Source organism: Glycine max, chromosome 10 (assembly GCF_000004515.6).
Source record: "Glycine max cultivar Williams 82 chromosome 10, Glycine_max_v4.0, whole genome shotgun sequence".
NCBI lineage: Eukaryota > Viridiplantae > Streptophyta > Magnoliopsida > Fabales > Fabaceae > Glycine > Glycine max.
This window is the reverse complement of record NC_038246.2, coordinates 2,182,208-2,250,261: the sequence shown is the minus strand read 5'-3', so window position 1 is coordinate 2,250,261 and position 68,054 is coordinate 2,182,208. Positions and strand designations below refer to the sequence as shown.

The 68,054-nt window shown below is 29.9% G+C and overlaps 5 protein-coding genes, 1 long non-coding RNA gene and 1 pseudogene across 7 annotated transcripts; 2 read left to right on the top strand and 5 right to left on the bottom strand.

The window, feature by feature from the left end:
• The first annotated feature begins 20,443 nt into the window (after positions 1-20,443).
• On the top strand, positions 20,444-23,695 carry LOC100806618 (aluminum-activated malate transporter 14). The gene is made up of 5 exons (XM_026123993.2): positions 20,444-20,768; positions 20,889-21,035; positions 21,814-22,092; positions 23,216-23,325; positions 23,558-23,695. The coding sequence occupies exons 1-5, from the start codon at positions 20,444-20,446 to the stop codon at positions 23,693-23,695; spliced, it is 999 nt and encodes a 332-aa protein (XP_025979778.1).
• A 959-nt stretch (positions 23,696-24,654) lies between these two features.
• LOC102668871 (uncharacterized) lies at positions 24,655-27,227 on the bottom strand. The gene is made up of 3 exons (XR_001383030.2): positions 27,038-27,227; positions 25,961-26,018; positions 24,655-24,877 (listed from the first exon to the last, which is right to left on the bottom strand). It is a non-coding gene; the product is annotated as an uncharacterized lncRNA (long non-coding RNA).
• A 2,370-nt stretch (positions 27,228-29,597) lies between these two features.
• On the top strand, positions 29,598-30,002 carry LOC102666546 (antifungal protein ginkbilobin-like protein). The gene has a single exon (XM_006589750.3). It carries the CDS (start codon positions 29,598-29,600, stop codon positions 30,000-30,002), a length of 405 nt encoding a protein of 134 aa, XP_006589813.1.
• A 1,743-nt stretch (positions 30,003-31,745) lies between these two features.
• Positions 31,746-33,938, bottom strand: LOC100805565 (F-box protein At2g27310). Its single transcript, XM_003536855.4, has 2 exons — positions 33,587-33,938; positions 31,746-32,921 (listed from the first exon to the last, which is right to left on the bottom strand). Exon 2 carries the CDS (start codon positions 32,903-32,905, stop codon positions 31,784-31,786), a length of 1,122 nt encoding a protein of 373 aa, XP_003536903.1. The 5' UTR covers positions 32,906-32,921; positions 33,587-33,938; the 3' UTR covers positions 31,746-31,783.
• A 2,340-nt stretch (positions 33,939-36,278) lies between these two features.
• Positions 36,279-37,384, bottom strand: LOC100805022 (probable aspartic proteinase GIP2; annotated as a pseudogene).
• Positions 37,385-42,057: 4,673 nt separating this feature from the next.
• Positions 42,058-44,755, bottom strand: LOC102660477 (uncharacterized isomerase BH0283). The gene is made up of 6 exons (XM_006588561.4): positions 44,384-44,755; positions 44,101-44,307; positions 43,523-43,816; positions 43,149-43,310; positions 42,427-42,510; positions 42,058-42,346 (listed from the first exon to the last, which is right to left on the bottom strand). The coding sequence occupies exons 1-6, from the start codon at positions 44,411-44,413 to the stop codon at positions 42,239-42,241; spliced, it is 885 nt and encodes a 294-aa protein (XP_006588624.1). The 5' UTR covers positions 44,414-44,755; the 3' UTR covers positions 42,058-42,238.
• A 6,293-nt stretch (positions 44,756-51,048) lies between these two features.
• Positions 51,049-54,632, bottom strand: LOC100785058 (uncharacterized). Of its 2 annotated transcripts, XM_006588562.2 has the most exons (7): positions 54,322-54,632; positions 54,084-54,151; positions 53,212-53,320; positions 52,747-52,829; positions 52,081-52,239; positions 51,864-51,965; positions 51,049-51,372 (listed from the first exon to the last, which is right to left on the bottom strand). In XM_006588562.2, the coding sequence occupies exons 1-7, from the start codon at positions 54,380-54,382 to the stop codon at positions 51,220-51,222; spliced, it is 735 nt and encodes a 244-aa protein (XP_006588625.1). In that variant the 5' UTR covers positions 54,383-54,632; the 3' UTR covers positions 51,049-51,219. The 2 variants fall into 2 exon arrangements, with proteins under 2 accessions (XP_006588625.1, XP_040862220.1); XM_041006286.1 differs by lacking the exons at positions 54,084-54,151; positions 54,322-54,632 and adding an exon at positions 53,589-53,607.
• Positions 54,633-68,054: the final 13,422 nt, after the last annotated feature.

The following is a 68,054-nucleotide window of genomic DNA, read 5'->3' as shown; positions in this document are numbered from 1 at the left end:
ATAAACATAATTCAGAAGTGTGACAGTCTCGAGCCCACGGCTAATAGATGCCCTAAAAATTAAGGAGGATTAAGCAAAATTATAAATATTTACTATTTCTTATAATATAAAATTTTAAAATTATCGTCATAATTTTTTATTTTTAATAGAAATGTTATATATAGAGAGAGGGAGAGTTTTATAATAAAAACAATTAAATATATCATTTTGTACTTATTAGCCATTCTATTAATAATCTCACGAGACACTTTCAATTTAATTAACTAACTTGTAAGCTATCAATTCCTAGTTTTTAATTTATCAACTTTCATTAAACTTATAACTTATCGTCACAGAAAAGTTTAACTTATAAATTTTGCACTATCTTTTAGACTAGTTTTATTAAACAAGCCATAAGAATAAACAGAGTACAATTTGAAAAGAAAAAAGATAAAAATAAAGAATTAATAATTTGAAAAACTTTAAATAAACAAGAAACATCATAGTCAACTTTGATTGGCCTCAAAGTTTATATATATCAAATTTTAAGCAATTAATATTAATAGGATGAAAAAAGTTGATATATTTTAAAACAAAGATACAGAAATGTAAATTTCAGCCTTACCAAGAGGCATAAAAATATAACAAGGTTCAAGAGAAAAAAAAAAAAAAACAAACAAACACTTTAGAGATAGATAGTGACAACTTATAGAAGTGTGAGGTGGTTGGACTACCAAAAGTATTTTACATGAGTAAATTGCTTAGTTCTTTACACATCTTTCAAAATCTCCTGTTGTTTGTTGTATCAAAACTCTACAAAAGAAGATTAAATTCACTAACTTTAATTTTTTTTAAGCTAAAAATCCAAAAAAAAACCTAAATTTCTATCTGGTGGATCAAACAAAGTATTAAAAGTTTTTATATAAACGTTCCTCTTAAATAGATAAAATTTACTTCTTACAAAATATTTATTTTAAGTAAAAACAGTTTAGATAAATACATAAAAATTATATAATTATTTATTTTATTTAAAAAATACTTATTTTAAAAAAATAAATTTAAACAAATTAGTCTAGCATATATGAAAATTTATTTATCATATAATGATAAAATTGATATTTTTAAATAAATGTGCAAGTAATTCCTACCTTAATTTACCGTTTGCCGTACTTAAAGAATGGTAAGGTGTGATGAGTCCATAGGATTGATCTATTTGATTTGTTATTTTAAATAAGTTGGGTTGCATATATTACTAATGAGTTGGCTCGAGGAAATTTTTTATTTCCCAATTTAATATATAAAAACTCTAACATAATATATATATATATATATATATATATATATATATAAAATTTCTACCCTTATACATTCATATGCTCATGTTACTAAAATGTCTAATTCAATTGGTTATATAATATTCATAAATTGTTATAAATTTTTTGGTACTTGAATTCAATTTTATGGATAATAAAACTCTCATATCTGTTTTCTTCAATTTTTGTAGTAATTAATTAAAATTTCTTTATTTATTTATTTGTATTTTTAAATTCATTATGTAAATTAACCCACCAACCCTTTATAAAATGGGTAAATTACTATTCCAAATTCATTTTTTTGTTGTCTAACAAGAGGTATCTTAAGTTCCTTATTTGGAAATCAATAAATCTTTCTCCCATCGGGTTGCTCCATTTTTAGATAAAACGATCATGTTATTTACAATTTCATACCAAAATCCATGATCAAACCTCAAACCTTGATTAAAGGACTCAAGTGTCAAATCAATTATGTTAACAACTTTTGATGATCCAATTTCATTTTCATATAAGGTGAGTTGGTTTTCATTGTCCTTTATGTATTTTTATGTAGTTCCTAATTTGTCTCAAGAGCAAATCTTGCTTGTATTAGTTTTCTTAGAGACTTCTAGCTTTTGTAAAATTTTAATTCAACAAACAAAAAATCCATTTTTAAGGGTGGATCAACTGTTTTTATAAATTTTCTTATACCGTCTTTGATTTCTATAAATAAAAATAAAATAAAAATAGGTCAACTCGTGAGTCTCATTTTAGAGATTGGTGATAGGTTTCCATTTTATTATTTTTTTTTTCAATCACACGTGTATTAGATTTACACATATATTATAAATAAGAAACTTCATCTTTGAATGTAATTCCTCTCAAACAAAAAATCTTTGAATTGAAGTTATTTTAAATTATTCTTAAATGAAAGCATTTTTAAGGGGTTTTCTTGAATGAATGTATTTTTAGGAGTTATAATCACACTCTTTTAAATGCGAGTCTTATTGTAATTCTAGCTTTTAATTATTTTTTTTATTTTTAATAAAAAAAAATATGTAAACCACATGTATTTTTTATTAAAGACAATTTTATTTGAACCAAATAGAACCATTACGTGCAAGTATATTTAGTTCAAAGAATACATTTTCTTGAACATATATCTTCTTTATTATTGATTTAAATTTATTTAGAATCATAATTTTATAGATCACATTACATATTTAATATTATTCATAATTTTATAACTTTCAATAAAATTTAATAATATATATATATATATATATATATATATATATATATATATATATATAAATGTGTTACTATTACTCTTCCAAATTAAACGATATCTATAGTCACAATAGAGTTTCCATGGTTAGGAAATCACCGGGGACTAATTTTATGTGACTAAAAATAAAATCGTATTTGTAATCCCTGAGAAAATTAAGAGAAAAAAAAGTTATGCACTGACACGTTTTTCTTCATTTTAAATATATATATCATAATGTATGAAAAATATATTAATTTTTATAATAATTATCTTAAAATTTATATTAATAATAATTTATGAATAAAAGATAATATACAAATATTTTATATTATAAGTGTAGGACGATTAAATTCTTAATGTAATCTTAATAAAAAGCATTTTTAACTTTTTACCGTTATCTCTCAAATACTTCATAATAGTATTACCTTATTATTATATATGCACTTTTATATGTCGGTTACTATTAGGATGAGAAAATGGATCATATTTAAAAATATTTGTCAGTAGAAAGGATAATTATCCATTTTTTTAACTTAAAATGGATGCAGATATAAGTAATATAATATCAATCCCGCCCCGCACATGATATGGGTGTCATTGAGATAAATAATTTATATTATACATATATTTTTTTATAAAAAAAGTAAATATATTTTTCTAATTTTACGACTAACCGTAACAATCTAATAAAGAGTAGTGAACTCCAATTCAATATAACTTATATTAAATTTATTTCAAATTTTATTTAAGAATACTAAATTATTATTTTTTTTTATATAAATTTATGAATTTTTTGACAAATCTTTTTTAAATATTAATTTTTAATTATGAACTAATAGTTCATGTTGTTTAGTATTTTAAATTAGTAATGTAAATTGATAGCTTATATTTATAATATTAGATGATCATATTTAGAATGTTGTTTATTTATGACTTAAGTTTAAATAAATCAATGTTATATTTACTGATTTTAATGTTATCGATAAATATCTTTAGTGTTATGTTTAAATTTTTTAAGAGTAAATTTTTAATTTATCTGTAATAATTTTTATTAATTTACTAACTTTATATATATATATATATATATATATTATATATATATATATATATATATATATATATATATATATAAAGTACAAGTTGTGTGGCATGGGTAGGAATTGATATTTAGATATTAAAGATAGAGATTAAAATTGTTATGCACAAATATGACCGATATCTTTATTAGACACAAATATCAATACTAATATATAAAAAGGATATAATTTTTTGTAACTATCTTTGGTCTCCACAATTTTTAGACCATTTTATTTTTATTCTTAATAATATTAAATTAGTAACAATAATTAATTATTTTTAATTATGCAGATTAAAATTAATCCACTAATCAAAATTAGGTAACCATCCACTAACTACTATGCACTTTCATTAATTGGATAATTTTACCTTTAAATTATTTTTTAAATCTTAAATTTTTCTTTTAACCCACTTTAACTTTCCCCTATTTTTATATTATTAGTTTTTTTTATTCTATCATTTTTTATTAATTATATTTAACTTTTATTTTTTTATTATTTAAAAAATTTAAAGTACCTCTCTTCCCCTCATAAAAATAAATACAATAACACCTTACCCAAACCCTAACCAAGTATCCCTAGTTACGATCTAAAACATCTATATACTATTTATAAAAGAGAATCCTCTGGAAATTTCTAAAATACCTCTACCTAAAATTGTGACCGTTGTTCATTTCCTTGGTTTTTTGGTCATTTTATAGCCCTTCAACTTTGGCTTAGTTTTGTGTCACGTGTTCCTTTGTATTGTGTCACCTGCCTGTTGTGTTTCCTTTTTTCTGCCAGGTTGAGATGTTTCCTCTCTCTTATCTCTTCTTTACACAAAGTCTGAGCATTTTTTGTTTTTGCTTCTCTTCTCATCTTCATTCTATTTTTTGTTTTTACGATTTTGGTTTGGCTTTGAGTGTCATCGTTTTCCTCCGCAGGAAAGAGATTCGTGAAGCCATCGAAGGTTACAAAGGATATACATACTGATCGTGTAAGCCCCTTTTGCTTATCGCTAATCTTCAATCGTTAATCTATCACCGTTTTTTGTCTGATTTTTTGTGTTTTTTTTATGCTTCTTTGTTGTTTTTCCCTAAAACTCATATTTTTTATTTTGTTCAGACTTTTACGAGAAAGTCTATGAGTTTTTATGCATTTTCCTCAGTCGTTAATTATCTGGATTTGCATGCAAACTCTGCACCTCACAGTATCTTTTTGTGTTTTTTGCGATTTTTATTTGGATCAGGGTGTTTGTGGCTCAATGGTATTTCATGTTCAATCGCTTACAATTGGTCTCGACCCAACATGAAAATCGGTGTTAGGATCATTCACGCAACTTTCTCTTACCGAAACCTTCCTATTTCTCGCAAAGGTTTTTTCTTTTCCACTTTTTTTCCCTTCCTTCTATCTTTTTGAATAATCTGTCATCGTTTTCCTCTTTTTGTTCCTTTTAATTTTCTCGGGCTATCAATGAAGAAGCATCCAACATGAAAGTTTTTTCCCTTTTTACTGTTATGCATGTTTGTTTCATTGATATTTGCTTCTATTTGGAAGGTTTTAATTTTATTTGTTGTTATGCATGTTTTCTTACTGATTTTTCAATTTTGTTTTTGGTTCCTTTTTATTTTGCAAGGCTATCGACGAAGAAGCATCCAACATGCATGTTTTGTCCTCTGTTATGCATGTTTGTTTCATTATTATTTATTTTTATTTGCAAGGTTCTAATTTTGTTTGTTGTTATGCATGTTTGCTTCTTAATAATAGTTATTTTTTCTTATTGATTTTTCAACTCTGTTTTTAGTTCCTTTTTTATTTTCTCGGGCTAATTTTTTCGTCATCTTCCCCATATGGTGATATGAAATGTCCTTATCATATGGGTTGTAAGTTATGTGTTTGATGAAATGCCTAAATGAAGTTTTAGTTTTTAATCTTAAAAATTTATGTGCATCAGTGCGCATCCTACAAATTCCACGCTAGGTGTCTAGTGAATGATACATGCAAGATTTTGATGATAATCATTGTAACAATTGGTTGGTATTGATATCATTTGTATTCTTTAATTATTTTAATCTATTGTTCAACAGGAAGAAGCTCAGGTTTTTTGTTCAACAAGAAGAAGCGCAGATTTTTTTCTTGCTCTCTCTTAGTTTGTGTTATTTTTTTATTTTCTTTAATTATTATTATTATTATTATTATTATTATTATTATTATGTAGTTGGGTGTCCTTTTTTATGTTATAATGACCGAGTGAACTTTGAAATTTTTCTTTGAGGTTCCTGGTGTAGGTAGATGGTGATAACAAAGAAAACCAAAAAAGGTCTTAAAGATTAAAAAGGTACTCCCTTGACTTGGTTCCATTGTTTGTGCTTAAAGTCTTTATAACTATTGTTAGTCAAAAGCTTTAAAAAAAGTGATTTTAAGATTCTGGAAAATGTGAGTTTTTGTAGAGAGTGTTTTAGAAGCTATTATTATTATTATTATTATTATGTGTTGTTGATTTAACTTTAGCAAGTGTGTTTATTTTTTATCTTATTAACTTTTCAACTTATTATATATCCTTTTTTATCTTGCTGATTGCTTCCTTTAGGATATATCTTAGCCTCCACCGCCACATTTATCTCTTCTTCTTTAGGATTCGCATTTCTCTTTCTCCGCCGCAACACATTCACCTTCAGGTATTTCCTTCTTACTTTTTGCATTTCTCTGTCTCCACTGCAACACACTCACCTTCAGGTATTTTCTTCTTCCTTTTTGTTTTTCTTTTTCGTTCACTGCTTTGTCAGTTAATAGAACATGAACATGGATTTGAAATTGTAAATTTTTTTCTTATTGCAGGTAATTAGAGTAAATAGTGTGGTCACTGTTGAGGTGCTTCAAATTCAAATATTTAAGTGTAAATTAACAATTGTTAAGTGACCCGACGAATGTAAATATGGAGTAATTTATATTATAATTGACATGCTGTCATATATTTATAAAAAAACTATTTTACTTATTTGAAATTTTAATTCTTAATTTAATTACATTTTTTTTTATACTTTTTAACCCTTTTGGTTTTAAACATTTATTTTGTTTATTATGTTTAAACCTTATGAGATTCATCTTAATATAGTTTGTTAATTTTGTGATCTGAAACAATGCGTATACACAGGTTTTAAATTCGCATAAACATCAACTTTTGAAGTATGCACGGGTTTCAAATTCACATGAATATCAACCTTTGAAGTTTGGTTAATCAAGTGACTCAAACAATTTGACAATTAATCAACTCTACTATTTAGAACTATTTAATATGAATGTTATTTTTTTTTCTTTTTACAATCTCTTTCTTTTTATTCTTCCATCGAAAATCATGCATACCCATCGGTTAACTACTCGTTCTAATTAAATTCGACCCCACCACTTCCATAGTTTTGGGTTGTCCCCTAACCCATTTACAATTTTGAAAGCCCTCCGGCCATACCAATTAATCTCTTTATAATTTATATTACTCTCTTTGTACAATTGTACCCGCCACCATGTCAATCTTTGATTTGAGGTGATCTTTTTAACTGCTGTGATTGTGAAGTTTGTTACTTGTTAGAGGCGGTTGATTTGGGGTATATGTTTGGATTAAAAGTTTAAAAATTTAAGTTTGAAAATTTTCATTTTGTAAACTGAATTTGTAAAAATATTTTTTTATTTAAAATTGAGTTTCAGGAGAAAATTGAAGCGAAGCTTAATTTACAATTAGTTCCAATTGAAAATCAAACAAAAGACTTTTCCGGTCTTACTTTTTGAATGTATGTTGCTAGACCTCCCAATTGAAAATTAAATACACCCTTATTTTTCTATTGTTTTTACTCCATGTTATTTTAATAGTTTTTTTTTTCATTTGGGATCGATAAACACTGATATTATAAGTTTTTTTTATCACAAAATATCACATCTGATACAGAAAATGGACTTACTATATATTAATTAATTTTAGTTACAACGACTGAGGTAGAAAATGAGCTTTCCACCAATTCTATCTATAATCGATATAAAAAGACATTTTTATATTCTAAAACCGATTTAGAAGGAATAAAGAAATTAACTGATTTTAAAAATACCGACTTTCTGTATTGACTAATTTTACATCCACTTACATAAGGAATCTAACATATTAAGAACAAGTAATATAAGTCTTTTTGTACTAGTATTTTCTGTTATTTCTTTTAAAACCAATATTTTAAAAACAAATTTCAGGGACAATTTTTTTATGAACTAGGATAAAATTTAAAACCAGTTTTGGGGTTCAAAATCAATTTTGAAATCGATTACTAAGCTATTTTTTTTATTTGATTTACTTAAAAAAAATCATGCTCAGCTTTATAGGAGATACTAAAACATGCCAATGAGATTAAATCCAATCACAATATAATGTTGGGAGATACTAAGAGATGCTAATAATTAGAACTATAAGTAGCCAAAGAACATGTGCCATATGCAGAAGTAAAAAAAAAAAAAAGAAAAGATATGCAGAAGTAAAAAACACTCATCTATTTGTCTCTGATGAATATTCAAAGTCATCAATAAAAAAAACCTGCAATCACCATATTTGTTGTAGACGAGTTAGAGGAATATATTAGTGTCCAAATAGTTAAAAAAAAGTGCATATGCACAGATTTTGCAAGGCTGCCACTGCCAACAGAATTTTTTTTTGCTGTTTTTTTTTTCTGAATTTCAACAGCCAACAGATGAACTAAGGGTAGGTTTGATTGTATGAAACATAAAAAAATAATAAAAAATATTTAAATTAAAATTGAAAAAAAGATGTGACATCACACTATTTAAAAAAAAAATCCCCTTAAATAATAACTTCTCTCCCACAACCAAACCACCCTGAGGGCTAGCTGCATGAGACGAAGGTATAAATCTCATGAGCAAACTAGAATACAAACTACATATTGGCTTGAATTTCGCATTTGATTAATAAAAAAATTAATTACATCGAATAAAGTGCAAAAGTAATGCTTAATTGCATCTTTTGTCTTCATACTTTAGTTTATGTGCAAGTTTATCCTCGTTTAACTGTTTGCATTTTGTTCTCCTAATTTCTCAATTAAATTAAATATCTTACTTCAAAATTTCATCCAATAATTAACAAAAAAATATAAGAGGTATGGTATATCATTCATTTGTATAAATTAGACAGTAAAGAAAAATATGTAAATTCTTAAATAAAATTTAAAATACTTCTCCTACACGTATTTTTTTTTTATACTCTATCCGGTCCTTAATATTATAATGCACCATCCCAAAGGAATTAGCAATCATTTTTATAAGACATTTTACAATTCTTATGATATCTTTATTTAATATATATTTAATTACAAAATTTACCATTTAATTTTCATGATTTCTTAAATTTTACCAACCAATTTTTCTTTTCACAAATTTTTTCACCTATTTTTCTATTTTTTTGCACACATCACTGCTCACTTATTTAAAAAAAATATTAAAGAAAAAAATAAAACGACTTAGTTTTGTTACAAGTGTAATGGTAAAATTACAACAACCAAAAAGTTGAATGATAAATTTTGTAGATGGTAAAAGTTGGATTGAAAATTAGCGATAAGAAAAATTGAGTGATAAAATTTATAAAATAATAAAAGTTAAATATAAAATTTATGAAAAGAAAAGTTGAATGATAAAATTTATGAAATCATTTTCCTTTTAAAAAAAGATATTTATGTTTTTTTATTGACACTGGTGCATAAAGTTCTAAAACTTTAATGTTTTAATCACTCATTGAGCTACGTTTTTGGTTTCAAACTAAGTGTTGTTGTATATTATTTTACATAAATCAAGAATAACTCAAAAATAGATGAAATGAAATATTAATTTTATAAAATTAACCTTATTATTAATATTATAATAAAAATTAAAGAGACATTTATTAGATATATTAGTGAAGAAAAATAATTAATATATATTGAAAAATTAACATGATATTTATTTTGAAACAAATTTTATTTTTTTTAAAAAATAATTTTGAGATGCAGAAAATAATGATTATATAACGGGTAAAATTGATATAATAGTAATGTTTTTTTAGGAAACAAATAAAATCAATTAACTTATATAATTTTTTTTGGTTTGTGTAATCCTGTTATAAGTGTCTTATATTAAGGACAATAGAGAGTAATTTTTAGAAACAAAAGTGAATTAAAAAATAAAGAATTAATGATAGAATAAATAACGTGGTAAAAAATAAAAGAAAGGGTAGTTATAAAAAGTGGTCTAAAAACATTAGCTAAAATTGTATAATTCAAGAGAAAAAAAAAAGGCACTATCTGAGTAGTCTTCCCTAATAGCTCGTGTGTGTGTGTCCATGAAATTCAATTCACCACCCTGCATTTTAGACTTTAGAGAGATATTTGATAATTAGTTCAAAATTCAAAATGATAATGAAAATTGCTAATCAATGAAAATAATATATTAATAACTATTTAATATAATAATGAAAATATGCATTACTAACCAATCATTTGGTCTCCTCATCAACTGACATGACAAATGATGTCAATAATTGCTACCCTACCATTAATGATATTTATAATCAATAAGTAAAAATAATTATTCAAGATTTTATAGTTTATTTGATAATAATTAAATAACGAGTTTGATAATTTATACCCACTTATTTTTTTTAAAAAAAATAAGCTAACAAATTATAAATATATTTTTTCTTAAAATACACTTGGTATTTCTTCTAAAAAATAAGTAAATGTAAATTAACCGATCTCATTAAATAATAATTGAGTTTTTAATATAATATGTGAAGCAATATGTTAATTTCCTAATGTAGTTATTACATTACAATAGTTTCATAAACTGTTGAGCAATATTTAATTTTTTAATTAATATTCTAAACACATGGCATTATTTTTCTTACATCACTTTTTTGCATAAATATTAATTCTTGGCTTCTTGCACATGACCCACACCACACATGCGAAGTTCGTGTATAGAAACTAGAAAGAATGAAAGATAGACCAAATCCTATGTAGGACGTACACCGTGCTTGACTTATTTTTTAAAATATTTTTTTCTCAGAAAAAAAAATTAACTTATTCAATTCTTTGCACAGATCACAATCCTCTACAGTTGTTTAACAACTACACAAAATCTGGACCATAAAAATTGTTTCTCGTATAACTATAATATAAAAATACATTTAAATGCAGGAGACAGCGCAGTTACTGCAGCTGATCCTAATCCGTCATTAACTCATTATACATCCTTGGAAGAAAAAAAAAAAACTATATATAGTGTTGGATATCTTTATGCCCCCTCTAATTTTATAATTTGAACTTATTGATTTCAATTTTTTAAGTGTTGATATTTTTTTTTTCTTTTATTGGTTAGTTTTTCGTTTACATTTTGTTATCTTTTCAGTTCATTAGATGCTTTTACGCTTTATTCAACTAGATATTTTATTTTTATCTCATGTTTTATTTTCATATCATAGATAATAATTATTATAAAAAAAAATGCTTGCACTGATTAAACGTTGGAGCTCGATCGCCAGAAAGTAGCTAAGGTTAGAAAAATTGCACTTGAAAGGCATAACAAGTAGGGATGAAATTAAGTTGGCTGCTGCACAGAAATTGGGCCGCTTCGCAGGGGTTTATATCATGTTTAGATTAGGTTAGATTTTTTAGAATATAGTATAGTATAAGCATGGTTGTGAAAATCAAATGGAATTGATCCCTTTTATTTCTCGGAGTGTCATCACAGAAATAAAAAAGGACCATGATTTTTTTTATCCCCTATTAGTATTGAATTTGATTCTTCTCTCTCTCTCTCTCTCTATATATATATATATATATGTATATATATATGTATGTATATATATATCATTGTCAAATATAATTTCATAATTGCTAAGCAATGATTTAAATTGTATATTAATTAATACTAATCTAATCCTTGTAATTAAATTCAACATTTAATTTTTTATTGAGTAGTGTGAGGAATTATTGTAAATCCTCTCTCGATTCTTTAGTTCCGTTAACTGGCCAAAAGGCAAACAAGCAAAGGGGTGTGTTTGATTTCTACTTTCACAACACAGTTTTTAGTTTTCAAATTGTAACTAATGTTATTCAGACAATTCTTAGAGGATGGTGCAGAGTGAAGAATTGAGAGAAGTTGGACAACATGAAAACAAAGGAAAAGATAAAAAATATTTCTCAGTTATTTCTCTTTTTTCATATATAAAATACTTAATTATTTTATAAATGATTTTCTAAATTGCATAAATAAAATTTGGATGAAAAAAATATTGGTAATTAATAAGAATTCTTTCATAAAACAATAAAAAAGTAAGAAGGAAAAAATATAGGACTTTAATCTTTTTTTTTTCTAAATCATCAGAATATCAATATTAGGATTTGAACCCAAAACTACTTTTATAAGATGAAACAATACGGTTCCAATTGATCCACACCTGGTTGAAGCCCTTAATCTTTGTTTTCAATATATCAAACCGCACTTAAAATTGCTCCTTATTAAAGTTTGCAATATAGAGTATTCTCAAAGAATCAATGAAGCATATATCAGATTTGAGTTTTGAATTGGATCCCTCTCCCTCTACTTATCAATGAAGCATTTCTACCTACATTGTTGGAAAATAATTTCTTATAATTTAAAATTTAAAGTAAATATATTTTCTTTTTCTCAATTAGTTTTTTTAAAGATAAAAACTATTTCTTATTTATTTATTTTTATCTCTTAGAAATCGTGTTTGATTAAGTCTTTAGTCTTTTTATTGGTTGGAAGCCTTTAAGATTTGTTGTTATGTTTTTTAGTTGTGATACTTGGTCTGCATATTTGGTAGTTATTTTTATTTTTTTTGCTTATGTATAACTTTCTCCTACAGAAAAATATAAGGAAAACTTAGAGGCACACACCTACATCAAAATAACATTTGTCTATTTCTTCTTTTTATAAAATTATTTTTTATTATTACAACTATATGTATTGAAGCATGATCCTCCAGGATCTTTTAGCTGAACTCGATTAGATTAACGAGTTATGTATTTTGATTAAGGATCGCAGTGGAAGCATTTCTCTCTAAAGATAAGATATAGTGCGCTTCAACCTCAACCTTTTTCTAAACTTTCATTTGTTATTATATTTATTTATTTTTATTAAGTGTTGTAAAAATTATTTGTGTATTAATTATATGTGAAATTCACTGCTATGTTTATAATTTTGGTTTCCTAATTACTTTTTCTAACCTAGTCAATTAGTAATACACAGCAACAGCACTGATTTGAACTGTTCAAGGGAGGCGAACCCATCCTATATTTTTCATCGTTGTCACAGAAGCGAAAGCCAAAACCGAACAGGGTAGCTAGTTTTGAAGAGACAGAGGAAAAAGAGATAAAAAAAAAACATAAGACTTGTCACCGGCATTGGTGTTGGCCCCATGCTCTCTCTTTCACTTACCTCGCTGGGAGTTTGCAGGGACCAAGCTGTTACATGTTACATGGTCTACCTGGTCCCCCCCCTCCCCATTAAAACTCTGGAAAACGAGCTTCTTCTCTTTAATCAAGTCATGTTGGTCAACTCTTTAAATGAATTTCAATATTTTAGATGATTAGTTTTTAACTTTTGGGCGAGAGAATACTCTTGATTAAAAAAAAGAAGACCTATTGATCAATGGTTCTTTCAAGAGAGAAGAAGATGGATGATCATTGATCATATTCATCGATCATAGAACTCAGCTTCCATGTTGCCCACTAGAAATTGTCTTTTGTGGCTAGTTCCTGCTGGCCAATTAATTCGACATGGCTGCATGCATGCATGGAAGCAGGAGAAAATGGTTCACTCAATGCCTAGTGGGGGCCACCACTCTCTACTAGTATCGTATCCATCTGCCACCACTCTTTTGCACCATGCCTCTTCTGCATAGGACGTTTTACCCTGCCTTTGATTGAGACTGCAATGGTAAATAGAAATTAGAAAAATAAACAGTGCCATGACAATTGCGTTGCAATTTGTCCTAACTCATTTATGACAAGCACATTGTGCATTAATTAAGAAATGTGCCAAACTCATATGATGCAATCCTGTCTGGTCTTTCTCCAGCACCAGTACCCGCAACAATCTTTTTTGCTCGTAATTATTGGATTGACTTCAATTTCAGTCTTCAACTTTAACCGTGGATCTATAGCTCCAGTGTAAAACCTTCCAGTATTACTACTTCTTTAGTAGTAATATTGAATATTAGCTCTAATATTAAAATGTGCAGAGCTTCTATTTGCTTTAAACTTCTTTTTTTTTCTTCTACAATAAAAATCATGAATGTAGAGATTTGCAAAATGGGTCAACCCAATGTTTATAAGCATGTTATATTGGGCTCAAACTGTATGAGAGTGGGTTGGAAACCCAGCCCAACTTAATCTTAATCTTAAGTTATGGATTCAATTGAATTGATTGCCATAATTTTAAAAAAATGTTATAATTTTTTTTATTAGAGTTTGATGTTGAACCGAATGCTAATTTTATATTTGATTTATCACTTTTCTTCTAAATATCGAATCAAACCGCATTGTAGACACCTTACTTACAAGTAACGAAAACCTTTTCTTCCTTAGAGATCACGGTTGAATTTTTAACTTTGTATTCCTTATGGTCTCTGAAGACATTATTTGCTATTAAAACCTTTTTGAATTGGCCTTCACGAGGATGCTGCCCATATTTATTTATTATAGCATACCTCAATGATATGCTTATTTTTCCAATATATATGCGTACAAACTCTTTGAATAAAGATACCACTACCTAGGATTGTTCATGTTTGAGTTATTTCATATTGTTGGACACATATGGTTGTTTTTGAAAAACAATGCTCTCTTTATAGGTCTTGCCCAAGCATGGTGATTGTTGCTTTGAGAGGTGGATTCACAGATTGACGTAGGACTCTTTTCTCGGATGAACATAATATGGACTGAGTGGATTCTAAGAAGTATTAACTTGAATATGTGAGTTATCATTTGATGCTCTACAAAACTAGGGTTTGAATGAGCATTGTGGGCACAAACCATGAGAAAAAGTTGTGCAATAGGGCTCCAATATGGTACTCTTGTACGTTCAAATAAAAAGGAATATGCTAAATTTTAATTTTGGTTCCTCTTTAATGTTTTATCTGTGATTTTAGTACTTTTATTTTTTTTTTCGATTTTGATCTCTTTAATTTATAAAATTTACATTTTATTTTGGTCCAATAACCTAAACCTAACTTAAGGTATTGTAAAAAATAATTTAATTAATTAAAATATAAAATAAAATATGTGTCGCACAAAGTCCTTGCTACTAAAAATCACTCTTGACGGTGCCACAGGATGGAGAGAGGTTGTGGAGGGAGTTGGAAAGCCACCTAATATATGTAAGATATAGGATAAACTTATACACGTTATATCAATCCAAAGAGTATAAATGATGATGCATGGTGGACCATCCTAAAATCCACAAATTAATTAATTATTTTATCATTAATTTGTAAATCATGTCTAAATTTCAATAATGAAATTAAATCTATTTAACTTCATAATCATAAAAAAATATTACTTATTGTTATTCTTTATTTATTTTTATTATTTATCTTAAATACTAAAATTTGTGACTTTTATAGTAAAAACAATAATTAATGAGCATTGAGCGCCATCAACGTTTGTGGCATTAGATGTCCAATGGATGCAAAAGTAGGTGACCTATACAGCAAACATAAAACAAAAGTGATCTCTACGTAATTTAAGGCGAAATCAAAAAGCATATTTATTTTTTAAAATAGTATTCCTCTTCTAATATTTAAAAATGAACGAGCGTAGGTTAAGAATATATTTAGAACTCATCCTCTTTTAAGCATCAGGTCAATTTTATAATTTCTAAAGTTTTTTTTTCCTTTAATTCGTATAAATTTTTATTATATGCTAATAACTAATAAGTAATAAAATTAAATAATAACATGATAATATTTCTAATCCATTAATTTATTACATCATTAAAGAGTCTAAATCACTTATCACATGTATGTTTTTTTTATTAACTATATCTTTAAATTTCTCCTAAACTAATTTGATCAAATAAAGATTTGAAAGCATATTTTACTTTAAAAAATGATTACACGTGATTTGTCGATCTATTTTACAACCTAATAAATTAATAAGCAATGGATGTGATTGGTTCAATTTGGTATCAATTAACGCCTTTACTTGATAATAAGAATTAAAATAATTTTCTATAAAAATTAAAATCAAAACATTTTTTCGAAGACTATAATAATAAAAAACCTTCTATTTTAACGGAACTAAATTATATTTAAGTTTTTCATTTATTAATAAAAATATATTTAAAGGAATTCATTAATGATTAAAGTCTTGTTTTTTACTATGTGTTTATACCACTTTCCGGAAAAGAAATCATGCAAGTCAGCGGAGGTACGAAGTTCCGTGGCACGGACTCCAAATAGATCACCAAAAGCGTGAAAGTTTAAACTTAACAATTCCAGGAAATCTTCTAAAAAAAAAAAACAATTCCAAGAAATCTCACCTAATAAAGAAAGAATCCCATCAATGGGTCCAGTCAAATGGGAAAAAAATATAGTAGTAAAAAAATAATAAAATTCCATCTATCTCAAATAATACTTCCTAACTTTAATTGGGTACGTTCAGGAGAATGGAAAGAGAAATGTTAATTATATATTAATTTTGTATAGTGTTCTATATAAAAATTGATAAAGAAATAAAGAAAAAAGTTTAATAACCATACCATAGTAGTATAAAACAATTTTATGTTCTCATTTAATTATAAATAATTATTAGGATAAATATGTTTTAAGTCCCTTGTAATTTTGTCTTTTATGTTTCTAATTTTTGAAGTTTTATATCTTTTAATTCAGTTTATGTATTTTATTGAAAATGTATTTTTAGTTTCTTCATACATATTATTTATTTAGGATTTGATGTGTTTGGAAAGACATTTTAAAATTATTTTTTTTTATAAAAAAGTATCATGTCATTGTAATTAATTTTAAGAAAAAACCCTCACACTCAATTCTAAGAGACAAAATTAAGGTTCTGAAAAATATGTTTGGAGAGATCAAAGACACATTTTTAATAAAATATAAAAATTAAATTGAATGATATGATATTTTGGAAATTAAAAAAAGGATAAAAGTATAAAAATTAAAAATATATTTTCCCTATAATTATTTATATAACTTTTAAGATAGTTATATAAAAATTATAAAATAAAATAATTAATATAAAAATTAACAAACTTATTTTATATGATAATTATTATTAAATGATTATATAAAATTATTTTATACGGTAAACGCATATTAGAAAAAAAGCTGTATATCTATATATGTTTCTTAGTTTCTCTTGACCAAAAAAAAGTGAAGGATTACTAATTTTTTTTAAATTAAAAAAAATTAAATATATATCATATAAAAAATAATAGTAATTTAAGACTACGTACTAATTTTTCATTCACTAAAAACTGCCATTAAACACATAAAACAATAGTTTCATTCTCTCTTTTTCTCCTAAACTAGCCTAAATATTGTATGTGTAGATATTAGATATTAGATTGGGGCGACTTTGTTTTCTTTTTCCTTTTTATGTTTCAATAAACATACTGTATTTGTTTTAGAACGAATTTTGTTGTTTATAAAAAACATTACAAAATAATTTAAGAACTGTTATATTAGGTACCAACAATGACAACACGTGGTACGTACTCATTCGTGTGTCCAGCTATACATGGAGGCACAGAGTTAACACATTTAAAGCTAGTCTACCGTACTATTTTTATCTTGATTATTCCAGCTGTTAATTATTAGTGCCAAGAGGAATTGCAAGAAAGGTTATCAAGTAGACTAATAAGAGTCTAATAAAGTAATAATAAAATATTTATAAATAATATACTAATTAAATATTTTAATAATATAATAAAACATAACAGTAAATAAAGTTCAGAATATTTAAATAATTAAGTCTAATAATAATATATCATTATTAAATAATAATTTGTATAAATTATAGTATTGGTAGATCATTCTTATCGAGAGTTTAATGTTATTAGAGAATAAAAGATTAATATTATTAAAGGTGAGAATTTTGTATTTGAGAATAACACATTAAATGAAGATATATTAAATGTTAAACAGATAAAAAATAATAAAAAAAATAAATTACATTTTGGTCTAATTTTTTTTACTTGCTAACTTGTTGACTTGGTGGTAAACTCAAGAGTCTATCAAGTTTACTTAGAGTTTATAGAATTTGTCCAAAGTTTAGCAAAAGAGAGTTTAATCAAGAGTCAATCAATAAAAAACAAGTGGACTCGTAAGCTCGTAAGAGTTAACGAATTAACTCTAAAAGTTTGATAATCATGATTGTAAGGAAGGAGCACAAAAATTAATGATGTCGAATATGAAGTAACCACTTTATTTTCATACCGGTGAGAAATAAAAAATCACCTTTAGATATATTTATAAAATATTTAAGGAAGACAACTCGATTAATCCATTTTCTTTTTAATATATTTGAATTTTTTATAACATTTTTTTTATAAATTCGTTCAGCCCTACCACCACCACTCTTCTGTCGCACTCAGGATCATCCCCTTCTAAATCCATCACTTTCAAGATTTACAATCACGATAAAAAAAAAAAGATTTTTTTCATTTTATTGGAAAAGGACTTTCTCAATGAAGTAGAAGTGCCATGGCTTGCAATTGAAAATTAAATTCCTATTACTTTCCATAATTGAAGCATATGCTTTGAGAGATGGAATGCTTTTGTAAGATATGACCGGGCTCTAATATGCATAGAGGGATAAACCATTTAGAAAGATACTAGTGTCCATTGAACCGTTCTCGAATGTGATATAAATTTAAGAAGTTTTGATACTGATATTTTCAATTTCATTTCAAATTCCGAATCTCATCTCAAATTCTTAATCCATTTCAAATTACAATATTGAATCCTTTTCGAATTTTAAATCCGCAAAACCCCAAATATAAGAATTATGATTAATAACATAAAATCAACAAATCTAGAAACTAAAACAAATAATTTTGTCCATGTGTAAATACTAAGACATAGATATTGTGAAAATTCAGGACAAATGAATAATTAAATCTAGTATTATTTTATCTAATTATTGACTTATAATTATATTTTAGTTTTTGAATGTTAAGTATTTTTTTAATATTCCTAATAATGAATTATTTTTATTGATAAGAAACAAATATATTATCTTAATTATTTATGTTAAAATTTGTTTAAATTGAAAACTACAAGTATACAATTTAGAAAAATCTTATTTTTCTATGTTTTAAAAACATATATCACGTTAATTTTAATATATAATAATTGAGAATTAAATAATTTTATATTTATATAGAGTTAGATATATGATAAAAAAATTCAATTTAACAGTAGGTTTTGAGATGAAATTATACACTAAAAAGTTATTTCAATAATGTAAGAGTTGATGATAAAAAAACTTAATAACACACATTGTTATAATTATTAAAATTTATTAAAAAAATATAAAATAAAGAGAAAGATTCATTAAGAGCATGCCTAGTATTGTGGAAATAGAAGAGAGAGAGAGCAAGGGAAAAAGTGGAAGTGAGCCATTTAATAGGTAGAACTGAAGATTTTTTTTTTCTTTTCAAAAAATAAGCGGGACCTAAAAAAAAATTTCCACTCTATAAAAAATAGGACTACCAACGTGCCATAATCACTATATGGCAATTCCAAAATCGATTATGCACTGCAATGCCATCTTTTTTTGTTACACACATGTTTATTAATAATATTTTTTTTATAAAACCAAGTTATCACAATTTTACTCTATTTCTATTCAATCAAACAACTTAAATTTTCACATATTTTTCTAATTTTATATATTTTTTTCACTTATTCACTTTCATTCCTCACAATCAAACAGTATAAATAAAAGGTCAAACTCACAAAATTTTATGAATTTCAATAAATTATTTCATCTAATAATAAAAAATGTCTTAAAAATATGTTTTTAATATTTCTCAACTTATAATTATTTATATTATAAGCTAAGTTAATATCTCTTCCCACTAGACATAGACTTGACCGATAAAAGTTGAACTCCCATTTGTTTTAACCTCAACTTTTACGAGGAAAACACACCTTTTTAATTAAATATAACTATTAATTAAAAATTAAAAATTAAAATTACAATCATAGATGTTCATATATAATAAACTACGTAATCATAAGATCAATTACTATTTTTAATTTCAAAGCTATCCCTCTACTCTCTAAAATAAATGTTCTGATTTTTTGACACTGCAGAATGCCAAGACTCTCTTGACCCTCTCTTCATTTCTTATGAACATTTTCCAGAAAAAAATATATATTTAGCGAGGGATGAGGAAAGAACATTCCACATGTCTGTGTAATAAGGTACATTCTCCCGTGTGCAAGCCGTGTTCCACTAAGGTTTAGTGCACTATGTTTATTAAAAAAAAAGGTTTAGTGCACTAATTAATTAAGGTCTTGGTGGTACTTGCTTCAATTTTTTTCTTAGGCATGTGTATGTGAGAATGCAATTGGGCCAGCACAGATATCCATTAATAATTTGGTACTTCACCAACCGTACTTGAATACTTCATACTTGATCCTCCATATTGCTCGTTGCATGCTATAAATATGATAAGTTGTAGACCCTTTTCGACTAGCTATAGCTGAATAATCAAATTCCAACACAAAAACGAAAACAGAACAGAAGGGAGTTGTAATAAAGACGACAACAATGGAATCAACGCATGTAATATCCATTTTGAATGGAGAAGAGAATGTTGTTCCAAGGAAGAATGATAACACATTCCAATTTTCACTTCCACCCGTTTTTTCCCGTCTTAGAGAAAACAAAGTAATCCATCAGTTCTCTCTTTGCCCCATCACTTCCTATCTGAGGCAAAAGAAAGACACTAAAAAAATTATCCACAGCATCAAAGTTGGAATCTCCCTTGTATTGATTTCACTTCTGTACTTCGTGGATCCTCTCTATGAGCAAGTTGGAGATAATGCTATATGGGCTATCATGACTGTTGTGGTCACCTTTGAATTTTTCGCAGGTACTTTCATTAATTAGTAACACAAATCTAGATATATAGTTTAATTTACCTCCTACTTCTTATTGTCATGCATGGCTCTGAAGCAATGTATATCAACTATCTAGTTTGATTAACTTGCAGGAGCTACGCTAGGAAAAGGTTTAAATCGTGGAATTGGAACTGTATTAGGAGGTGGACTGGGTTGCATAGCCGCAGTTTTGGCGCAAAACGTTGGTAATGGTGGAGTTGCCAACTTGATTATCATTGGTACTTTTGTATTTATCTTTGGTAAGTTTCTAATTAACCTCTTAACTATGTTGGTTTAATTATTACAAATTATAGAGTTACACAGTTTGTGTTTCATCAAAATTGTAAAGAATTTCGGACAAATGCATTGCAATTGCAGTTTTAGAAACCTTTAAAATTGTAATATCGAGAGCATGGCCACGTTAACACTTGTAATATCCAATATTTCATCAATAGTACTAGTTAGTTTTTTATTTTATCATATCATGTATCTATTATACTATTTATATATTTTTTTTGTCTCTAGGTGCCATTTAACTATTAAAGCAACTACATTGGAAGTGCTTATCTGGTTCTAATCTTATTAAGTATAAATTCTTATCAAGAGATGTCTCTTGGAGCAAGTATTTAATAAGGTTACAAGTGATTATTTAAACACCCATGCTTTAAAATTTTTTTAGATCTTGTGTGCATGTATATTTATGGAATACGAATGAATATATATAAGGATGTGATGTTATTCATAAAAGCTATATAGTAAACTTTTTAAATTTATTGAATTGCAAAAGAAAAATTGTTACAAATTACAAAAATTAAAATAAGTAATATGTAGTTATTTAGACTTATTTAAAGTAAATAAGAAATATTAGGTCAGAGAGGCTCTTAAGTGCATATGGATTATTTTTCCAATGTGAAAACTGTGTTGTTCTACTAATATTCTCTGTGTATGATGATTGAAGTTGATTTGGGCCTATATATATTTAATTAAAGTGCTTATTAGCTTTAAGCAGTTAGTGACAAGCTTTTAATTTAATTTCAGGAACATTTGCGACATATTGCCGCCTATTCCCTAGTGTGAAGAAGAGGTACAATTACGGAGTGATGATCTTTATCCTCACTTTTAATTTGGTTGTGGTGTCTGGTGTGCGCATTCAAGATCAGAAAGTTTGGGAAATAGCACGTGAACGTCTTTTAACAATTGTCATGGATTTCGTTGTGTGCATTTGTGTTAGCTTGTTGGTTTTCCCCTACTGGGCCAGCGATGAACTTCATGATTCTACTGTCTATAGATTTCAACACCTTGCCAATGCATTACAAGGTATATATATATATATATATATCGCTGATATACGTACAGAACTTTAGTTTCTTCCTTTTATACTATTTTTCGTAGTCAACTTGAGTATTTGTCATACTAACTCATAATCAAATATGTGAATGTATTTAGTTCAACTAATTTTTTTTTAAAAAGTTATAATTTATTTTTACTAACTTTCTGATGGATTTTTTTCGTAACCGAAAAAAGATTTTTTTTTTTTGCAGTAATTGTGACATGAATTTTAATGATAAAAAATATTAAAAGAGGATCAATGTACGTATATCAATATAAAATTAGTCACTCTTATACTGTTTATTAATTTATATAAAACTGTAATTTCTATCAACCCATTAGTTAAAAGTTATTAAAGAATATAAAATAACTTTGGTTTATATCGGTTTAAAAGAATCCTTCCTCGTATTAAAAGATGTTAGAAAACTGTATTAAAAGTGGTCTCTTAATGTTATTGCTGATTTTCATTTATATACTCAAGCTCTGACTATGTCCTTTTTAATTATTCTTTTCATATGAGAAGAAGATCTTTGCATTCCACTATAAACAATATACATCCAAAAGGTACTTTCGAGAATATTACTACTCTCGATCCAGATACACATATTCGCTTTCTAATGCATAAAGTCGTGATCAACTTTGCATTCTATATCCTAGTGGATGGCAAGAATGGGTTTTGTTGAAGAGTTTAATTTCAATGTATTAGCATTTGTATTATATTGATATAAAATCATAATTAATTTCTTTAGTATAGGGCCATGAGATACTGTCTTTCTTTCTCTAGCTTTCATAAAAAAAATCATAACACTTTTATATGTGCATGGGTACGACTTATGGCCCACCCTATCAAAATAATGATCATCTTAATAAATTTACATTTTCTTTAATTTCATTTTTATTATATTTTTTATCTCTCTCATTTTTTTTATCATATATATCATTTATTATATTTATATATAATTTTTTCTTTAACTTTTTTTCTTCTTATTTTAATCACTTTCTACCTTCCTCCATATAATTTTGGAGTATAGACGTTTATCATCACCCCTTTAATATTCCCTCATAGTTCTACAAAAGTAATAAAGTTTTTTGTCTTTCGTACTATATATAGGGTGCTTGGAGGAATATGTCAAATGTGCTACTCAAAAAGAAAATAAGCCTGGTTCTAGCTTCACTGTTTGCAAGTCGCTGTTGGACTCTAAATCAAAGAATGAGATGCTGGTACGTATTCACATGTCTGTGCGCGTGTTTGTTTTGTGTCATTATGTGGTAGAAGTAGAATCATATGTTGTTGAATACTTATGAAAGCTTTTACGTAAAACTGAGACATCTTTAATTTCATGTTTATTTTAACTTACTGGTTGTAATAGTATAATTTTTATCGAGAGAAAGAAAGGATACAGGTGAATAATAAAAAATATATCCTGTGTTTCAGGCAAATTTCGCAAAATAGGGACCATGGCATGGAAATTTTGGATTTTTCTATCCATGGGAGGAGTACCTAAAGATTGGAGAGGTTCTTCGAGAACTTGCTGCAATTATTCTTGCTCTGGGAGGTTGCCTCCAAGCCTCAACTACGGTATGTAATTAAATAATACATTTAGGACTAGCCAATATCCTTACCTTAGTGTGAATTACTTTTGTTGGCATATTGATGCAAGATGAAAAAAGATACAAGGTTAAATATGTTTTTATATTTGTAATCACTACTAGAAAATAAGGTTTTAACATCGGTTATTTAAGACTTTCAACATCGGTTATTAATTGATGTTGAAAGTACCGATGTGGAAAGTAGTATCATTAACATCGGTTTTTCAAAACCGATGTTAACTAATAAATACAACATCGGTTATTTAAATAAGCGATGTTATATGATACAAATTATGAAAAAAAAAATTATAAATCTATAAATTAACATCGGTTTTTTAAAAAACTGATGTTGTAAGTGACATTTAACATCGGTTTTTTAAAAAACTGATGTTGTAAGTGACATTTAACATCGTTTATTTAAAAAACTGATGTTGTAAGTGACATTTAACATCGGTTTTTTAAAAACTGATGTTGTAAGTGATATTTAACATCGGTTATTTAAATAGGCGATGTTATATGATATGAATTATGAAGAAAAAAAAGTTATAAATCTATAAATCAACATCGATTTTTAAAAAACTGATGTTGTTAGTGACATGTAACATCGGTTTTTAAAATAACCGATGTTAAATGTGATATTTGACATCGGTTTTTAAAAAACTGATGTTGTAGGTGACATTTCACATCGGTTTTTAAAAAAATTGATGTGAAATGTTACTTACAACATCAGTTTTTTTAAAAACCGATGTTAAAAAATGTTGAGGTAAGTGACATTTAACATCAGTTTTTAAAAAAACTGATGTTGTAAGTAACATTTCACATCAGTTTTTTTAAAAACCGATGTTGTTTTAGAAATTTATTTTTAACATGATGTCTGTTTTTTCAATAAATCCCAAAAATAACCTGCAAATTTTAAAATCAGACCACACAACATATAATTTTCATTCTGTTTTGAAACAGTTTTTACCAGAAAATTCAATAAGAAATTTACTAATTACTATGAATTTAAAACATATTTAATGTTGAGACATGAATTGTAAATTAAGTAAGTAAATATAAACTACAATTACAAGATTGTCTAAACATCCTAAGTTTCATTTTTCACTTTCAAATAGTACTTTGCCCACTGGTTGCGAAGTGCCTTCAATCTTTCTGGTTCCAATGGTCTAGGATCAGTGAAATACTGCATGATATAATAAAACATAAGTTAATAATATATTAGCAATCATAATAATATGAAATTTGGTGAATTAAAAATTACCATTTCCCAATTATTATGGAAATTTCCTAAGATTATAGTTGACATCCAATGCATGACGTAATACCCACACTCAGTGCTTCCTTTTTGTCTATTACACTAAATACATTATGAAATTTAGATATGCAACGTTCAGTACAAATTAGTCTACACAATACTAAAATATAAGTGATCTCCCATTTCTACATCAAACGGTTCGGATTGTTGCCCACTCTGCATGTCTGTCATTTCACCATGCCATATCCACGTCGTATAATTCCTCTTAATTCCATCACACAACAGATGCTCTCGTATGTCATCCAGTATTTGTCGTCTTCCATTCAAACAATTGATGCAAGGACAATAATATTTTCCATCTTCATCCGGTTGACCTCTTTGTGAAGCAAATTGTAAGAATTGCTCGACGCCTTCCTCATATTCTGGGCTGATGCGACTTTGATTCATCCAACTTCGATCCATCTAAGTAATAACTCGGTCATACTCTCAAAGTTATTCGATGCATGAAAATCTCACTTTTTTATTAAAGGTGTGGCCCTATCCCATTCGGCAAGACCGTCTTTTATGGTAGCTTCATACATCAGGGTTAATTCTATTTTGTTAAATTTGACAAAATTTTGGCAGCATTTCGCATTGGTCTCTAAGTACACGACATGAAATCGGTGAAATTAATTTCCCGATAATCAAGTATGCACTCAGAGAACAACTAGAAATGCATTACCAAAATTTCATCAAATTAAACAAAATAATTTTAACCTTAACACATGAATCTACCATAAAAATATCAGTCTCCCCAAACTGTCCAAACGGACAATTCAAGATTTTTTTTTTTGACAATTCAAGATTGAATACAATGATTAATGCAAACTGTCCGCAAGAATCATTGCATCCAATCTCAAACGGGAATCTAAGGTTCACTCATCATGAACACAATTTGTATAGCATATATCAATTGTCATTAATGGCAGTGAACACGTAATAAAAATATTCATTGGTAACAAACATTTGTACCTGTAACAGTGGTTTCTCTATCAAATAAAACCAGCTGAAGTTCCTTTTCTTCTACTATCTGGTATTCAATAATCAATATACAGATTAGAGATTAGTTTTTGAAACCTAGTAGCTGTCAATATAGACCATCACCAGTGGGTTAGGACCAGCATAATAAATTAAAAGAAACAATTAGCCCACATCTTAAATGGGTGGCTATATGCATTAACAGGAAGACTGTATATACACACAACAATGCATGCCAATTACCAATAGCAACAACTAGAGACATTAAAATGCAGATTATGCAGTCTATATTATTATTACCAAATATCAATAAAGCTCGTAAGTTGTTACTAGTAGGCAAGGGAAATTCTACCTTGTATACAAGTAGGCAATGCAGATATTACTTTGCTTTTCGATTTGGTTTCAACTTTCAAGACCATGGTCATTTCATCCGTTGAAATGTAATGTTAACATGAAGGTTGATAAGAAGTGGTTAGTGCCAAAAAGACAGAGGAAAAACACTAAGGTACCTGGCTTGAAAGTCCAATTGTAGGCTTGTAGCCCATTCTTCAAAGCCTAGGTTTGGCAAATATGCTAAAGCCTAAAAAAAGATGGTGCTTGCCAGTTGCCATTACCAATTTACCATGACTTCCCATGCCAAGTTACCAATAATTATGAATTCCCTCTCTTTCTATACCCCTCCTATGATAAACAATAAATAAATTCTGCATCCAATGTACCTAATTCTCTTAAGTTTAAACCTAAAAATGCCAACTATAACATGAGCCAAGGTATCGCAACATTGAAACTGTAAATTAATGCAGAAAAATTATCTCCATATCTGATTAAGGTTTTCGCGGTTGAAAATGCTAAATGTGAAGTTCTGAATATTTAAATGCACATAATCCACAGGTGATAATCAAGAGAGACAACAGAAAACGTCGAGGAAAATCGAATTTAACGATTCCCGTGAGAGTATTCGATTGAAAATGCGAGAAACTAGCCGCGAAATGAAGAACCTTGACATGGTGCGTACCTTTCGAAAGTGAAAAAAAAAAATTGATGAACGATGGAAAGAAACGGCATGCGTACCTTTTTCACGATGATGAACGATGGAAAGAAACGGCGAGCGAGGGTTCGGGTTTTTATTGGGAGTGGGAGAGAAGAGGGTGTACGCTTTGGTTTGGTTTCTCTCTACTGTGCGCTTCTATGCCCGATCCAACTCCGTAAGTTTTTTTTATTTATTTTTACTCTTAATAATATAGGAAATATTTGCTCAAAAAATATAGGAATTATTTATTTATACGGGGAAGGGGGAAAAAACAAACTCCATTATTTAGCATAGCCTTATAAAATGCATGATTTAACGTTAAAAAAAAACATAGCCTTATTTTCTTATTTTTAGATTGACCAATAAATGACGAACCTCATCTCGGTCCAACCCGATTTTTATATAGAGTAGTATTTTTTTTTGTTTGCAGGAATTAAATTAGATACAAAAAGATTTACGATAATTTGTAATTTGCACACTCAATTCAATCAATCAAGTTAGATCATTTAGTAATTTTTGCTGATAAAAAAAGATCACTTAGTAATCTTATATACATTTAACTAAATTAACATAATAATTCTTTGTTAAAAAATAGGGAGATTTTCTACTTCTTATCCCTTAACTTGTTTTTTTTAACTAACATAATTATGTTTTGTAACAAAAAAAAATAACATAAATACAATTTAGTTTCCTTAAAAAATTATTTTAATCTCATTGATAATATGAGAAGATTTATATTGTCAATTAGTTATTCCTTTAAAAGTCTTGATTTTATTTTGTCATTCAATTTAGTTTAATAATTTTATTTTTTTATAAGAATTTAATAATTTTACTTTATAACATGATTAGACACACAAACAATATTTTATATTGTTGTTCAATTAACATAATAAAATATTTTATAGTATCGTTGAATTATAAATCATATTATAATTGAAATATTTTTAGTTTAATTTTTAAATGTTTACCTTTTGAATTTATAATTGTTTCTTAATTATTATATATTTTTAATTAAAATATAATTAATAACGCAATATATGATTTTTTTAAAATATATAAAAATTAAAAAAAAATTTATATTAACATCGGTTTTTTGGAAAACCGATGTTAACATATTACACGTTAACATCGGTTTTTGAAAAACCGATGTTAACGTGTATGCATTAACATCGGTTTTTTGGAAAACCGATGTTAACATATTATGCGTTAACATCGGTTTTTGAAAAACCGATGTTAACAAATGATGTTAACATCGGTTTTCCAAAAAACCGATGTTAACAAAAACCGATGTTAACATCATTTGTTAACATCGGTTTTTCAAAAATCGATGTTAAGAATAATACTTTATTTACAAATATGCCACCGCGTTTAACTTAACATCGGTTTTGTAAAAAACCGATGTTAATAAGCCGATGTTAAAACTACTTTTTGTAATAGTGAATATATATATTTTTAGTTTATTATCTAAATTTTTTATTTTACTATCTGACATTTTTTAATTTTTAGTTTAAATACTTATCGATCTGAATATGTTAAATAATGATATTAAATTCTATTAATTTATAATATCATTACTTAATTAATGATGCGATAAGTTTATTATATTATCATTTATATATATATATATACTTTTAATGTAATTAAGAAGGTATATTTACTCTTTGGTCTTTAGACCGGATGAAGTGAGATATTTAATTAACTAGCTTGCTTAGAGGCATACGTGAAATTTTAAACAATTCGTGAGCAAAATAACCAGTATCCATAATGATCAAAATCAAACAAGCTAAAGAGATAATCACATCATATTACATTTCGAGAGTGGAAGATATACATAATGATGTGATGCATGCATGATTAGTTTCATGATATGAAATAACAAGTTACATATAATTTCATTGCTATGAGTTGATCGATGCTAGTATTTTGTTTCAGTTGCATTTTAGGTGTAAGCATTAGTCGGGATGAAAGAAATGAAGAGGAAAAGTATTTCTTGGTGTGGGGAGAATTACCTGTCAAACATTTTAGTTTTAATTTCATTAACTAATATTTTATAACCACCCCTAAAATTTTAGTTGAGTGCCAAATGACTAGACATCCACGTACAATTAAGTTTAAATAAATGGCCGGCAAAAAGCAGAGCGCGGTTCTCTGTTATATTCGGCAAAAGATCAACACTAATATTATTCACACACCATTTGTGTCACTTCTCTTGCATTATTTTTACGTTAATTAATGATATAATTCCCTATTAACCGATAGAAAAAAGTATAAGAAAAGGAGGGTAAGAAATCATTTTCCAACAAAGGACGAGTGCTTACTATTGAATATTGGAACGTGGATGAAGACAAAACATGCCAATTGCAACTTGATAAGAAAAAGACAATAAATAAATAAAACTCTGAAGAAGATTCAAACCTGCCCACTATATATATATAAATGAGAATTGTTAATTATTAAATTTTTTTTTGAAAAAATTAAATTCATAATTTTTTTTCCTTTTTTCTCCTTTTACTATCCAACCAACATTATAACTCCCAAACCCACAAAATATAAAAGTGTTCTGTTATAGAAATTGATCAAAGAGACAAAGACCATAAGAAGATGGGTATTCCTTCAGAAATTGCAGCAGTTGGGGTTGTTTTGTTGTGGCTGTGGAGTGTTGCCGTGGACAGTGTTCCCAACACCAACATCACTGTCATTCTGTGCAACGTTGGGGCGTACAGCTCAGGTGATCCTTTTGCTGTGAGTTTATCCTATGTTGTTGGAGAATTGGAGACAGAGACTCCAACCAGGAAAAACTACGATTACTACAACATTTCTCCTTATCCTAATGCATTTGCCTATGGACATGCTGCTTGCAACATTAATCTGACTGCCACTGACTGCAAAACCTGTCTCGGTGTTGCTAAAACATCCGTGTTCAACGGGTGTCCGAAGCGTGTAGGAGCTCGTTCGGTGCTGCATGATTGCACAATCAGGTATGAGCAGTACCCATTTGATGATTGAGATACACAATTATTGGAGCTTTGTTTTTCATGTTTCCACCAAAAGGCTTTGTAAGCAATAAATTAATTTGTTTCTGTCCCTCAAATATATATGGGTTATCACTTATGAAGTCAAAAACACTGGTACTACCTATTCGCTCATCAAGTCTCATTTTGATTTCAAATTGCTTAATATGATTTTCGGTTATGATTCCTTTACATATTGAACAGGATAAACTTACTAGCCTTAATGTAAAGCTTCTCAATAATAAAATTAGTAAATGCGTGATCAAATTAACATATTTTGACATGAAAAAAAAAATATATGTCCAGGAAAGGTCATACCGGTTTATATGCTTGCTACAGTAAGCTAGAAGATTATACATGTGAATAAGTGTTAAATAACATATTTAAATTAAGGGTGTTGTTAGGTGTACCTAGTATTATTGCTGCTGTATCCGGCACTCTACGTGAAAAGACAAAAATATCCCCCGGGTATATCTAAAGTAGTTTCTGTGCATCCAGCTCATTCTACTTGATCCGCATATGTTATGATGTGATCCGCATATGATTTTGTTGATCCGCAGTTGACAAAGTTGATTTGCAAGTTTGTTACGGATCAACTTGATCTGCAAGTTTCTTACAGATGAAGTTGATCCGCAAATTGCTTACGGGTCAACTTGATCCACACGATTTGCGGTACCTCGTATGTCACCAACGACCACCGCAACACTGAACACGCTTCACCGAACCTAACCTTTGCCAACGAACCGAACAAAATGCAGCAACGACGAGAGAAATGGGAGAAGAAGACTGCACAAAAAAATATCTGTTGCGGATGTTTAGAATAGAAACAGTTTTTAAAGGGAAAAAAAAGTCAGGAACATTTTTGATATTTACAAAGAATGCTGGGTGCACCTAACGACACTCTTAAATTAATTAGGAAAGTTAAATAAGAAAGCAACTAACTAGTTAAGACAAGTGATTTATTTCGAAAAAATTTCTTTGTAAGTAGTTATAACTTACAAGAAAAGAAAAAAAAAAGGAAGTAAAGTGAATCAAATTTTTATGTAATTCAAATTGTGAACAACATAGATGAAAGTTCCAAACATGATAACTACATTGATTTAAACTTATTATAAAAGTTTGGATTTGATAAATTATTTCCTTAACACCCCAAGTATTGATTATAAGTTATATATTGAGATATGAGTTTATCCCAACTCAATTAAAGTGCTATCACTTACTAATAAAATTGCCAACTCGGAAGACTAAAAGGTGACAAACAACAAACATTCACGAATTTTTTAAAGGAGGCAAGATTAATTAAGCATATTACCAACCAAACCAATATTTACAGACATTAAAAGATAGGGTTCATTTTGTGTTTTAATGTCTAAAAAAATTGCATATATACATGAAAAATTGGATGAATGTAGTTTAATTTTTCAGATGCAAGTTTGGATATTCATATGCAGCCGTAAAAGTTAGAATGGAAGGATTTATTTCTATTTTTCAAAAACATATATTCAGCAAATCATTTAGTGAAAACAAGTGCAAAATTAAATGATATTTATAGCTCACAAACTGAGGGATGAAACTATTCGTAATACCAGCTCCTGCTGATACTGTCGATTTGCAAAAGTTTCATATTGATGGAATTTCAAATTTCAAACCAAACGAACCTTTCATCAATTAGTTACTTTATTAGGAATCTTATGTTACAGAAGGGGAGTGCCAAATTTGATCATCTGCTAGATCAACATTAGCTTATTCCAGTAAAACGAACAACGCCATACCATATCAGAAAACATAGTACCAGAATGTCATTACAGCAACAATGCCACTTAATATACAAAGTGTGTCCAACCTACTTTCGTTTTTAATCTTCTCCTCTTTCAACTTATTTTGCACTTTTGAGAAAATAAGACAGGATTCAAGTACTTCACTATAGTTTTTGCTCCTTCGGCAGCTAAGTGCTTCCTTAAGAATAAGCAAACTGTTCCTCCCATTAACATGAGCACCTTCCATGTCTTCCAACTGCATACTCAACTCTGTTGTTTTAAGAGTTGTTTGAACCCCCTCTTCTTCAGTGTGAACCACTCTAAACTTCATAATAAGGATGCACTGCACTACTTGAGAAGGAAAAATGTCCTTGGCAGAGAGAACAGATCCGAAACGAAAGACGAAATCCTTATCTGTTGGCCAATGTCTTTGTCCATCTAAGGAGATCCAACTTGCAAGATTAGCAGATTGCTTTATTTTCTTGTTTACTATGATCCAACTAAGCAAGAGACCATCACGAAGCTCCTGCCATAGTTTCCCATCTTTCTTTTCCCTTTCCATGGATGTTATTGGTGGCAATCCATCAGATACAGAAAGGGTAACCACACCATCATTGTTATCATCTCTATCCGCACAACTCAGAAGATCAATCCGAAAAGGACAGTTGTAGAACCACTCATCATAGCCATTTGCGTTTGGAATTCCGCATAGAACTTTGGAGCAGATTGGTTTCTCCTTAAACCTGATATCCACAATGGAAACAAAATCTGATGGAGAGATGCTTTCAAATTCAATCATGTCCCCATAATATTTGGCCTCAGTCCAATCATCAGGGTACTCAAGATAGCTGCTCAATTGATACTCTCCTACCTCCTTGTTTATAATAAGAGGAAAACAATCTGCATAGAATTTTCTGAATCCACCGGTAGAAGATATTAAACTTTTGACATCTTCCCTATTGGTTGAAGGCCACACAGAAGAACATACATTTTCCCATAAACTCTCTTCTTTTGAGATGGAAGAAAATGATGCACAAGTGCAAGCTGCACTAGCCAACGTAGGGCCATCAAGGCGTCGTAATATGTCATAGAGGAGATCACTATTCAATGAGGCAATACTCTCAACAGGTACGACTGCCATAGCAATAACCCTATGTCTGTCAAAGAATATAATTCAAATCACAAAACAGAACACACAAATGTAATTTTTTTTAACACAAGAAAACAGATTGAATTAATCTTTTTAATAGATTTATTAGAATTTGGGTTTGGGTCTAACTTGACCTCAAAAGCTAGCTCACAGAATCAGGATTATTCCTCACTTATATACTTTATCTTGGTACTATCTTTAGCTGATATAAAACTTGGATTTTTCCCGATAACATTAGCCAATAATGGGGGGTACAATACTTTAGTAACATAACACAATTCTGTAAAGACTAGAGCCAGTGCTCTTGAGGACTAACGAGGACCAAGTAGCCTTAACCATTATGGAAACTCGCATTTAATAAATAACCTGCAACCCTTAATTTATATGATTGCAGCAGAATGCCCTTTAACTTCAACTGTTCAACATTACAAATTGATCAACAACAGGTGAACTAGATTCCCTTCTATTAAACTCAAACATAAAACAAAAACAATCAATAGCGGATTAAAAAAAAAAATCAATAAAGGTAAACAAACTTGACAATGCCCCCCTCGTAAATGGGAAATGAATAGAAATGCTGTCAAATTCAGCAGGTCAAAATGAACATAGATGCTGTCTAATTCAGCTTATCAAAAAATATTAGGAGGGAAATACAGGGTTGTCAGTAGTTACCTTAAATATCGGACATGATTAATGATCAACAAGAGAAAGCTGCTTAAAACAGAAGAACCAAGCCAAGAAGGGCAGAGGAAGAGAAGAAAGAAAAATAAAATAAAAACTGATTTTGAAGGAAACCCAGATGAAAATACGAAGTTTTCAAACGACCATTATGTAAGAAGATTGGTTTAAAGGTCACAATCCATTCGCTTTTGGAAGAAAGTCATTCCAGTGGGGGGTACTGTGCTTGTGTCGTTCTGGTTCTTGGTTGCTCTCAACCTTGAGAAGACTCGAACTTGACTTGAAGCGGGTTTTGAGATAAACATTTGAGGTGGGCGCCTTGCACTGCCCGCTCCATGCACCACACAGATTTTGCCACGACCGCAAAACCACTTTTAGCAAAAAGAATCTTGAGTAAACGCAACTTGTCAGATAGTTTATTTTAGGTATTCACGAAATCATTAGAAAGAGACCAACTATCTGATTCATTAAATTTGGATTTTAATAAGCCGTTTTTATCAAAATATAATAGTAATTTTGTGTTTGTATTGGTTCAGAAATTCGTTTTCATTTCTTTAGTAGTACTACTGCAAAGTTATTTAAATACAAAATTTATATGTTAAATATTTTAATTTTTATAATACGTATTTAAAAGTTAATATATATTATTACTTTTAATAATAAGTTAAATTACTTCTTTTATAACACTTTTCTATTCTTAAAATATTTTTATAATTATTTTGAAAAGGAAAAATAAATTTATTAACTATATAAAAACAAATAACTAATATGGATTATTTATTACTAGTATATTCTAACTTATACCTAAACTTTACAGTAATATATATAACATGCGTTGATACAAGTGATCAAGAATCTAATATGAATTATCATCTTCTTCATGAGTGATAATTTGGGATACCTCTACTTTACTACCACATTTGCTTTCCAAAACAAAAGTTACATGTTTAACACACATCGTTTCACATTGATGTGATCATAATATTGCATTAATATAAAATGACAAACTCATGGTATAAGTAAAAATCTTTACTTCCGTAAAAAAAAAAATCTTGACCAAACTAGTTTATTGAAATAATTAAAATTATAGTAGTAATATGAATAAAAAAAATATACTATTGCATGTTTTTGAAAACATTACTCAATTTTATATAAGATTAGCCGTGAGGAGACAAAACCTAAATAAATGCAAAGGGTGACAGCTTCAACTTCAAGGCACCAACTGAATAAGGAAGAACAATTGCTCGTGTGAAATGTCAATGACTGTACCTGTTTCGTATTTATGACCAAACCAAACGCCCAAATTTTTACCATTCTCAAACAAATCTTAAAACTTCATAGAAAAAAAATCTGAAGAAACCTTGTTAGTTTCTGGTGGTCGGATGTGATGTTTAAACAGTTTGTACGAGGAAAGAAATTAAAAAAGAAAAGCAAAAGAGAAAAATTAAATAGAAAAGCTTACACTTCAATTGTCACTGCAAAGGAGTTGATATGCAGCAACTGCTAGAGGCGTTTTATAATGGTTGTAAGGTTGCTAATTTAAGCCAAATTTACAAAAATTAATTTCTAATTAGGCCAGACCAGCGATTAATTCTATTAAGATTGGCTCTATTAGAATGTACATAGTGTCCTAAAATTTTATGAAGCATAAAAGGTAGAGTCAACGTTGGGACGAGTTTTATTTGGACAATATATATACAACAAGGAATGATAAGGTTAGAGAGAGCCAGAATTATGAACAGATAATGGGGAGTTTGCACGAAGTGTTAGATTTAAATCTCGTTACCACTTATTGTAAAAACAATAATATAACCAAAGAGGTACTAATTAAAAGGAAGATTTGTTGGATTAATGACTTGAGATGTCATAGGCTTTACCTCCATAGTCGTTAGATATCAGTTCAAATAGAGTCATTAAAATGGGTTAATTAAACCTATAGCTAATAACTACTGGTAATCAATAAGTTAATAAAGTTTAAAGTGTTTTGTAAAATTATAAGCTGAATTAGTTGTAAATGTAAAATGATAAAAAAAAAATTACAGATGACAAATGGATCGAACTTAGTAGGCTAGGCTAAGCTCAAAAAATATAAATCTGTTTTTTTTTTTTAAAAAAATATTCTTTAATTCATACAAATTTAGAAATAAAGAAAAAGTAAAATCGACCAATTTGATCCCACCCACCGGACAGGCCACCACCCGCTGTGCGGCTTGCCTGGACCACAAAAAATTTTAGAATTTGGGTCAGGCAAACCCATTTTACATATACTTAAAAAGATAAAGATGGTTAGTACAATTTTTTTAATTTACATTAATAATTTATGATAGAGTTGTTTAATCCCAGTATAATTACGTAGAGAATCCAATAAACTCACTATAATTAAGTTAACGTTTAGCTTGCCAAATACTAGAAACTACTAAATTTAACTCGAAGAGCGTAGGGCCTTGGTCTTAGGTGAACTAGTGAGGTGTTGGAGCTATGGCGATGAAGTCATGCCAAGTTGGGGTTGGGTAAGGTTGAATTGACTCCGATGAAGTCATAAGTGACGTATCTTCCATCGGTGTGGTCAACATTGACCGAAGCGCTGCAATGGGAAAACATATCTTAAGAAAACTATTGCTAGTATTTCAATTACTGAAAAGAGATGGATTCAATTAAAATCCATTTATATACATCCAAATCAATCTTTTGTAAAAGCTAATTATTAACATGCATTATCAAATAGTAAAAAAAATCTATATATATGATGCAACCCGATAAGCAGACAAAGAGCTATAAACTTTGTCTATGATAAAGTATTGCATGAACCAAACTCGAAGATGCCAAGCTCAACACTTAAATTCTACAGTAGAAGTTAGAACACGTAGTTCGGCTTCCATAGAGCAAAGAGCTGAATCCCAATCTGGAAGTAGCCATGCAAAAGATTGTCTTCCAATTACAATCCAAGTCCTCGGCTTCTCACCACCATTCACAAACCCAAGGCACAGCACCTTATCATCACTCACACTCACCATCGAGTTTGCTCCAAATATATATCCTCCAAACCGTCTTCTGATTCTGCAGCACAAGCTCAATGGTAGGCACCGCCGCCCCCAAACGCGTGGCGACCACGTTCTCACTGCTGAAGCACACCTCAAATGGCGCCACAGAAGCCACCCTCGTTATGTTCCTAGCAGCAGAAGCTTTTACAAAAGCCTCAGTCACCGCTTTGAAGATCGAAGCCTCCAAAACAGTGTAAGGGTTAACGGAACTGATCTTGGTTCCGCCAACGCCGCTGCTGTTTATGGACAACAGAGTAGTGTTAACGCGCACAGATTTTTCATCGATTTTAATCGATTTCACGCCGATGAAATACTCGGCGGAGGGTTCTCCCAGGGCGAAAGCGGAAGCGGTGCTAACGGGGTTTAGTAACAACGGCGTGAAGGTGAGTAGCTGAGAAGCATCGACGTTGGGGAGAAGAACGTAAGGTCCGTCACCGAAGAAAGCGACGCCGTTTGAAGACGAGAGGCAGACGGCGAATTTTCTACGGAAGCTGAAAGCGGAAGCGAACTGCGAGGGGAGAGCGATTTTAGTTCTGCCGAGACCGGCCATGCCGCTGACATCGGTTGCGAGGCCTTGGAGTAAGAAGGTTGGGGCGCAGGCGAATAGAAATCGTGAAACGGTGGCGTTTTGCTTAGGGTTGAAGCCGTTGGTGGATTGGAGTGAAACAACGTCTTCCGCGAGCTCGCCGCTGGTGGCGGTGCCGGTGACGGTGTTGTCGGGGATTACGCCGCACGTGTTGTTGTTTTTTCGTTAATGAATCAAAGCCTCAAACCACACTACGCACGACATCTTCAAAGCCTCAAAGCACACTTCTTTATATATGTGGATCATTGGCCTCTTAACTTCTTTTTCAGACTTCAAACCTTTGTGGCTACGTACTTAATTTTTAGGATGAAATTTCTATGTTCGTCTCGCTAATTATGTTAAATTTTTATAAGAACACAATTAATGTTTTTCATATTCTGTAGGAATTTCAAACATATTTTATCTTAATTTTCTCATTTACTTATAATTATACATTAGCTAATAATATTATCTTCATTTAAAAATTTTTTATTTATAAAAAAATCGAGGAAAGAAAAAAAAATATGAATGATGTGTTGAAAAAATATGTAAAAATATTATACCTTTTTGTCGAGAGCTTTATTAAAATTTAACTTTTAATATTAAAAGAATCAGACGACAAAATCCAAATAACGAGACGTTTTTATACCGTGTTATATGAATTAAACACTACAAAATTATAAGCAAGTAAAAATACATGAACAATTTTATATTTATTTATTTTAATTAAATACAGATTTAAAGAGAGATAGTTATGACTTAATTGTAAAATTCATTACTTTATTTTATCTATTTTACCACATCGATCTTTCTATTTTTTTTAATTTATTATATGAGTTTTTTTATATTTTAAAATATCTGAGTTTCAAAAATTAATTTTAATCGTTGACCGTTAAATTTTAACTGGTAGATAGATTTTGCAATTAAGTTTTTTTATAAAAGATAAAGTTATAATTTATTAACATAGTTATACATATTAAATTGGTTTATTTTTAATCTCTCTTAATACTTTTTTATTTCTCACCTATCTCTAACATGCCTGCAATAAAATTGGAATTAATCCATACTGACAATCCTGCATAAAACTCAATTAGCCAGCTGTTTATACGTTATAGGTCGCAGTTTTAACATTGTATCTAACAAAACTGGATTTGTCTAGAAAAGGAATACGCGTACCTTTCAGTTTGATTTGTTGACTTTGTGACGTATCTTTATGGTCTCAAATCTCAATCTTATCTTCTTATCGATAAATGAATCTATACCCTTAAAGTATAATACACGTTAATTATTAACTCCTTGTTCAATAATATATCAAAGGTCGCAATTGCAAGATTTTTTTTTGTTTGAATTTTCAACATTGTTTACACTCATAAATCATTGCCTGAAAGGTTACTTCAGGGTAGCTGAAAAATCAATTTTCTCTGTTTGCATGCACGTCATATTATTCTAAGTGAGATTTAAACACAAATTTCGAGAGAGATTCTTTTACTGCAAATAAAAGAGTTATATATTGCTAATATTTGTGGAACTTTCCTTTATAAAAATCAAAAGCAAATAACTTTTGGTTAGACAAGTTAAATTTTAATAATTTTATTCTTCACACGACTTGAGTGCATGCATTAAGCCTCCTTTTATTATTTTAAAAAAGTAATTTCACAATTATTATAAAAATAAATAACACAGGCAGGTTGAATAGTAAATTTAATTTTTTTTAAGACTGTCAATGTTTTTTTGCTTAAAAGAATCTCTTACATAAAATATTAAATGTTATGTCGAATTCTTTTATAGATATATGTCTAAAAATATAAACTTAGAGATACAGAACATAATCTAATAGCATATGAGAGATAATTTTTATTATTTATATTTATTTGTATTTAATTAAAATAAAATTTAATTATTCATTTAATCTCTATAATTTTTAAAATTATCTTTTTTAGTTCTTATAGTTAATAAGTAAATTTTTTAGTCACAAAGTTTATATTTTAATTTTTAAAAAGGTCTTTGTCACTAAAATTTTTAATTCCGTTAGTTAAAATTTTTTAATGAGAGAGATCTTATGAAAATTAAAGTATAAACTTTGAAAACTAAAAAATTCATTTATTAACTATAGAAACTAAAAAAATAACTTTAATAATTATATAAATAGAATGAGTAATTGAACTTTAAAATAATTAAGAGTTATGATTGATGTTTAACACATAAATATTTTTTACATAACAACTATTTTTTTTGGTAAGTACTATATTAAAAACACATTAGTAATATATATATATATATATATATATATATATATATATATTACTAGTAATATTTATTCATTTATTTGGCATGACCATGCAATGATATATAAGCGGAACATAAAACCTCAACATGGTAAACTATGTAAAATAATAACTTCAGTCCGAAGGAAATCACCAACTTAATTATTGTGGTGCATGGGACAATTTATGACCTCACATTATGATGCATTTTGACGAACTACTGACAGGAATGGTTTCTGATGGTGACGGTGATGACGATGAGTGATTATGTCCACCTTGTCTTTGTGATTGTGGAGTAGTACTATCAACGGGATCACCATTTTCAGAACCCTTACCACTATCAATTGGGTCAGGGACTGGGTGTGGTTGTGATGCGTGCTCTGGTGGTGGGGTTCCCTTTTGGGAAGCTTCACCATTATCGTCGTTGAATTTGATTGTTAGATTTTGCACAAGTTCCAGTTGTTTTATCCTATTGTTTTTAGTCATTCCTTGCAGGTTTATGGTTCCTTGATGACCTTTGAATTTGTTCTGACCATATGACACCTCAATATTATTGTTCTCTTCCTGGTTTGCATTTGATGCTTGTGCCTTGTCTTTATGTGAATTTTCCTTCGCGGTTTTTCCAAGTATTGCATCAAGCTGCATATCAGGACTAGTAGTACTCGTGATTTTATGCGAATTTTCTTTCGTAATATTTGCAATTATGGCAGCAAACACATCAGGACTCATTGTACTCGTCACAGTCAGTTTTACCCCAACATCTCCTTCACCTTCAACCTTGACGGAGGTAACACCTACAAAATTGCATTACTTAAATACTTAGCCTGTGTGCAAAGCTCCTGTATATGCAATTAAAATTAGCTTGGTAATGAGGTAGTTTGTTTAAATTTGATTTTTAAAAAGTGTTTCTTTTTATAAAAAAACAAGTATTTTTATGATTTTCTGATGTATTTGTCTAAATTGTTTATATTTTAAGGAAATAATTTTTTGTTTTTTTAAGAAGTAAATCTTATCTATTCTTTAAATAAGTGTTTATATAAAAAATTATATATTTAAATTTAAATAAACTCGTCCAATATTTTTTTATATTTAGAGAATAATAAAGAAGAGGATTTCACCCAAAAATAAATACATAAAGAAGAGGACAAATATCATCACCGTACTTCCCATCATTGTTGAGAACACGGTCTTCACTATCTTTTTACATTTGGAGCAATTTGGTTTGAATTCGAAATTCTGCAACGGAATAATTAATTTGAGGATAACAGAAACAAAATGTTTGGTAAACACAAAATTAATTAGGAAGATAAAATATTGCCCTTTTAATTTGGAGGTGTACTATACTTAAAAATAAATGTAAATGAGAAAATGAAAGAAAACAATGGAAAAAGATGAGTACATATAATATCACATACAATCTAAACTTTATTTATGTTCAAGTGATAAAACTCCTGAAAATTAGAATCATAATGTTGAAAGAATGTACCCGTGGAAAAGTAATTTTGGATTGCTCCATTGGAGTATATGTTGCAGGAATGTTAGGATGTAAGTAAACAAATAAGTAAGTGAAATAACTGCCCTATACGTATAAGTGAAATAATATATATATATATATATATATATGTTGCGTAATTTGTAACCAAAAAAATATTCAGGTCATAAATTCTTGATTTTATGTTATTATTGCATATAACAGAGCATGCTTTCTTTTAAATAGACTGGTTATTATGGTCGTGCTTTGCTCGGATTTTATGAATAAAAATAAAGATCATTTAAAATCAAATACCGTGGATATTATTCATTAATTTATTCTTCATCATTTTCATAATACTTTTAATTATTTGGACAATATTTTTTAATAGAATTTTACTAATATTAATGTGTTGTGGGCTCAGCCGCTTCAGTCCTATCCCCAGCTCCAATATTAAGTGTGTACTAACTAGTGACTACTGAGTCAGAAAAAAAAAGGGCTATTATTATGATAGTGAGATGGACTTTTTTATTGAATGGAAGGGGCTTTGCCCCAGAGATGGATTAGCCCATGAGCTTATAGCTAATTTGACAACTCTAAATATTGTTTCATGCTAAAAATCATGTAAAAGTATGAAAATTAATTAATTAAATTTTGAAACAAAGTATGCATACTACCTTCCTAAACACAACATATCTTGTAGTATTTTTTTTAGCATATTGTCCTTATTGTCCTTATATATCATTTGTTCCACTAAAATGTATTTGATGCGCTTAAATGAGCTCCCTTTATTTATAAAAAGAAAATAAAAATAATGAGCTCCTTTTATTGCTGTGAACTTAAAATCTGCCCTATCTTTCTCTTTCAGTTAAATCTGAAGTACGGCCTCCGTTGAGTCAAACTTAATTATCAATTGAGTCACGGTATTTTTTATATTGATTAATAAAGATTATTTTAAAGTTTGTTCGTTAAACGATAATTCACACATTGATTTCAGGTCACAAAATTACATTTTACCACCAAAAATTTATCCTAGAAAAATATAGGATGAAAAAATTAAAATACATTTAGACATACTAAAATTAATTTATCACATTTGCATAAGGCAATGCCACAAACTTAACTTACATGAAAAGCACAAATGTATTGTGACTATATACTTTATTGATATCAAATATGGAAAATAACATAAGTATTGTCAATCACCAACTTGAGATTAGAATTCAGGTATCGAAATCCAATTCCTGGCGATTAATCCAATTTCAGGTTTTTAGTCAATCAATATTTGCAATGTTATACACGAGTTCAAATCATAACACACCCATTCATGACAGTTACAGCCTTTCCACGCATCAATATCCTTTTGCTCTGATCATCAAAATGAACATGGACAACTCCACCTCTAGGTGATGCCTGCTTAAAATTAACCCATAAATTTAGAATGAAAATTAAAAAAAAAAAAAAAATCTCATTAAGTGAAGAGAAAAGAGTACCGCATAAACACTGAGATCACACTTCCCCATCTTTTTGGCCCAGTAAGGTGCCAAGGCACATTGTGCACTTCCAGTGATAGGATCCTGAAGCAAATCAACAAGTGATTCAAATTTTTCCCTAATTCTTTACAATAGAATAATACATTGGAAGAAACCTTTCTTATACACATAAAACAGATATCCTGATGACAGAAAAAGAGAATTAGGCATAGCAGTCCTCAACTATTGGTTTCTCAGTAATATGACTGTAGTAGTCTTACTAGATGTATTTGTGTGTGTTTAGTTTCATGTTGAAGAATTGATTTTAGATTTGAAATTGATTTTAGATCAATTTTCATATGTTTAGTTTCATGTTACCTACGATTTCAAAATTGATTATCAAAATTAATTCTGAATTAGAAGTAATTTTGAGTTGCTTTTCCATTGGATAAAAAAAACTTTATACTCAATTTTACTCCTAACTTAATTTTATAATGAAAACATTTAAACATAAAACACTTCTTTTCAAAATCAATTTTGTCAATGCTCTTCAAACACACACTTGATTTAATGCATTAGAGAATTGTGAAATGCTTATTAATTTGATTTTAAAATGCAATCCATACCTAGTCATATGAGTCTTTTGTCGTGATTTATTACCAAATTAGGGACACGTTAGTGGTTGTTTATTATTTCAGCCACTTGACAACACAAAATAGCTTGTACTAAGCATGCTACATTACCTCATTGATTCCAACTTTTGGAAAGAAGGTTCGACAATAATAATCAAATCCAGACTCTGGAGGAGCAGTTCCAGAAACCAGGATGCCCCCGCCAGGGCATTTTGCTATTGCACCAATATCTGGCTGTAGTTCTACAACATCTTTTCCTGAAGCAAGTTCAACCTAGAAAACATCATTTAGCTTCATCATTCACACAATACACAATTTTCACTATTCGACTCCAACATGCCATTTCCCAATAAACATCATATCTTTCAACAGAATATAGTAGTATTACACTAGAAAAGAGCTTAGCAGACATAAACCAATGAGCGTGTTTGATGGTGCCAGAAAACAAAACCAAAATTAGAAACAGATACAATACAAGTAATTACCAAGAGGTGATCTCCAACGGTTGTCCTTTTTATATCAATAATAGGAGCATCATTCAAAGCCGCCGAAATTTGTGAAATGTCAGCAGAATTGAATTCAGTAACTGTATCAGCAGGGAAATCCAATTCAATGAAAAGCCCATCCTCTGAGGCACCTTCTCCATCATTGATTCCTGAGACCTTTTTGGCAGTTAGAACTCCAGACAGAGTCACAAATTCAATAATATCGGATTTCACCAAACCGGATGAGAAAAGAACGTGTGCAGATGCTAACGTGGCATGGCCACAAAGTTCAACCTACAAAGATACTAAACAATGTTAACAGTATCTCTCAGTCAAGCATTTGACAAGGGAGCAGTACACTACACAAAAAACAATGCTTCTTTATTACAAACTGATGGTACTTAGGCATGATATATTTTAACATAATTTATACATTCCTTTTTATCCGATACAATCGAAGATAATGTCAGAAAATTTACAATAACTCACACACTTTATTCAATCAACTGAGGTGGACTCCCTTGACAACTTAATTTACACATAAGAAAAGGGCACTGAGTAAGGAATACAAAATTCACCTCTGTAGCAGGAGTGAACCATCTGAGGCGGAAACGGTTGAGCGAAATATCGGATCTCTCCGACTCAGCAATGGGAGTCAAGTAGCATGTCTCAGAGAGATTGAACTCGGTCGCTACCCCTTGCATCCATGAGTCCTCCTTCTCTTCCTCTAGCAAACACACTGCTGCAGGGTTCCCCTTGAACGCTGACTCAGTGAATGCATCTACCTTCATGTCAACTCGAAATTGAATAACACAGTAATAACAAGCAAAATAAAATCAGACAGATCAAGCTCAAACATACCACAAAGTATTTCACAGGTTTCTTTGCCATAGTAGAACACACACAGCACAGAACAACTTGACAGATCCCAACGTGTGTCTGTTTGGTTTTATTTATATTTTGCTAAAAAAGTTATTTAAGCTGACTCAGTGGAGTCCAATAGCTGATAAAAAAAACTGTGCTTTACTAGCCTGAGTAATATATATATAAGGGTACATCATGATTGTCTTGTCTATGATCAATCACAGAACTTGGATTGGGTGCTTGAGAATAGAGATAGAGAATTCAACGTTGGCGGGCTCTGGCCGCTGACAACATGTTCCACATGCTACCAACACAAATAGGAAAAATTCTATAAATTAGCCATTGTAAGTACAAAAGACACACACGACCCAAAATTTTTTGGTGACGAGGCTATGATAATAGTGAGGACAGCAATACAAATAAAATAAAATAAAGACTTAAATGATAATTAAATATTATAATAATATTGAACAAATTTGAAATTGAGTAGGGACATATACTCTTATATTGCCCAATTTTTGTCCATGTTAGTGATTATGATGATGTACAATGGGCATGCGTTGGAGTTGGAAAATGGGTCTTACATTGGTTGAAAATAAGAAGTAAATAGGATACGAGTAAGGGCTGTACAAGTTGAAATTGGCTTAGGCATTTTGGACAAAGAAATAACCCCAAGTTCAATCCCATAACAAAAAGACTAATAACTTCAAAACATTGCGGGACTTGGATTGGGCCTATTTACAAAATTCAATATATTAACATGCATATAATGCTGTTTCTTTCTTCTTGTTTTTTCGATACTTATATTGTTGTTTCTTTCTGAAATTTACAACATAGAAATTCATTTCATAAAGATTGTTGCGAAGTTTTTCCTCATCATGTGCTCAATGTGCAACATAGTCCCTAGGCACGGCTAGCTGCAATGAAAAGCGTTTATCAGTAGTTTCTTTTTCTTCGAGGGGGACCGGTGGAAGATCCGGTAGCTAAAGCAATGATTGACCAATTTATTGAACCCAGCAAATGTGATTATTATACTGCAGAACCATGTTTTTGTGTATCAAATACAGATTTGCTGAGATAAAGCATAATCACAATTCAGGACTCCAATTTCAGTTCTGGCTACATAATCTGATGCGAGGAACAGAACTAGACCAGAAGAACACACCCTTCCATCACTGTAACAGCTTTCCCACGCAAAAACACTTGTTGAAGATTAGATAAAAAAACAGAGAACAACAGATATATTTTCGAAATATGCATAGCTGTTATTTATTTGCTCTTTAAATAGAGTTAGAGTCAAATATATAAAACAAAAAATCTCTTATTTTTATGCATGACTAAAACAGTTTCTAGTATGATAAAAAACATATTCATAACTCCTAAAGATACTAAGCAACAAACAATTTTAAATTTTAAAAATGAGCTAAAATATTCACGTATGCAGCTATTGTAGGTACAATTTCAACAGATCTCCTCCTTGCCTCAATGGTTACAAACACCTAGTTTATTTCTTAAAGCTTCAAATCTAGCTTCTGGAAGAGCTTTTGTTAAGACATTTGCACATTGATTTTCAGTTCTACAATAAATTAGTTTGACTTCACCTTCTCTCTGTGCTTCCCTTAAAAAAAAACAACTTGATCTTGAAATGCTTAGTCCTGCCATGAAAAACAGGATTATTTGAAATGGAAATAACTGTTTGATTATCAACAAGAATTTGTGTAGGTTCCTTTTGTTCCATATGTAAATCAACAAGTATACGCCTTAGCCAAATAGCTTGATTCACAACTGCAGTGACTGCCACATATTCTGCCTCAACTGTGCTATGAGCCACTATGTCTTACTTTTTTGAACTCAAAGAAAACATACCCGAACCAAAGTTGAAACAATAACCTGTTGTACTTTTCATATCATCAATTGAACCACCCCAATCACTGTCAGAATAAACATGAAACTGAAAATTCTGAGAGTGAGTGTACTTGACACCATAGTCTACAGTCCCCTTGACATATCTTACAATCGGTTTGACAGCTTGAAGGTGCACTTCACTAGCACAATGCATAAATCTTGAGAGCATACTTACTGTAAACATGATGTCAGGTCTGATTACAGTAAGATACATTAAACAACCAAAAATTTTCAGATTCTGTAAATCTGGTTTGTAACCAAACCAGCCTTCAAATAGGGTTTTTTTATTCAGCACTCTAGATGGTAACCTATTAAGCAAAAATACTGCAGTGCTTGCAGCCTCTGCCCACAGCTTCTTTGGCAACTCTTTTTCATACAACATACACCTTGTCATCTCCATGATACTTCTATTTTTTCTCTCACTTACACCATTCTATTGTGGGGTGTACGGTACAGTGAGTTGGTGCTCTATGCCAGCTTCTTCACAAAATTTGTGAAAGGTGTCATTTGCATATTCCTTTCCATTATTTGATCTTATTGTGCGTAACCTGCAACCACTTTGATTCTCCACCAATGCTTTATGTTTCCAGAATATGTTAGCTACCTCAATCTTGGATTTAAAGAAATAAATCCAACAAAATCTGGAATAATCATTAATAAATGTAATATAATATCTATTACCATTCAAAGATGTTATTCTCTGAGGTCCTCCGACATCTGTATGTACTAACTGCAATTTTTGTGTTGCTCCCCACGTTGTTTGGGAAAATGGTAATCTAATTTGCTTGCCATATTGACAAGCTACACAATCAGACAGTTTGTCTTCAAGCAATGACACACCTTTCACTAAGGCATGTTTCTGCATGTATAGAAGTCCTGTAAGGTGGAAATATTCGAGCCTTTTGTGCCATAATTCAATGTTGTTGCAGGTGCTTGAAAAAGCTATTTGCTCCTCCTCCATTAGATTTAGAGCATAGTTTTTGGCCCTCATTTTCACCTTAAACACATTTTTGCCTTCTGCATCCTTAATCAAGCACCATTTGCCTTCAAATATAACTTTGAAGCCCTTTTCAACTAGTTGCACCACACTAAGCAAATTCTGGTGAATGTCAGGCACATATAAGACATTAGAGATATGTTTCAAACCTGTTAAACTTTCTATGGTAACAGTTCTTTTTCCTTTGACTGAGATGAAATCACCATTTCCAATTTTTACTTTGGAAACAATGGTTTTGTCAAGTTCTTTAAAAAGCGTTTGATCGTTCATCATATGATTTGTACAACCACTATCTATTAACCATGGATCACTAGAACTATTGCTTGTAGCAAAACATGTTGCAACAAAGAGTTGTTCTTCTTCTTGTTGCTCCATGGACACCTTTGCCTCCTCCGGTGACTTGTAAATTTGCTCTACATGCCCAAGCTTACCACATTTTCTGCACTTGATGTCAGGTCTCCACCAACATTTTTTTTAGAGTGATTTGTTTTTTTGCGGTGTGGACAAGGCAGAAAAGTATCATTTTGTTGCTTGTTGGAGCTTTCAGCTGGTTTCTTGTTCTTCCATTTGTTGTTCTTCTTATCTTTGCCTCCTCTTGAGTTTTGTGCTTTTATATGAAAAACACCTTGTACTACCTCCTCATGTCTCATCATTCTCCTTTGTTCCTATGCCTGTAAGGCATTTACCAATTCTCCAAGGGTGATATTTGACAAGTCTTTTGACTCCTCTAATGTTGATATTTTAGATTCATATTTTTCAGGTACAGTAACAAGTATTTTTTGCACTATCCTTTCGTCAGGAAAATCCTTACCGAGGATATGTTCCTTGTTTGCAATGCTCAACAGTTTGTCAGCATAACTTTTGATAGTTTTTGTCTTCTTCATGCTCTGCATCTCAAATTCTCTAGCCAAGTGAAGTGCCTTCATACCTTTGGTTTGCTCACTACCTTCCTTGATACTCTAATTTGAGGTAGTCCCAAATGTCCTTCGCAGAATTCAAATTCATAATTCTTGTAAATATGATTTTTGAAACTGAAGAGAAAAGACAAGCTTTGGCCTTGGCCTTTCTTGTCTTCTTCTCTTTGTGATTCTTCAACTGAGCAACTGTAGGATTTTTAGGCAGTGGCCAAACTGCATAGTCTTCTTCTATCGGTTCCGAAAGATCTAGTGCTTCAAGATGAGTAGTCATCCTTGCAGCCCATAGGTTGTACTCCTCACCATCAAAAACTGGTGGTGGTATTATGTGTGCTGTGTTTGCTTCCATTATGGTTTCTCTCAACTCGCAGATCCCTCAAGATAATGGCTCTGATACCAATTTGTTGAAGATTAGATAAAAAAAAATAGAGAAGAGCAGATATATTTTCGAAGGATGCATAACTGTTATTCATTTACTCTTTAAATAGAGCTAGAGTCAAATATACAAAACAGAAAATCTCTTATTTTTAAGTATGACTAAAACAATTTCTAGTATGATAAAAAAACAAAATCATAACTCCTAAAGAATAGATCCTAAGCAATAGACGATTTTAAATTTTAAAAATTAACTAAAACATCCACGTATGCAGCTATTGCAGGCACAGTTTCAACAACACTCTATTGCTCTGCTCATCAAGATGAATGTTGAAAACTCCTCCTCTGGATGATGCTTGCTCAGAGTGTTTGATCTACAGATTAGTCATCATTAGTCTGACAATGAGTGAAAGCCTAAAAGAACAATACATGATAAGCATTCAAATCACATTTCCCCAGCTTCTTGCTCCAGTAGGATGCTAAAGCACAATGTGCAGTCCCACAAGCAGGATCCTGGATGGAAATACGAGTAATTTAACATTATCTCATTTATTCTAGTTTGATAAAAAAGGAAGTTTAATGAAGATTGCATTTGCTTTTGATATCCTTCTCAATCCACTAAATGATTTAACTGTGGACCTTGTAAAAATATTTAGCAAAAAATATTATGCATCTTGATCCAAAGTTCTTTTGTTTAACTAAGAAGTATGAATTGTTGTTAATCATGAGTTTGAGGATTGTTGTGATTGCGTTCAAGAAAATAAAATTAAAGACAAACAACAACTTTAACAAAGAGATATGCATGAGAGGTGAAGACTTGGATTATCATTTCTCATATACCGTTTTTTCCTAATTCCTAATTCAATTCAAACATCTCAGTTATCAAATAATTATCCAATCTCTTAATTTAATTTTCAGTCTATGGTCAAGATATGAGATTACTTTCCCTTAAATTAATCTCGCATTAATCATTTGGGATTCAATTTTAGATTAAGGATGAACATCAGAGAAATTTTTATAAAAGAAGTTCATGCTACCAGTTTAGTCATGTAAGTTTTATGAGCCTTATTATTCTATTGTTCGTTTAATTACAAGTTTAATTACAAGTAGATGATCAATTCCTATATAAAATAGAAAGCACTAGAAAAACACAATCATCAAAATAACATGAAAGAACTTTCATTGAAAAGAGGAATTAGGGTTCACAATATAACTACATCACAGTCCTAGGCCTAAAATGTTTAACCAACCATGGTTATAGAAAAGTCAACTAACATATAATAATATATTGAAAGTAAAAGAGATTGAAATCCTTACAAATTAGGACGCCCAATTGTTATTACTGCAATTCTCTCGCTCCAAAGCTCTTGGAATTCATAAAATAAAACAAAAAGTATATTAAGAGTACTTCTCAAAAACTATTTATAATAATAAAGATGCAGCAACAAAATTTATGAATTAAAAAATATTTAATTTATAAATATTTTTTAATTTCATTTTAAATCATGTTATATGTTTATATTTTAAATAGTTTACATATTTTATTTTTATTTTACCAATTTATGATTAAATTTTATAAATTAATATCTAAACTATTTATATATTGTTTTTATAAACTGATTTTAATATGCAGATTATTTTTATTATAATTATTTATGTAAAATTTAAAAAATTATATATTAAATATTTTTAATTTATAAATTGGATAAATTAAAAAAATTAGTAATTCTTTACTAATGATACATAAAAATAATATTAATATACTTAACTAAACAAAACAAGTATTTTCTTATATTTTCTATGAATAATTTTACTTAAATAATTAGAATAAAAATAATTTATATATTAAAATCAATTTTAAAAATATGTAAATAATTTCAATATTAATTTATGAAATTTAATTATAAATTGTTAAAATAAAAATATGTAAATTATTCAAAATAAAAACATATAAAATGATATCAAATAAAATTAAAAAGATTTATATATTAAATATTTTTAAATTTATAAATTTAATAATTTTAAAAAAATTCAATAACTCTTTACTAATGATATAAAAAATAATATTAATATAATTAATTAAACAAAACTAGTATTTTAATAGTTTATTATTTTATCTATGAATAAAAAATTATGAGTTGAATTTCTATTAAAACATTTTATTTTTCACTTCATTACTTGGTATGATTGATCAATAACACTATCTCTTAAGCATATAATTATGGGTCCAATTTCTGACTCAGATTATGAAAAAATATATGTTGAAAATTGAACCTATACACAATGAAAAGATATGACCGACCTATCTATACTAATCTCATCGTGTTGAGAAACTACTCTCATAGAATTTGAATTTGGCCCCTGATCCATATTTACTGATTTACTATACCACTTTATCTGTATAGATCTTCTGAAAATTCAACCTTAAGATATAGTATTTGTTAAAATCAGAATAATCAGCTACAACAATGTAAACCAACAATCAACAACTTGCGTAGACCGATGGTATAAACCAATTAAAATACAGGTCATCGAACTAATTTACAGTGATATTCTGAATAAATACGAAATATTGCACATTGTTCACCCTGGGACAACACTAAGGTTCAGTTTTATTGTATGAACAACACTGCCTGAAGAAACTACCAACTTCCTTCCTTGGACATCTTCAGAAAATGGGACAGGGTGATATTTGGGAGCACAGGAGAACCCTTTTTCTTCCTCTTTATCTTTGTAATCCTTGACGACTCCACGCCATTATAACCTGACACTGTATCCGACGCCAGATTGTAGAACTGTTTCACAGAATATTCCACAAAATTAAAATTTGATATACAGGTTAGCATACTAGAGTAAAAGTAGTCTGGATGTTGATTCGTCCAAAGGAAATTAAAAAACCATCTACCTGAAACACAGGGTACCAGTTTGTCTGATGGTAAACATTATCTGATTTTTAGTGTGTAAGCATTTTCTATTGTTGGTGTATATATATATATATATATATATATATATATATATATATATATATATGTATGTATAAAATAAAATAAAAAATCATCTGATGTTTTGGAAAACACTCAAAAGAAGAAGAAAAATTCCAGGTCACAGCACATCAATGAAGGCTTTCCCTGAACAGTGTTTCTGTTTTATACAATATCAGGAATAATATCAAGACATAATCTCAGTGTTATTAGTATTTTCAACTCTTACTTTTCTGGGCATTAACAAAGTTAATAGCACATCGAGTTTTCACCATTAACACAGGGAGAAGCATATGTTATATTACCTCACAAACTCCATGCAGTAACAATCTATGAAAAGGATCCTGAATTTGTAGTTCAAGAATATCTCCATCTGTGCTTTCTGTTATGAAAGCTCGTACACATTCCTAAAACAAAATGTTTTGAGTAAATTCCAAATTGCATATCTGTAATTAGTTACAGCAAATGAAAAGCATATAAGCACCAATAGTTTAGCCCCTTTCCTGCTCAACAGATGTATACCTCATAACCCTCAATGAGCTCAGAAAGACAACTACGGCGAAGCGCATCTCTTGTTCTACAATCGATTCTATGCCAACCATTCAACACTGCCATCTTGTCAGCATCAATGTGACCTTTCCTCTTTTCTATAGAGTTTTCCAGGGAATGGATTATATTAACCTACCAAACAAACAATACCTATTATGAGATGCTTGTCATTTGTCACCACACCACATGAAGATATAAATAAAACGCAATTATCATATGTCAACCCAGCAATTGGCAATAAGCCTTGAGGTTATACTTTCGCCTTGACCTTAATTAATCTCAATCCTCAAGCATACACACAATCACACAGCTTCACATGAACACGACATCCACAGAAACCGCTAAAATATACATGTCACACATACCAATGGTATGATATCATGGTTGCAGTACCAGGCTCTTAAGCCCTATTACACCATAAACACAAATCACAACATGAATGACACACAGACCCAATGATAAAGAAAAGTGGGAAAACATTAAGTTATAACTGGTGATCACAGACAAATCAAAAGCTAAAAAGTAATATTATTAATGCATGTTTGATCCAATTGCAGTTGCAGGTTCACCAATTTGCTTTCTTAAACAGTTAAAAATTTCAAAGCTAGCATCTACAAATAAGAGAATTATAAATATAACCTCTTTATCCATGTCAATATTCCTGAATCTGTCCCACTCCTCCATGTTCGTCATGGAAAATGTTGAAGGTGGAACTTCATCACCTGTAAAACGAATCCAATCATTATTAACATACACAAAGGGAAAGATCAGTTACTAGATAGAAAGAAGGAAACAAAGAATAGGTCAGAAAATGACTAAGAAATCATAATAAAATATCACTGGAAGTTCAAAGTCAGTTCACTTTAAAGTTTCCTACAGATTTGATGTAAATTTTGAATGTGACCACTTTGATTTCCATGCACTTGTAATAAATCATTTGCTAAAAAAGAAACCCTATAATTTTAGTAAGATCTCTTACATGGAAGAATTCAATCCTGGTTTGCCTAAATGCAATCATACTCTTAGCCAAAAAGAAACAAGGCTGCCATGAAAATGTCATGAATTCAATGAATAACACATACAGCAGATGACTCAGATAAATACCCCAAGGTGGTGGAGCAAACAAGCCTCTAATTTCCTCTGCATTTAAACGTGGTACTAGTTCCATCAAGAGACGATCATTTAACCACCTCCGAGACCTCCGATTTGTGACCTGAAACAGGTAACATTTGTCTCAAGTTAATTCATAACCTAATAGTTAAATCAGAAAACTCATATCATATCTTGTGATTGTTATCACTGAGTGGGTAAAACTATGAACTCACAACAATTAGCAAACATCAGCCTCATAGGAGATCCACATACATTATAAAGAAGAAAAAAAATGAAACTCTGCAGTATATCATTGACCAAGTGCTGTGAAAATTCTCAAAAGGAAGTGAGATTCACATAACAATCATTTCATACAAACTATTACTCACCTGCACGGCTGCAGCTGCTAGCCAATGCTTCCTTATCCTCCATTTTAAAATACAAGAATACAAGCGAGTTCATTTGGTAAAAAAAAAAAAAAAATTGAATAGGAAAGTCATTAAACCATTTAAAATTCAAAATATTCAAAGAGACAACATTTGCAATTAGAGTTGTTTAATTTAAACCACCACCCATGCAAAATGAATCACACAAGCATAAAACACCATGCCACTAATGAATCCAGCATTAACTCACTGGTTACATAATGTGTGATTGCCAAAAGTAATAAAATTTTGCAAGTCCATAAACATAGACAGGTATTTAGCCCGAGACCAAAAAAACATCAACCAGATTCTCCAATGCACTCATCAAATTTTCATATCAAATAGCAATGGCAACCCCAACACTCACTAATATTCACAGTTAACAGAGACAGCATCATTAGAAACTAAGACACAACTGCAAATAAGTGCAATTGTAAATGGAATATAGCAATTACCAACCTTTCCAGTCAAACTCTCGAGGAACTCAATCTTCTTTTCAATTGACATGCCACTGGATTTCGCATCATCTAATCATTTTCAACAAAATTACAAATAATAAATGTAATAAAACGAGGAACAGGGATCTGGGCACGCAAAATTAAATTATTAAAATTAAATCAACTTAATAACAACTCCAGAAGCACGCAATTTTGAAAATAACAGCTGCATTTTTTTTTCTAAAACATAAAAGAGTTACCTTTGGGAGGGTCAACGAAAGGGGATGAAAAGAGATGATCGAGTTCTCTGTGAAGAACCATGATTAGTTGATGATGGAAGAAACAAGCAGATCTAGGAAATGGGGTCGAAGAGAAGATTGAAAAGAAACGGATTGGGATTAGGTACACAAAAATCAGAAACACAAATGCAAAACCTGCAGATAATAAAAAGTTTTATTTTTTATTTTGAGGAAACAAAAAAGAAAGGAATATTCTTATTATGTTTCTGGGATTCTAAGTTATATGCCTCCCTCATATGATGGCGGTGTTCGTGGAGTGCAAGTAATGGACCGGGCCAGCTACGTCAACCTTCTGACTTTTTTTTCAATAGGCTTGGGCTGAATTTTAGACCGGTAGGTTTTTGTTTTTGTTTTGATCTTGTTTCGGCTTCCAAAGTCAAGCTCAAGAACAAATATGACGAATATCAAAGAATTAAAAAAAAAAAAGAGTTTTAAGGTATGAAATAAAAAAAAAAGCCTAGAGAAGTCCACTCGGTCTAGTTTTATTTATTTGCTAGGTTGTTATTAATAAATACTCTTATGACACTGACTTAAAAATTAAAAAATATATATTTATTGTAAAAATTATAGAAGAACACGAAAATGTTATAAAAAAATTATTTTTTAACCAATATTTTAAGGATAGTAGTTAACTTTTGTTTTTTTAGGTAATTTATGAATTTTATAATCATTTTTATATATTTAAAATCAGTTATATAATCAATTTTAGCCATGACCGGTTATATAACCGATTTAATTTGTTTATACAACTAGTTTTTTTAAAAATTAAAATATATTTTACCAAACCAAATCTATTATAAATTGATTATAATAATCACTTATCACATGTGGTTATTAATGATTATGATTAAGTTAGTCAAATAATAACCTGATCATAAGCAATCTAGTTGGTTGTAGATTTTTTTTTAGAGGAGTTGGTTGTAGATAGAAGGAAGAAAAAATGAAACAGACAAAATGTTAACACCCATGAATAAGAGAGGTTAGTGAAAAAGAGAAGTTCCGTATAAGCTATAAAAAATTGCTTTAGACATCTTATTCCAAAAGTTTTTTTTTTTTTTCTCTAAAAGTAAGTTAATTGTTTTTTAAGAGCTCCTCAAAACAGAAAGCACGTATCACTGATCGTGTAAGTAAAACTTGTCATTGGCCACACTTATGGCAATTTTGCTTTGAAAATCTTACTTTGTCATTTGGTTCCTTACAATGTGCTTTTCAATTAATATAGCAACGCAGGCAACGTATCGCTGATAACCTCAAAGCCTTGCATGAATTGCTTCCAAATCCAGTAGAGGTAATCTGTTGTTTATGAATAAACATTATTACATTAGTCAACCAAAAAAGAAGGTTCCTTTACTATGTTGTCATTTTATCATTAAATAGTGTGATACTATGATCACCTACTCAAACAGAATCACCAGAAATGGTAAAAAACTTTTTCTGTGTTTAAACTTTGAAAATGACGAGACCGTCTCATTATGATAACTCTTGCATAAGTGTAAGCGTGCGTTTGGATACAAGGCAACGGTGAAGCAAAATCGATTTTTTTTTTTCACAATCACACTGAAGCAACCTTTTGTTGCTTCTGATTTTTCACGGTCACACCACGATTTTGGCTGCCAGAATCGATTCTGAAGAGTATCCCAACACGTACTAAACAAAACATTGTCCAAAAGTTTCACTTTCTGTACAGTTTGGAGTAATACTTGTGAACTGAATTCACATAGACTGAATCTTACATTTTACTTATGAACTGAATTTGAATTTGTAGGGAAGCTAAGCGTACACACTTGACGCGGCATAATTGACTGTGTCAGATATTTGCAGCTTCAAATAAAGGTACCTTTTAACTCCTAATATTCTTATCAATTGCAACTATACTATATACATGCTCAGGATTCAGGAATCCTATGCATACAATACTGGGGTATGCTTCTGATTATTATTGTCACTTTGTCATATTACTTGTGTATTAAATGGCAACATGGGCTAGATAGACGTTCTACAATAAGTTAGGATTGTTAGAACAAATCTCTTTTAACCTGTGATATTACAAACTACAAAGAAACACAGGTTATTAATAAAATGCGGAAATTACAGATCAAAACATACCTCCAGCCATTGCTATGAAGAGTTTCTTGTTTTAGTTCTTCCAAGCTCTCTCTCTTCCACTCTCTAGATGGTGTATAAGACTGAATTCGAAGGGATGAGCTCAGGGACCAAATTCATGTGCTTATATAGGCATTCTACCATCAAGAATGCATTTATCAGCCATTACCACTCATTATTGGCTGTTACAATTCTTTATTGGCCATTATCATCCATTAACAACCATTCAAAATGGCTTTCAAAACTGATGAGCGTTACAAAATTTCAAAATGTTATGACCATGAATTATTACATTCTCCCACTTGGTCCAAACATTTTGACTTAATGCTCAATCTTCTTAAGAAATGAATATATGAATCATAGTGATAGTTCCTCTTATAACGAGTAATATCATCTATGTATTACAATATACTCAATTTCCCAAGCAGTATACTTAAAGTGGTAATAAAACTTCATGAATAAACCCAATGTTTATTCTTGGTCCAAAACATAATTTTTCTCAAATAAATCAATGTGCACCAAAATATGAGAAAATATCATAATATAAAAGTTTCAATTTTTACATATATGTATACAATCATAAATTGGAACCAAGTCCCATTCTTTCTACATGATCCTTAAATTTAAACGGTGGCATGCCTTTAGTTAAAGGATCAGCGATCATCAACTCAGTGCTTATATGCTCAATGACCACTTTCTTGTCTTTTACTCTTTCTCTAATGGCTAAGTACTTAATGTCGATGTGCTTACTTCGACTTCCACTTTTGTTATTCTTAGCCATAAAGACAGCAGCTGAGTTATCGCAAAAAATTCTTAAAGGCCTTGAAATAGTATCAATTATCTTCAGCCCAGAAATGAAACTTTTAAGCCATACACCATGTGATGTAGCCTCAAAACAAGAGACAAACTCAGCTTCCATGGTAGAAGTAGCAGTCAAAGACTGCTTAACACTCCTCCATGAAATAGCTCCACCAGCCATCATGAAAATGTACCCAGATGTTGATCTACGAGAGTCAACACAACCAGCAAAGTCTGAGTCTGAATAACCAATCGCATCTAGATTGTCTGTCTGTCTATACATAAGCATGTAATCTTTGGTCCCTTGAAGGTACCTCAACACTTTCTTAGCAGCTCTCCAGTGGTCAATACCTGGATTACTCTGATATCTTCCTAACATTCCAACTGCAAAAGCAATGTCAGGCCTTGTGCATACTTGAGTATACATGAGGCTTCCAACAACTGAAGCATAAGGAATGTTTTTCATTTGTTCCCTCTCAAAGTCATTCTTTGGACATTGGTTCAAATTAAACCTATCACCCTTCACAATGGGAGCAACACTTGGTGAACAATCTTTCATCCGAAATCTCTCTAGAATTTTGTTAATATAGGTTTCCTGTGATAGACCCAAAATACCTCGAGATCTATCTCTATGAATCTTAATGCCGATGACATAAGATGCATCACCCATATCCTTCATGTCAAAATTCTTAGAGAGAAATTGTTTCACCTCATGTAGCAAACCCCGATCATTGGCTGCAAGTAAAATATCATCTACATATAAAACAAGAAAGCATATTTTACTCCCACTAACCTTGTGGTATATGCATTGATCCATGGGGTTTTCATCAAAACCAAATGAAGAAATTATCCCATGAAACTTAAGGTACCACTGACGGGAAGCTTGTTTTAAACCATATATAGATTTATTAAGCTTGCAAACCAAATGCTCACCACTATTAGAGGAGAAACCTTCAGGTTGTTTCATATAAACCTCCTCCTCTAAATCACCATTAAGAAAAGCTGTTTTCACATCCATTTGTTGCAACTCAAGGTCAAAATGAGCAACTAATGCCAAGATTATACGAAGAGAATCTTTCTTAGATACTGGAGAAAAAGTCTCTTTATAATCTATTCCTTCCTTTTGAGTAAATCCCTTAGCAACAAGTCTTGCCTTGTATCTCTCAATGTTGCCTAATGAATCCTTTTTGGTCTTAAAGACCCATTTACATCCAATGGCCTTCGCCCCATTAGGCAACTCTACAAGGTTCCAAACTTTGTTACTCTGCATGGAACTCATCTCATCCTTCATGGCATCATACCATAAATTTGACTCTTTACAACTCATGGCTTGATCAAAAGTTTCAGGATCATTTTCAGCTCCAATATTATAGTCAGATTCTTGCAAATATACAATATAATCACTAGGAATAGCTGATTTTCTTACTCTAGTAGACCTCCTTAATGTTGCATCAACATTTTCTTGGGGATCATGTTGTTCAACTGGTTGTTCATCATTTTCATGAATTTGATGATCAACTTGATCTACTGGATTATCAACAACAGTTTGTGGAATGCCAATCATGTGTTGTTCATCATCCCTTTGAACTTGAGGGGTATGAATTACAACCAATCTTTCATTTGACGTGGAAGGTTGAGATTCTATATAATCAATTTTAGAACCTAAGTCCCTCAATTGATCACTCCCACTGATCAAATCATTTTCAATAAATTTGGCATTTCTTGATTCCACAATCCTAGTAATATGATGTGGACAATAAAACCTATAACCTTTAGACCTTTCGGCATATCCAATGAAATACCCACTAATGGTCCTCGGGTCAAGTTTCTTCTCTTGTGGGTTATATATTCTCACCTCAGACGGACAACCCCAAACGCGCATATGTTTCAAACTCGGTTTCCAACCTTTAAATAACTCAAAAGGTGTCTTTGGGACAGCCTTGGTTGGAACACGATTTAATATATACGCTGCCGTCTTTAGTGCTTCAGCCCACAAGGATTTAGGAAGATTGGAGTTGCTAAGCATACTCCGCACCATGTCCAATAATGTTCGGTTCCTTCTTTCTGCCACACCATTCTGATTCGGAGAACCAGGCATAGTGTATTGGGCAACAATCCCATGTTCTTGAAGGAACTTTGCAAAGGGACCAGGTGCTTGTCCATTCTCAGTATACCTGCCATAGTATTCTCCACCTCTATCTGATCTCACTATTTTTATTTGCTTGCCACATTGGTTCTCAACTTCAGCCTTAAAGACTTTGAAGGCATCCAATGCTTCGTATTTGTTATGAAGCAAATAAACATTCATATATCGTGAATAATCATCTATAAAGGTGATAAAATATTTCTGACCATGTGCATCCATATCTGGACAACAAATATCAGTATGAATTATTTCTAATATGCTTGAACTCCTATTAGCACCTTTCTTAGACATGTTGGTCTGCTTACCCTTAATGCAGTCCATACAAGTCTTAAAGTCAGCAAAATCTAGAGTATTGAGTACCCCATCTTTCACTAACCTTTTAATCCTCTCAATGGAGATATGTCCTAATCTCCGGTGCCATAACATAGAGGAATTCTCATTAATATTACACCTTTTAATACCAGTTTGAACATGCATAGAACTATAAGTGGCATTATTTTGTAAACCAAGAAGATAAAGACCATCAGACAATATACCATTCCCAACACATTCAAAATTATAAAATAACTCAAATGATGTGTCTTTGAAATTAAAGGAATATCCAAACGGTACAAGCCTTGAAATAGAAATCAAGTTTCGGGAAAAACTTGGTACATAAAAAGTCCTTTCTAATTTTAAAATAAAGCCACTACTTAAAGTCAAAATGCAAGTTCCAATGGCCTCCACATGTGAGCCTAGCTTATTGCCTGATAAAATGCTTTGCTCACTTCCCACTGGTTTCCTTAGGTTTTGCATACCCTGTAAAGAATTTGCAATATGAATAGTAGATCCAGAATCAATCCACCAGGTGTTAATATTAACACTAACCATATTAGATTCATAACATACTAATGAGATTGATTTACCTTTCTTCCCAAGCCATTTCTGGAATCCGGGGCAATTCTTTTTCATGTGTCCCTTCTTCTTGCAAAAGAAACACTTTGCCACCTTCTTAATATCAGCTTGAGGTGGTATTTTACCATTCCCCTTCTGATAAGCTTGAGACTTAATTGCTTTGTTCTTCCCATAAGCAGTAGTCAGTAGTGCACTCTCACCCATCTCCATTACAAGCCTTTCTTCTTCCTGAACACACATGGTCATTAATTCATTGATAGACCATTTATCTTTATGTGTGTTGTAGGAAATCTTAAATGGCCCATATTCATGCGGAAGGGTGTTCAAAATGAAATGCACTAGGAAGGACTCAGACATATCAACCTCTAGTTTCTTAAGTTGAGCTAAAATATCTCGCATTTTCATGATGTACTCACGCACACCTTTCACACTGGTGAGCCGAAGAGAAGAAAATTTCATGATCAAGGTGCTTGCTAAAGTCTTATCTGAAGTGATGAACTGGTCATCAATGGCCTTAAGCAAGTCTCGGACCTTTTCATGCTGGTCAACAGAACCACGTATCCCAGCCGAGATTTTAGTCTTAATGAACATCACGCTGAGCCGGTTGGATCGTTCCCACCGCTCATATAGCGCAACGTCAGCTGGGCTACTTTCATTTGTGATTGCAGGTGGTTCGTCTTTCCTTATAGCATAATCTATGTCCATCCACCCCAATTGTAAAAGAATTCTCTCCTTCCATATCTTATAGTTATCTCCTTTGAGTTCGGGAACATCACATTGAATATCAGAAAAATTAATAGTTTGAGAAGCTGCAAAATTCAAAGGCTTATGTCAAAATTTGAGGCATACTAATCTTAATTGTATCTTTTACCAATGTAAACATACCATAAAATTGAATCTTGTGACATAAAAATTGCCTGTGGGCTAAATTTTTAATTCAATAAGAAACAATTAAACCTTATGATAGAATAATCAAATTATTTGCTTAATATTCATGCTTTACGGGTACAATATGAAAATAATTTAATTTCTATCATAAATTTTTACTTTATGATAAAATCGACAAATTATCCATACATCATGATGCCTGTGGGTAAATCATGAAAAATAATACGTCATTTTATCCCAATTAATTATACAGATATAATAAAAATTCTTGTGAGATAAAATTCATTATATAAGTATAATTAATTACAATATTATGTCTAATTCCTTATATGATCTTTAACCAACTTAATATATAATTTTAATCAAATATAGATGCTGTGGCTAATCCATAATTAATCAAAATCATAAAGATCACTTAGACATAAAAATTTATTATATGAGAATAAATAGTATTTTGCATTTCAAAATCAAGATACAATATAATTATGAATAAGATTCTCATATAATTTTATAATTGAAATATAATATTATGCATTTGATTTCATATATATATGCATAGAATAAAATGTTCTAGAATATATTCATGCATAAATTAAATCAAAATTCAAAAAACTGTAAAGCACAATGTGTATATAACGTATTAAAAACGACAACATATCAGAAAAGCCTTATTGGTTTAGTGGTCTGCACATACATTAGTGTTCTCGGAGTCAAGGGTTCGATACCCAGCTAGCACAAAACGTAGGAGTTTTTGTATTTTTTTTTTTTTTAAAACACTGTTCATCATCTTCAACCTTTAGCGGGTCAAACCCGACCCATACGCAGACCCGTTTGTTTTTCATTCATTCGGACACCATTTTTCACGATTCAAAAGCCAAAATTAAGGAAATCAAACGAAATACATATTTCTAATTTTATTTTTTAAGAAACAAGGCCCTTCATACCATAAACAAAATCAAATCGGAAAATACCGAAAAACGAAAATGGACAAGGCAGAGGCAATTCTTGCTCTGATACCAAATGTTAGAACAAATCTCTTTTAACCTGTGATATTACAAACTACAAAGAAACACAGGTTATTAATAAAATGCGGAAATTACAGATCAAAACATACCTCCAGCCATTGCTATGAAGAGTTTCTTGTTTTAGTTCTTCCAAGCTCTCTCTCTTCCACTCTCTAGATGGTGTATAAGACTGAATTCGAAGGGATGAGCTCAGGGACCAAATTCATGTGCTTATATAGGCATTCTACCATCAAGAATGCATTTATCAGCCATTACCACTCATTATTGGCTGTTACAATTCTTTATTGGCCATTATCATCCATTAACAACCATTCAAAATGGCTTTCAAAACTGATGAGCGTTACAAAATTTCAAAATGTTATGACCATGAATTATTACAAGGATAAGATGAGGATCTGCCATAACTAAAGAAATTGTTCCTTCCAGGAACAAAGTGGAAGCAGATTATTGCAAGAGGACTCAACTGCTATACCACTATTTTTTCGTTAGGTACACACATTTATACTTAATTTCAGTAGATACACAGAACCACTATGAATTCATGAAGTGCTGCAAGCAAATAGTTCCCCACATTACAGTGTCAAATCATTGAGTGCATGGCCTTATATTGCCGGGTTACGGCCATTATATATATCAACCAAAAGATGCTGAATGAACCCCTTGAGGAGATAATGGGGAAACTACTTGAAGATGATTCAGCAGCATCTGTTCAGCTACAAGAAAGTAAGGATCTTTTCCTGCTGCCTATGGATTTGGTTGATGAGTTGAATGAGGCTGTGCAAATGTTTGGTGGGAGTGCACTTGTCTGACAAAAGCTTTCTTTTATTTATTTGAAATTCTTCGTTATGGATCATTTCTAGACAGTGGCAGTAATATGGTTATTATTTATGTTTTTGGCGTTACAGCAATAACATTTATGACTTATTCCAAACTATCAAAATCTCTGCTAATTACTCAATCCCATTAGCTTAGTATAATAGTATGATTATTGATTGAAAAGCCCTACTATGTTTAATGATTGGAGGCAACTGCTTTCATGTCCCGCATAAATCTATTTTAAGTCACCAAGTGTAACAATTTCAAGCAGTAAAGACACTGTTGCTTACCCTTCAATTTAGTGTAATTTGATTGACTAGGTGCTGCCTATGTTCGCGGATTGAACTTATACGTCTGCATACCGAAACAAGTGAATAGAGATGGGTTATGGATGATTTTTAAAATAATTATTACAAAAAGTTAACAATGGTATTATATACAGTAGATGATAGTATAAAAACAAGATATGTAAATAATATACCAATATACTTGTATCATTTGGTCACCTTTTTACAACACACCTCAAATTGGTTCCTAAGTGGCAATGACTGTCAGCAGCTTGGTCCACTAAATGATCAATTCAGTCAAACTTGAAAGATTATAGAATATGTCAAAACCTTGTGAAATGTTGTTTTTGTTTTATTACTATTATTAATTAATAATAATACTCTTTACTTTTTATGATAATTTGTGAGCAAAATGATTGTCTATAAATAGTACCCGTGGATATTTGTGTTTATAATAATTATGTCTAATGATAAAACTTTAGTGATTGATAGGAAATGATTATTTCTTATACCTATGTGTTTATCTTTTGAAAATTTTCTTAAAAATTGTTAAAAATAAGAGTTTTTTTCTCAAAATAAGTTAAAATACTATTAACCGATTATAATTGATATTCTGGGGTGGCTTTTAAGATAATTAAGATAAAGACTAAGATGATAAAATTTATGATGAATTGTTCATTTTTTTAAAAGATAAATATTAATAATTAGTATGTTATGTTAATAGACAGATTCTAACAATGACTTCTTTATCGCTAACCCTTATGTCTCTCTCCCGAACCACGAAGTCACTTTTATTGATTCAAGGTGTAAAAAATCTTTACAGAATACCAATTAAACTCATAAATTAAACCAAACATGCATTAGGGCAGCAAATCCCTAAAAAAAGAACATGTATTTCATATCATTTTAAAATAACCATCATTTAAGGTTTTACACAGCAACTAAATCGTCAAGTACTTTCACTTGCACAATGATAGAACATACGTTCATTAACTATTTTGAAGTGGGAAGTGGTATACTTTTTATTTCCTCAGTCCCTCTATTTTTAAATGATGGTCACTTTAAAAAAAATATTTTATTTTAAATTATTTTTTACTTTGGAAGAAATTTGTTTTTACTCTCACCATTGCATTTTAAATTTCATTTAAGATAATTATAAAAGTTAAAAAAAATATAATTAATATTAATCTTATTATTTATATTAAATTTATTTTTTATCTTTCAATACATTTTTTTATATGTAATTCATATACATTATTTTCAATTTGTATGTCTTGTCACTTGTCAACAATTGTTATTAATGGTGTGTTGAAATATCCAAAGCATGTGAAATTAAACGCTTGAGAATAAATGGAAGAGTGACTTGTATCAAATTTCCTTTTGATTTTGGGTTTTTAACAATTTATCACCTGATTTTATAAATTTGTAACTAATTATTAAGAATTAACTCTACATTTTTTTAAATAAACTTCACATGAAATTAATCTAACAATAAAAGTAGTTTTAGTAATTATTGCCCTTGCGACAATAACAATTAAGTAATCAAAAGTAGAATGTTTTATTTAAAGTTATAGTATTTAATATTTTAAATACACTCTACGTAATATTTAGTAAAAGTTTTGTATTTTATTTTTTAACCGTCAAAAATAAAAAATAAAATTATTGAAAAAATATAATATTTAATACTATTAATACGTCTACAGTAATTTTTATAATTAAATTATTTATATATTTATTTACTATTGAAGACAATGTCAATGAATATATACTTACATTCAATATTGACAATTTGAGGATGGAATATGTACTATTCTAATAATAATGTACCGCACTAATAGGGAAGAACATCAACAACATACATCAAAGGTACGTCCATAAGAAGCTAAACCACACTCAGTGGAAGAACTAACTCATTTCCTGAAATTAGTAGAAATTTTGGAGTTTCATTTGAACCCGTATTCTAGTTTTGTTTGAGAATATCAGTTGCTTTTAAATATTGTTTTTGTTATGAAGTGTTTTCATTATTATATATTGTGAGAATAATATTGGTTCGGAGTATTTAGAATATTATTTTTTATATACCCAAATACTTTCTCCTGATTATTGTTTAATTTTTGTAAATATTAATATTTGAGACAAACTAATAATCTGTACATATAATTTGACCTTAAACCCACTTGGGCGTAAGGGAACAGGAATCCATTATTGGATAGGGGAAAGTACCTTTTTTAACCGAGTCTTATAAATTAGCAAAACGATCTCCTGCACAATTGTTGCCAGAATCTCAAGCTATGTTGTCAAAATTTTGTAGATTCGATTGTGTTGGAGATCACTCTATCATTGTATTTGTGTAGGACAAAATAAGTGGATTTATGTGATCATTAATTCACAAATTATATAGGTCGGTTGGCCTAGCAAAATTGAAGTGCCCATTGAAATGGAAGTTGAATTTTTGGAGAATAAAATAGTGTTTGGCGGGGAAAATGACGCTTCATTGAAATTGAAGGATCCATTCAATTATCGTGTGCGAATCTCAAGCCATATTGCCATGGCCAACTTTCGTTGTCATGCATAAAATTAAGAACATAGTCACTCTCAATCCTTGAAAGTAACCAGTACTTTCCTTACAATTTCATCGGAACAAATGCAGTTTGCTTAGGTGGTTCGATTTCACATCGTGATCAATTCTATGCTTATGCATGGAAGATTGCAATATAAATATGGGGCACTAATCAATTTGTTGGTCACTATGAGAAACACGTGCGTATGAATGACGGAGGACATTTTTAGTGTTTGAGTTTCTATATCCAAATTGCCTCAGATAATTTTGAAAAATCTAGCTAACTTTTTTTTGTTTCTTTTTGTTTAAATTATAAATAAATTACCCATTTTAACTTTGATCCTCTCACCAATAATCCCTTTTTTCACGTGTGAAATATTTATTAATTTTGTTAATAAATAATTGATGTAATGTAACCTGTTATTTATATTTCGTGAAGTTTTCTTTTCTAATGATAATTTTTATCCAATCATAAGATTCAAACTTAAAATTTTATTTTTTTCACTTAAAAATTTAAACTCAAACTAACAAATAGATACGTTATGCAATTAATCACTGTTGTTTTTTATTCTTCAAATTTAAATTTGATTTTCTAGTTCTCAATTTTAATAAACGTTCCTTCTAGTTCCTCGATCGTGATTGATTTTTGAGAATTTGAATGCATAATTTTTTGTATTTTTTTATTGAAAGAACTAAAAAGAGTTTTTTTTTTCAAAATTAAGGACTAAAAAATCAATAAATTTGAGTGACCATAAAAAAACAAAAAATGACCTAATTTGAGGGACAAAATATATTTAAGTCTTATACAAAATTATGAGAATAGTTTGTACATACATACACATATATAAATATTAAGCAAATTATTTATAAAAAATTACTTAGAGATTATGCAAGACATCTTTTTAAATACATTATATTATAGAAGAAATTTATTATAAAAACTTATAATTTTGTGAGTTTTATTATTGATTTTTTTAAAGGAAATTTTAGTTAAAAAGTAAAACTCTTAAATTAAAGTAATTAAGAGTTTTACTTTTTATTTAAAGAACTCCATCCATAATTTTTTTATTTCCTATTCGTTTTAACAAAAAAAAAAAAGAGTATATTAGAAGAAATATATCATGTTACTAGCACAGTAGCTCTCTACTTATCTAATACTGAAATTTTAAGCAGGCTAATTAGGGGGAGGAGCCAAACAGGAATATTCACAAAGAAAACAAATTAAAGTTGAAGTGAATAATACATTTTTTTTATCATTGAAATTTTTTATACATTTTGAATCTTGTATTCTTTACTTAAATTCTCACGCACAATGGCATTTTAAAATATTGATTCCAACACAAACGTTTGAAAAGGGAGAAAAGGTTGTCCCGTCCAACATGAATGAGTATTAAACTCATAGTATTTTTGGGTCGTACTATTTGATTTACAAGTTAAGCGAACATTGGTACTAAGTATAGTTAGCCTAGTTATTTGTATATAGGGCTAGCAAAAAAGGAATATTCACAAAGTAAACAAAGTTGAAGCGAATAAGTATACTTTTTTAATATTGATTTTTATATATATATTTTAAACCTTGTGACCATATCTCTAGTTGAATTCTTACACACCTTAACATTTTTAAAATGCATTTTTTTACACGAATGTTTGAATGCAGAAAAGGTTATCGCATCCAACATGAATGAAACTCGAACCTTTTTTATCTTACTCTTTGATTTATTAATTAAGAGCATCTACGACATAGCTGCTCATGCTAGTTCTTTAAATATGAGATGTGTTGCTTAACAAAAACTATCATGCACGGAAGCATTTGACAAGATATTTTTTTTATACAAACATAGTTTCTTATATAATCAATTTGCTTAATTTTTTTTATCAATAAGAAAGGTTTTTAGGCTAAGAGCTAGTAGAAATTTGAAAAGAAAAAATTAAACATTTACTTCAACAACCTTAATGTTGATTTTTTTATAGACTTTTTAAATCTATATATTTAGCGTTGCAAGGCTTATAAATTTAAGATAAAAATCATATATTATAAATGCTCTACATAAAATACATGCTAAGTCAAATTGGGCCAGATATTATTTGTATGAATACATAACATATGTTTTTATTACAAACAAATAGTCCATTTTTAGCTACATATTTTTTTAAAAAAATAATTTTTATAGGATATT

Excerpts from the sequence above, each read along its gene's own strand:
- LOC100806618 (XM_026123993.2), top strand. The coding sequence starts at position 20,444 with ATGGAATCAACGCATGTAATATCCATTTTGAATGGAGAAGAGAATGTT. Across the intron at positions 20,769-20,888 it reads CACCTTTGAATTTTTCGCAG|GAGCTACGCTAGGAAAAGGT; the intron begins GTACTTTCATTA and ends ATTAACTTGCAG. Across the intron at positions 23,326-23,557 it reads AATCAAAGAATGAGATGCTG|GGACCATGGCATGGAAATTT; the intron begins GTACGTATTCAC and ends TTCGCAAAATAG.
- LOC102666546 (XM_006589750.3), top strand. The coding sequence starts at position 29,598 with ATGGGTATTCCTTCAGAAATTGCAGCAGTTGGGGTTGTTTTGTTGTGG.
- LOC100805565 (XM_003536855.4), bottom strand. The coding sequence starts at position 32,905 with ATGGCAGTCGTACCTGTTGAGAGTATTGCCTCATTGAATAGTGATCTC.
- LOC100785058 (XM_006588562.2), bottom strand. The coding sequence starts at position 54,382 with ATGGTTCTTCACAGAGAACTCGATCATCTCTTTTCATCCCCTTTCGTT. Across the intron at positions 54,152-54,321 it reads TTTCGTTGACCCTCCCAAAG|ATGATGCGAAATCCAGTGGC; the intron begins GTAACTCTTTTA and ends GAAAATGATTAG. Across the intron at positions 52,240-52,746 it reads ATATTGACATGGATAAAGAG|GTTAATATAATCCATTCCCT; the intron begins GTTATATTTATA and ends TTTGTTTGGTAG.
- LOC102660477 (XM_006588561.4), bottom strand. The coding sequence starts at position 44,413 with ATGGCAAAGAAACCTGTGAAATACTTTGTG. Across the intron at positions 43,311-43,522 it reads CCGTTGGAGATCACCTCTTG|GTTGAACTTGCTTCAGGAAA; the intron begins GTAATTACTTGT and ends GATGTTTTCTAG. Across the intron at positions 42,347-42,426 it reads GTGATCTCAGTGTTTATGCG|GCATCACCTAGAGGTGGAGT; the intron begins GTACTCTTTTCT and ends AATTTTAAGCAG.